The 72,089-nt window shown below is 41.4% G+C and overlaps 2 protein-coding genes across 3 annotated transcripts in view; one reads left to right on the top strand and one right to left on the bottom strand.

The window, feature by feature from the left end:
- Positions 1-41,000: 41,000 nt before the first annotated feature.
- TRIML1 (tripartite motif family like 1) lies at positions 41,001-46,510 on the bottom strand. Its single transcript, XM_002920675.3, has 6 exons — positions 46,085-46,510; positions 45,748-45,843; positions 44,659-44,889; positions 43,775-43,797; positions 43,500-43,597; positions 41,001-41,768 (listed from the first exon to the last, which is right to left on the bottom strand). The coding sequence occupies exons 1-6, from the start codon at positions 46,508-46,510 to the stop codon at positions 41,218-41,220; spliced, it is 1,425 nt and encodes a 474-aa protein (XP_002920721.2). The 3' UTR covers positions 41,001-41,217.
- A 23,500-nt stretch (positions 46,511-70,010) lies between these two features.
- TRIML2 (tripartite motif family like 2) overlaps positions 70,011-72,089 on the top strand; it is a 13,456-nt gene continuing 11,377 nt past the window's right edge. Inside the window, exons 1-3 of one of the 2 annotated variants that reach the window (XM_034647699.1) lie at positions 70,011-70,162; positions 70,365-70,460; positions 71,681-71,767. In XM_034647699.1, the coding sequence (XP_034503590.1) occupies positions 70,016-70,162; positions 70,365-70,460; positions 71,681-71,767 (330 nt within the window). In that variant the 5' untranslated portion in view covers positions 70,011-70,015. The remainder of the gene's footprint in view (positions 70,163-70,364; positions 70,461-71,680; positions 71,768-72,089) is intronic. The other variant, XM_034647700.1, reaches the window with a different exon arrangement.

Here is a 72,089-nt window from a genome sequence, read left to right as displayed (position 1 = left end):
TCCAAAAAGGAAACAAAAAAAACCCAGGTTCAGATTGTTATAAACAAACACACAAACAAAACCCCAGTAAACAAAAAACAAAAGCTGTATGCAAGATATGGCTGTGTAACCGGGAAAGACTGAGCAAGACTACGTCGCATGTGAAGGAAGAGACAATGAGAAGGAGCAGACTGTTAGTGAAAAACACGCAGGAACTCAGCTACTCCTATCAGACGACACTGGATTCAAAGCAAGTGAAAAGGGAAAGGCACATTATAAAGAATATAATTCACAGTAGGGAAGGCAACTCATGAATCTTTATGTTTTGGTCTCACACATTAAGCTAAAACGGCAGGAATAGTGGAAATGTCACCATAACGAGAGACCTTCCCTCACTGACCCAGCTCCATAGCTGATCAAGAAGACCAGAAATAATGGGTATAACTGACGAAACAGTATAGTGAAAAAGACTTCGTTTATGTCAGTATGTGTCGAAATCTGTAAGCTGAAAAGTATCCGTAGAACATTTATTTTAAAATGTATTTTTTAAATAATAAAAAAATATTTTATATCACACAAAATACATGGCTTGCTATCAACCCCACATTCTGTAACCTTAATACAAAAAATTGTTAGAAGTACTATTTCTATAAAGTAAAATAAAACATACAAAATAATATTTTTAAAACTCACTTTCTCGGTCAAAGTTAAAATAGGAGGATATTCTTAAAGTAGCAATAACACAAATATAAAAACAATGGGATAATAAAGCTTTACTCACAGACAAATGTGCACCTTAAACACTTTGATTTCTACTCAAGGAAAAATACGTATAAAATAGTTACACATTCAGGGGCACCTGGGTGGCTCAGTGGGTTATGCATCTGACTGGCTCAGGTCATGATCTCAGGGTCCTGGGATCGAGTCCCGCATCAGGCTCCCTGATCAGCGGGGCGTCTGCTCCCTCTGCTCCTACCCCGTCTCATGCTCTCTCTCTCTCAAACAAATAAAGTCTTTCAAAAAAAATAGTTATGTATTCAAAACAAAAGTTATAAAGGGAGAAACAAAATAAAACAGCCTACAAGAAGAAAATAATTAGTAAACCAAAAATGATAAATAATTAAAATCATAAAATTGATTCAGCAACAGCTTTTTTAAAATTTATTCATTCATACGTTTTTCATTTATTCCTTCACTTAATAAAACCAATAAAATAGTTAAATTGCCTAATATTAGCAATGACTTTCATCTTAAAATACTTGTTTCCCTTTTTTAAACAATTCTTTGGCTTTTGAAACATCTTGAATGATGCTCTTGCGTGTCATTCTATCTCATTTGGAATAAATAAATGTATCCTACATAAAAATGCAAACTCTATGAATGTTCTTTGCTTTAGTGTAGCTAGTTAGTGGATGGCAAGAAGAAAAAGAAAAAAGAAAACTGTCTCTGGCCATTTTAAATCATAACAGAATTTGTTGAAAGTGTATCTGTAACTCCCTGGCTCAAAGTAAAGGCTTAAGAACCAGATGTATTTATAAATGGATGGAAAGCCAAGGAAGTCTGGGGGATCTGAGCTGCACAAATTAAGAGTTTCATTGGGCTGCCTGATCTAAAATATTCTCCAACTTTTTTTTTTTTTAATTTTCCTGTCCTTGTGTTATTGTATTCAGGATGTAGTGACAGATTTTAATCTCATTCCTTGGAACAGGGCAGAGAAATTGATTTTCAGCATACCAAGAATGAAAACAATGGGGAGGGAGGTAATTCTCCAAGAGGAAGTTAGGACTCTGGTTATCAAAAGAACCAAGACCGTATGCTGGTGGGGCCAATCAACCTTCACCCCACTCCGTGCCCTGGTCCCTCCCTCCTGTTCTCTCCTTGCCGCTTCTCTCCTCCTCTCTTGTCGTACCTCTCATCCTACACACACTCTCTGAAAATCTCATCCCCTCCATGGTCTCAGTTATCACCCATATTCTGAAAATTCCCAAATCTGTATCTCAACCTCAGACCTCTTCCTCAAGCTTCAGGCCTTTATACTCATCTCTCTGCTATACATAGCTTCATAGATAAAACCAGTTCGTCTTAAACACTCCACATCCCAGATTAAACTCATTTCTCTTTCCACCGCTCCAACCCAGAATATTCTTCGAAATGGTCACAGTGATGGGTTGAATAGTGATTATGGGAAAGAATAGACTCTATTTCAAGTTAAATTACTTGGTACAGATTCTTGGGAGGTTTCTGGGAAAGTTTTGCCTGAAATGAGACACAGAGACTAAAGGACAAACAGGAGGTGACACAATTTAATAAAAAAAAAATGTCCGGGTGGTAAGAGAAGCAGCACTGGGCTGAATGAGGAAGTTTTCTGAACAAATGATACATAAACAAAACAACTGATGTCAAAATAGAACATGAAACAGTGGGCAGTTTAATGTGGAAGGAACATGGAAAGAGTGTGTGTGTGTGTTTGGATAGAAGCAAAGGCAATGAGGTATAGTATCTAAAGATAATGATTGATAGCACATGGAGGATTTGTGACCTTTCTGGGGATCCACTGAAAAGTATTAGGGAAGAAATTCATATACAAGACTTAATCTTTGAAAAATCTAGAAATGAACTGGTGAGAGATTGGAAGCAAGAAGCCCAGTTAGGACACCACTGGAATTATCCAGATGGTTAGATCAGAGAAGGGGCAGTCCTGAGAAACAGGGAGGGAATCTTTTTTAAAGATTTCATTTATGAACTCCGGGAAACAAACTGAGGGTTTCAGAGGGGAGAGGGGTAGGGGGATGGGTTAGCCTGATGATGGGTATTACAGAGAGCACCTGTTGCAATGAGCACCGAGTGTTACACGCCAGCAGTGAAGCATGGAACACCACATCAAAAACTAATGAAGTACTGTATGGTGACTAACATAACATAATTTTTTTAAAAAGATTTCATTTATTTATTTGAGAGAAAGAGAGCATGAGCAGGGGGAGGGACAAACAGACTCCCTACTGAGCAGGGAGCCCTACTCAAGGCTTGATCCCAGAACCCTGAGATCATGACCTAAGCCCAGGTTGGAGGCTTAACCAAGCCAACCAGACACCCCAGGGAGGGAATATTTTAAGGGAAACTTCAGAAACAGGCTTTCGCAAACATGGGAATGAATTTAATATGTGAGAGAGGAAGGATTGCTGGTTTTGGAAACCAGATTGGTGATGTCATTCATTAATGTTGAAATAGAAGAGGAAAAGGAATTTTAGAGAGGGTAATGGAAAAGACTAGAAGTTTATATTTCAATACATTTAGTTGGAAGTTCCTAGGGGGGAAGTCCAAGAGATTGTTGGATATAGCCGTTTGGATTTCAAGAGAGGGGGCTGAGTTGCAGATAATAGATTTGGAAATCGTTGACTTGGAGTGATAGAATTAAATCAATAAAGAGAAGAAATGAATGGCTAAAAGAGAAACCTGAAGAACAGCTTTTAAAGAACAGTCAGAGGAAGATGCCTAGAAAGAAGGTTAAGAAGTATTGCCTGGGCAACTAGAGAAAGGATAGCAAGTGTTATCTACGAATTCAAAAAATGTGAGCTTTTAAAGTGAAAGTAAAAGCAGAGCTTTTAGGGTTGCACTCTGCAACAAGTGTTTCTTTTTCTTAGTTTTAGTGGTATGACAGAGACAGTGTTTACATTGGGATAGATTAAATAGTATATGAAAAAAAGCACAAAGAGTCAGGGAAGAGGAATTTTGTGTTTGGTTCGGTTTAGTTTTTACCGAAGTTTGGAAAAAATATATGTGTTTAAATGCTGATGATAAGTAAAGATAAAGGTTGAAAATATAACAGGGAAGGGTAATGAGTCTATGGTTCCTGAGTTAGTGGAAGATCCAGAAACATGGATTAGAATAAAATAAGTTAGAAAGCATAGCCTTCTACATTATTCATTTTAAGGAGAGAAAAATGAAAGGATGGACATGGATTCAGACCCTTCTGTGGGTTTGTAGGAGTTAGAAAATTGTGGGCAATCTTTTTCTGTTTCTGCAGGGTTTTCTACAGGAAGTGAAATGTGCCAGGAGTTGGGGCTCAGGGTTTGAGGATAGTGGAAAATGTCCAAATGCCCAAAATATCTCATAATGAGAATAAGATAAATGTGGCTAATGAAAAGTCAGGGACTACTGATTTTTGAGGTTGGATATTTTGAATTTAGAGTGACTCTAATGTCTAAAGTTGTGGAATCATTCAAGTAGTTAGGATTCTATCAGTTAAGGGTCTGACTCTTGATTTCAGCTCAGGTCATGATCTCACAGTCATGAGATCAAGCCCACTGCCAGGCTCCACGCTGGGCATGGAGCCTGCTTAAGATTCTCTCTCTCCCTCTTGCTCTGTCTCCTCCAACCTCCCTCTCTAAAAAAAAAAAAGAAAAAAGAAAAGAAAAGAAAAGAAAAGAAAAGAAAAGAAAAGAAAAGAAAAGAAAAGAAAAGAAAAAGATTGTAATTCTTTGGAGTGATATACCATGAAGAGGATTTTTTTTTTTTTTAAGATTTATTTATTTGAGAGAGACAGACCACACAAGCAGGGGGTGGGGAAAAGATCCCAAGCAGATCCCCACTGAGCACAGAGCCTGAATCAGGGCTCAATCTCATGACCCTGAGATAATGACCTGAGCCAAAACGAAGAGGCAGTCGCTCAACTGACTGAGCCACCAGGAGCCCCATGAAGAGGATTATTTAAATTTAAGATTACCTTATGACAAAGTCCCATTGGAAACACTGACTAAAATGAAATGAAAACTGTGGTCTGTCTAGATTAGGAGACCAAGGGACTTAGAAATTAGGGTGCTGAATGTGTCAGCCATATGAATGCTGAAGTCATGTTGGATGATGCAGGATGGGGACAAAAGTGACTCTGGTTTTTAAATCTATGGTGAAAGACGGGGTATGGCAAGGAACACAATGATGACAGCAATGAGTTAAGCTGCAGGATGTGAAGCTGGAGGCCCTGAACCTCAAAACTAACAGTTTCACGCACAGATGGCGGAACAATTCTATGGGAGTGGCCATTCTGAAGTTTTCCATCTGTAGGAAATGAGTGGCCTCTATCTGGAGAAACTGAAACCCAAGTTTCAGTTAAAATAAAGAAGCAGAAAAAAAATACTCAGTCAAGATTTTATTTATTTATTTTATTTATTTATTTTATTTATTTTTTTAAAAGATTTTATTTATTTATTTGACAGAGATAGAGACAGCCAGCGAGAGAGGGAACACAAAGCAGGGGGAGTGGGAGAGGAAAAAGCAGGCTCATAGCAGAGGAGCCTGATGTGGGGCTCGATCCCATAACGCCGGGATAACGCCCTGAGCCAAAAGGCAGATGCCCAACTGCTGTGCCACCCAGGCGCCCCTCAGTCAAGATTTTAAAAACCTAAGGTAAATTGTGGATTAAGGAATGGATTGTCTGGGTCAACCATGAGGGATTTTGGAAAAGAAAAGCTGCATCAGAAGAGATGAGCAGACGGTATTAGGAAGTGAAGACAGAAAAGGATAAAGAACCAGAAAGACCAGTCTTGAGAGGTTCCCAAGAAGGGCCAGGGATTTCAGATAGGTTAAGTATAGGTGGTCCCAGCTTTTCAAACTGACTAGTCCTAGAATTTCCTAGTGCTAGTGCCAGGGTCAGGAGGTGGTCATCAGATCTCTTAACTAGGAACATGCGCTTCTCTGCAAAATAAATGCCCTCACCTCCCTGCTAGCAGTCCACTATGAGAGAAAAGCCCAGACACAAAAAGAGAGGCGTTCTGCAGGAGTACGCGTGAATCTGAAGTCTGAGACAGTCCGCTAATGTGAGCTGAACTCAAGAGTTCAGCCTTTGGCAGAGTGTCCCCTAGGAGGAGGTACACAGCCAAGGGTTCAAGAATAAGTGGTCCTGAACCCTCCACATTTACCCCCAGCAGTTTCCCAGACTCCGAGACTGACTTTGAGCCCCAGCGTGCTGAGACTCAAGGCAACTGAGCAGAGTAATGACGACGTGGGTGCACTTACTGCTTTCCTGACTTTGGGCGCTTAATTGCTTCTCTCGGCTTTAGATGCTTATCTGTAAAACAGATGCGCCTTCGTCGTGAGGATGAAAGTAAATAGATCTAAAACACCTAGCACAGGGGTGGAATAAAATACGCGTTCAATAACTGGTAGCGATTGTTATTTTTTTTTCAGAATAATGTTCTGGCAAGAAGCACGTAGAGCTTTTCAGAGACGGTGCTCATAGTCCCTAGCCTGAAAGGTGGTGGGGAGAGAAGCGTCCAATTTTAGAATAGGTGTCTCGCTCTCTTCCCTGAATTTTCCTGGTTCTGAGCCAGTCACTTTTCTCTGCCTGCTACCTGCCTTTAAAAACTGCGATCCAGTGGCTTTTTGGACCTCAGCATTGGAAATTCTAATTCTTAATTCCAGGGAGAGACCACAGGGCACTACATTTTTAAGACCTCATAGGAGAACCTGGTGCACAGCCAGGGTGTCAGACCGTGGAAACCGTAGACTGTCCTAGAAAGTCACGAGAGTCTTTGTCAACGTAGTCATGAGGTGAAAATGACATACACAGAGTACAAGTAATATCTCCGGGATTTTACCGCTAACTGAGGGGAACTTGAACAGCCTCCGTATTACTTGGCTTGGTTCTTAGCCTTTGCTTCAAGCTCGGCGTCCAGACCAGGCCTGTTTCATTCTTCCGTCACAGATCATTTCAGATAAGGAAGGCTGACTCCCTCTCACTCCACGTTCCCACCCTTCCCCAAACTACTTTGTATTCTTGCTCCAATGCCTCTGCTTGCTGCTGCTTCTTTGCGTTTTTCCCCAGAGATAAAAATAAAAGTGTTTCTTCTTTTTTTAGTAGACATTAAATCTACACAGTATAAAATTTAAAAAATCTGAATTGCATTGGTGAAAAGTTGGTTTCCTCCCCTTCTCTGTCTCCCAGCCACCTATTTCCTCTACTTTGAGACAAGCCCTGTGCTAGTCTCCGAGGTACCCATTCAGAAATAACCTTTGCATGGATAAACATTTCTCCATACACGTATGGTGTATTATACCTTTGCTTCATGTATTTTTCACATGACAATGGATATTAGAGAATTTTCTATATCAACATATACACATGTACATCATGCTTTATAATAGCTTCATATTCTCCAATGTTCAAATAGAACATAATTTTAGTTAGTTTCCTTATAAAAAAAAATAATAAGTTACCACGTCAAGCAGTAAGTTTCAGATATTGGAGAATTCAGTTTAACTCGCCTGTATGGTTACCCGTGTACCTTGACGGGATTCAGATAGCTAGTTGAACTCAGGGTTCTTCTTATGATAAAAGGGTCTTTATGTTCTCAGCTTATAAGTTTTAGTTTTATATGAAATGCAGTCTGTACATATTGATCCTAAAACACCTGAAGTTTTAAGAAGGCCCTAATTAATCTTATTAGATAATCATAAGAACCAGAATGACTTCCTCCATAACGAATGTAAGTAGAAAATGATGGGCAAAGACACTCTGAGAATCAGACAAAGGAGATCACTCAGAATGTTGAGGATCTCATTCCAGCTCTTTTTTTTTTTTTTTAAGTAATCTCTATGCCCAACACGGAGTTTAAACTCACAGCCCCAAGATCAAGAGTCACATGCCCTACTTCCTGAGCCAGCCGGGGACCCCACATCTCACCTCTCTTCAAAGAACCTACAAGAACTGTGAACACCATTTCCCTCTAGAAAACCGAAGGAGAAAGTTTTTGCTTAAACATTCTTGTAGGAAGCTATTCTGATGGCTTTCATGATATATAAATAGTATGATTAGGAGGAAAGATCTGCTACACGAAATCTGTGTCATGAAAAAAAATAATAAAACAATGTTTAAAAGTTTCCCTGAGTATATGGAATCAGCGATATAAAATCTTTTAAAAGGAGTGATTTCACATTTGTTTGTTAATTTTCCAACTAGATTATAAACATATGGGCATGTACTTCTGTCACTGGTAGGGATGGGGAGAGCGGAAGTAGGGAGGGTGTAGATGGGGGAAAGTGGCAGAATGAAGCATTGCTACGTTGCGTATGAAGTGATGGCAGTTTCCGGTAGATGAAGTGAGTAGAACGTCATGAATCAGGACCAGAACTTCTGGTGGAATCTGCGAACATTTAAGATCAGGGTGACAATAGATACTATGACAATGGAAACCTGCCTGAATATACACTCTTTCTGCTTTTTATCCCACCTACTGAATCGCCCTGGTATAAAACATAGTTACATCTCGTTCATCTTTAAAACAAAACAAAACACCCTCCCCCAGTCATGTCTTCCTTCCTTCTGTAGCCAGGCTCATTTCATGAGCAATAATTCTCATTTTTTGTATTCATTTCTCTTTCCATTCTCTACTCATCCCATTAAAAAGCTTGTTTCCTGAACCAGCTCATAAAAGTTACTCTGAAAAAGGCCGACAGTTTATTCCAATATTATTGTTGCTGCTATTATTATTTAGTATCTCAAAAATTTTTCATTGTTTTGACTACACTCCTAAAAACCCTCTTCCTTTTTAACTTCTATGACATCATGTTTCCAGCTTTTTTTTTTTTTCTGACTTCTCTGATTATTTTCAGTCTCTCTGCTGGGCTCCTCTTGTTTCACCTGGCTCCAGGGTACTGGTGATCTCCAGGAATGTGTTCTTGGCCTTCTCTCCCCACCTACTCAGTTGTAACTTCAAATAAAACACTTTACATTATGACTACCTCACCTAAGTTTCCATTTCTAGTATGACTCTTGATCTTTGGGAAAGCCAAAGGGAATTTCTAGGTGGAAGGAGAAACATTGGAAGGTGTGTGGGGGAGATGGAAAAGCAGCACGGGGAGATGGGCAGAAGACAGGGAGCGGGACGGCATATCACATTATTATTAGTCATAACAACAATCTATTACTTGTTAATATGTTCCTGTTTTAGAGCAGATTCAAAATGGACTTAAGGGTATTTTTTTTTAAAGATTTTATTTATTTATTTGACAGAGATAGAGACAGCCAGCGAGAGAGCAAACACAAGCAGGGGGAATGGGAGAGGAAGAAGCAGGCTCATAGCAGAGGAGCCTGACGTGGGGCTCGATCCCATAACGCCGGGATCACGCCCTGAGCCAAAGGCAGACGCTTAACCGCTGTGCCACCCAGGCGCCCCTAAGGGTATTTATTTAAAAAACTATTAATACAGTTTCAAAATGAAACAATATTACAAATTTTTAAAACATTACCATTTTCTATTGAAAAGGTTATTTTTTTTTTGATAGTTAAAGGTAAACTTCTTAAAGTTCCACTTGGGAAACATACAAATTGCACACAAACATATAAGTAAGGCCAAAGACCAATAACATATTGGAATAGATATGTTTGCCACTAGTAACACATAATATAAAAAATTCAGGAAAATTTCAATAGAAAAATGAGCAAAGAAAATGAAAGTAAGAAAAACAAACATTGTCTTTTAAACTAATGAAAACATTCCTTATAGAAAAATAAATGCAAATTTAAGCCTCACAGAAATACTATCTTTTAACTCTAAGTTGGGCAAATTTTTAAATGTTTACCAACATACTTAACAACAAAATATATCATTGGTAAATAAATTCTCATATAGTTACAGCATAACATTTCAGGAAGTCATAAAAAACTTCATTTTATAATAATAATCTAAATACCTAATACTTCTAAGGATGCCACTGATGGTGTACAAAATAATTTTTTAAAAGATAAAACCTGATAAGAACAAGTATGCAGGGGCGCCTGGGTGGCACAGCAGTTAAGCGTCTGCCTTCGGCTCAGGGCGTGATCCCGGCGTTATGGGATCGAGCCCCACATCAGGCTCCTCTGCTATGAGCCTGCTTCTTCCTCTCCCTCTCCCCCTGCTCGTGTTCCCTCTCTTGCTGGCTGTCTCTATCTCTGTCAAATAAATAAATAAAATCTTTAAAAAAAAAAAAAAAGAACAAGTATGCAGAATGCTGAGCTGATACCCAGGATTTTGTCCTCCAAGCAAATCATAAACCATGTCTCTGAGCAATCTGCCGTACCCAAGATAGGACATTTAGATACAGACATAGGTTATGCCCCCACAGATCAGTCCTATAGTGAGGACAGGAGCAAACCAAAAAGTTCTACATGATCTCACATCCAAGAAGACTACCTGATTGTTTTTAATGTAATTGGAAAAATTTAGATGATTAGTTAATGAGCTGAGCTTGGGAAAAATTAATAATTCACTGTATAGAAACTACGCAAACAAAATAAAATTCTAGAAAGTACCAAAAAAAAGTGTAAAAAAGAAAAAAATGATCACAATGCATATAACAGTAATCTATGCTTTTTAATAAGCCCATCATAAAACTTAATCGTTAAATGACTTATGATTTCTTACTTTTCCATAGATTAGTTGTGTCCCCCAAAGCCACGTTGTCAAGTGAGGAGCTGGGAGCTTGGCTGGGGATGGAGCTGGGAGCTTGGCTGGGGATGCACAAGGTCATTTTACTTACATACCTGGTGCTCCTGCTGGAGAGGAGCTAAATGGCTGGGACTGGCTGGGCTTCTCTATTCAGCAGAATGATCGCACTTTTACACGATGACTCAGGGCTCCAAGCGAGTGGACATGGGAGCTGCCTTACTTGCAAGGGGCAAAGCTAAGAACTGGCACAGCCTCAGCACTGCCACATTCTGTTGGACAAAAGACCCAAGTGTGGTCCAGATTCAAGGAAGGGGGAGATAGACTTCATCTGTTGATTGGAAGCAAAAGTGCACATAGAAGGATGGGAGAAATTGTTGGCAGCCCTCTTTTGAGACATTTATAGTATTTTCTGTGTCTCTAGTGTGAATAATGTTTATATAGTCATAATTAAAATGCTGAACACTTGTAAACGTCATGACATAAGTAAATTGGTAGAATGGTGTATGAAAATGTATATGTAAACTATGATGAAAGAGAAATGAATCTCATCTAGTGGGAAGCCCATGAACCTTGATCTCGGCTCCAGTCTTGATCTCAGGGTTGTGAGTTCAAGCCCTGTGTTGGGCTTCACGCTGGGCGTGGATCCTACTTAAAAAACAAAACAAGACAATACCAAAAAAAATTTTTTTAATGTTTCTTATAGGTGAGTTTTAATTTTTATTTACACATAGAAAATTCTAAGGTATCTTTAAAATTTTTCAAAAATTTATAAGTGAATTTAGCAAAATCACATATAAAAACAAAAAATATCAAGGCATACATTTAAGAAATGATTAGCAAAATCTCTACACTTAAAAATATAAAGCTTTATTGAGAGAAATATCATTGTTTTTAGATCTTCCTCAATTAATCCAAGGTGGATCATAAACTTAAATGTAAACACTAACACTACAAAGCTTCTAGAAGAAAACATAGGAAAATATCTTTGTTACCTTGTGGTTCGCATTGATTGCTGAGACAGGACTCATGGAGCACTAATCATAACTAAATAGAATAACCTAATTTGGTCTTTAAATTATTAGTTTTGGAAAATATTACATTTGCATAATTCAAAATTAAAATAGATTGCTCTGGAGTACCAAGTTCCCTTTTCCTTAAGCAGTCTATTAGAGATAGACTGAGATATTTTAAGCCTTTATATTTGCCTATGCCAGCCCTACCTCTAGCATATCTTTTTCTTTGCACCTATTTTTTTCACTTAGTATATCCATATCAATACATAAAATCTAGGGGCACATGGGTGGCTCAGTTGGTTAAGCAGCCAGCTGTTGATTTTGGCTCAGGTCATGATCTCAGGGTCCTGGAATCGAGCCCCACATCCAGGTCTGTGCTCAGTAGGGAGTCTACTTGAGGATTCTCTCTCTCTCTCTCCTTCTGGCCCTCCCCCTGCTCATGTGCACTCTATCTCTCTCTAAAATAAATAAGTAAATCTTTTTTTAAAAAACCACACAAAATCTAATTATTTTTTATTTGCAAATGTGCATATTCCAAACACTCAGAATAGTTTTCTACAGGTCTTAATATATAAAACCTCGTAGTAGGTATATCCCTTCTGGTTCTCAGTCTTCAGAGATAACTGTTAAAGTCGTGTTACTTTCCTTTGGTATCTAATTCCATCTTTCTAATAATAACTATACCACTTATTCTTGATTCTTTTTGTCTTAGATTTCATCACTCAGAGGTACAAAATAAAACAAAATAAAATGTTCTCATATACACATTATAGATCAATATCAAAGCATGCTCAAAGAAACTATAAACCAGGGCATATGTGACGTGGTTCCATTTACATGACATTCTAGAGCAGGTGAAACTAACCTATGCTGAAAGCAATCAGATCTGCTATGCCTGAGGTAGAGATTGGGGTAAGTGGATATGGACTGACTGGGAAGTGGCACAAGGGAACTTTTTGTTGTTGTTGTTGTTGTTGGGTTTCTTTGTTTGTCTTTTGTTTTTTTGTTTTGTTTTTTAAAGGCTTTGAGACCTTATTTTATTTATTTATTTATTTTGAAATTAAATAATCTCTATGCCCAAAGTGAGGCTCGAACTCACAACCCTGAGATCAAGAGTTACAAGCTGTACCAACTGAGCCAGCGAGGTGCCCCTGTTTTGTTCTGTTTTTTCTTTTTAAGGGAATTTTCTGAAATGACAGATGTGTTCTTTATAAAGATGAGGATAACATGGATGTGTAAATTGAATTATACCAAATAAAGAGGAAAAACTATCAATGTATGAAATGATTCATCATAACAGAAAAAAACACAAGTGTCCATCAGGGAAACTGGTTAAATTACACCATGCCCAAGTGACGGAAGTCTACACAGAAATTCAGATAAGGAGACAGGTCTATATATACTGTGAAGGAACAATATCTATATATTATGTTTAAAAAGCAAGACAAAGGGGGAAATTATGGGCAGCAGGACTAGGGAGGGTAGGAAATTATATTAATTTTTATTATGAACTATTTATATGTACAAAAAAGTATTTGTGACAGAGATTACAATGTAGATAGATTTTCATGAAACAAAATAAGGAAACAAATACCTATGATCCCATCACTCAACTTAAGAAATAAAACATCACCCTTAACTTGAAACTCTGTGTCTGCTTCTGTCAGCCTTGTCCCCCTGCCCCGTTTTTCTTTATACTTCCATTAACATATGTAGTGTATATGCTGTTGAACCACTTATTTTGCTGGGTTTTCAGTTTTATATTGGAAAACCCACTTTTTTTTTTCAAGATTTTATTTATTTATTTAAGATAGAGCACGAGTGGAGGGAGAGGAAGAGCAAGAAGGAGACGCAGGCTCTCCACTGAGCAGGGAGCCCATGCAGGGTCTTGATCCCAGGACCCTGGGATCATGACCTGAGCCAAAGGCAGACACTTCACCACTGATCCACCCAGGCGCCCCAAACACATGTTTTCGTATCTTTTTGGCTTCTTTCTTAATGTATTAGCCTTCTAGGATTCTACCATTTTACATACAAAGTTCAAATTCATTTATCTTCACTGCTATGTAACGTCTAATTCACGACTATACCACTTTTTCTTTATCCATTTTCCCACCAGTAGACATTTAGGTTGTTTGTAGGGTTTTTTAATAGTATTAGCAACACTACTACGTGATTCCTTGTACAAATGGGCAATCATTTGCAATCATTTCTCTGGTGCATATGCTAGGATTGAACACGCTCATGTTCAATTTACATGGTAATTCCAAGTGGTTGCCCAAATTTACGCTCTTAACAATTGATTTCCTGTCCCCAATACTCTGCATCTTGTTGAGACTTGCTAACGTCATAGTTTGAATATTGCTCAGTGCGTTAGGTATATCATAGTACTTCACTGGGTAATAATTTGCCTTTCACTGATTATGAAGTTGAGCATCTGTTTATATATTAGGTTATTTATATTTCCTCTTCTGTAAAATACTTGTTTGTATCTTTTGTCCTTTTTCTCTGAGTTATTTCCTCTACTGTGAAATTTTTTCACATCTTTACATCTTTTATTTTTATTGGTTTGTTGATTTATGAAAATAATTCAATTCACTTATTTTGGATAGTACTCCTTTTTCAATTTTACCTATGGGAAAAAAAAAATTCTCCCAGTATGTGGATTTTTTTTTCTTTATAGTACCCTTTGATTAAAAAAAAGTTCCTAATTTTAATGAGATAAATTTATCAAGCTTTTTTTTTCATGGTTTGCACTTTATAGATGTTATTTAAGAAATCCTTCTCTATCTGGAGGCAATAAAGAAATTATTCTGTATTTTCTTTCAAGTTTTCAAGTGCTCCTTTCACATTTAAATCATTGGTGCATACACAAATTTTATTTAGATGAATAGATGGGTAGATAGAGATAGAAGAGAGGCATTTATGGAACAGTGCACATTTCCCCACTGATGTGGAGTCCCACCTCGTTATTTATTATGTTTCCATACTTGCGCTGTGCTCCTTCTAGACTCTCAGATTCCTCACATTTATTGTTGTACCCTTGTGCAAACGCCACTGGTTTACTGTAGATTATAATGCATGTTGATACCTGATAGAGTTTATTTTCCCACCTCATTCTAGTTGAAAAGATTCTTTCATCTATTCTTAGCTCTCTGTACTTCCCTATAAATTTTTAAATTAATATTTTCATATTCCATTATAAATTCTGTTGGATTTTTACTGGAGTTGTTTTGATGCTATAGACCAGGTGGAGATTGATATATTTATGATATAAAGTCCCCCTAACCAGGATCATGATGTCCTCCTAAGTTCCTTTTAAAGTATTTTAAGAAAATTTTTAATTGTCTCTAATCCATAGAGATCTTACACAAATTTTGTTAGATTAATTCCTTGATACCATGTATGTGCTTATATATGTATCACTATATAAATATAGTGATACATATATAATTATAGTATATTATTAACTATCTTACATAATTATATTGTTACATAAAATATGTAATTATTCACACACATATACATTTGTTTTGCTCTCATAAATATCATTTTTCAAATTACATTTTCTAAATCTTTATTGCTAATGTATAGAAAGGCAATAGATTTTAAATCAACATTCAGTATCTATCCTGAACCATCCCACGATAATACTTTATAGATATTTTTGTGCATGTTTACTTTGTGTGTGTGTGTGTGTGTGTGTGTGTGTGTAGGGAGGGACTTTCAATGTTGGCAACTGCATCATTTGTAAATACTGACAAGTTTTATTTTTTCCATTAAGTCTTTATTCCTATGCTGGCTTAGATTTCTGTTATGGTGTGAACTGGAAACCATACTAGCAAGAAATCTTGTCTTGCAGTGATCTAAAAAGAATGGTTGTATAGAATTTGACTATGGAGAATGACATTTGCTTTAGGTTTTTAATAGGCAGATTTTTATCAGGTTAGAGAAGTTTCCTAATTTGCGAAGAGTTTTAACATAAATTATTATGAATTTTGCCAAGTGCTTGTTTCTGTTTCTATTTAGAGGATCATATGCTTTTTCTTCTTTAATTTCTTACAGTGATTGATTATATTAGTCAATTTTCTATTATTAAAACAGCATTGCATTATTGCAGTAAACCCAAAATGGTCATGATAAATGAACTTTTGTTATATTCAGCTGGGTTTTTTAATACTGTGTTTAGAATATTTACGTATTTGTTCACGAACAAGATTACCCTTCTTTCTTTGATTTTGGTATTTGGAATTTACTGGGGAACATTTTCTCTTCCTAGTCTCTGGATGATTTTACGTGAGACAGAAATTGGGATTCTGGTCCTCGTGCTTTCTTTGTAGAGAAAATTTTCATCACAGTTACACCATGAAATTTATTTGCTTTGTAATGAAATGCAGCAATTTCTGTTTGATATACAAATACAAAATCCAAAGGATAGAAGAGAAGCAAAGAGAACCAGCAAATACTGTCCCCAGGAATTCATCAAGGCTTCTTTCTTAGAACTTTCCATTAAAAACTAATGAACACTTAAGACAGAGAAGGGTGGCAGGCAGAACATAAATTATCACATACCATGTGAGAAAACAAGAACTGAAGGAGAATTATGAGTGACTGGAAGGAGAGGATCGATCGTGTTTGCTGAGTACTTCCTTGCCATTTCTGAGTGGGGACACGCACCAAGGGCAAGTCAGGAAGTCTAGGCAGATGTCTGCATTTGCAGGAAGTCTCATCCCATGCCTGGCAATCCCATGGAGGCTTGACTGTGGATTCTGATTTTCAAATCTCCTTTTCTTCTATGGGTTTAAAATCATAAATTTTCCTCTAAAAATCATTTTAGCTAAAGCCTTCAGATTTTAATGTTGTGCCACATTTTCTAATTTGCAATGTAATTGTAAATAGAGCGTTAATTACTTAGAAGTGTGCTTTAAAAAAAAACCCCACATGCATGGAAAATTTGTATAATGTTTTGTAACTAACTTCTAACTGAATTGCACTCTAGGAAGAAATGTGGTGTCTGTGATACTGACATTTTTTAACATATCGATACTTGCTTTGTGGCCAAATATATGTCAATATATACAAATTATGTGTATTTGGAAGAAAAAAGTCAGTATACTTCAATTATTATTATAGGGATCTATGCATACCCTTTACATAAATATTGGGATTTTTCCCCTCAAAGTTCCTATATTCTTACTGATACTTTTTTTTCTTGCTTAATCTCTCAGTTACTAAGGGTGCTACAGTCTCTCAGTGTTAAGATAGATTTGTCAATATCTCCCTGCAGTTGTATCAGTTTTTGTTTTATATATTTTCAAGCTATTCTATTAGTTACATAAACATTTAGAGTTACTATTTCTTCCTATTTAATTGAACCCATGAGTGACTCTCTTTTTCCTCCTACAATACCTTGTTCATAAAATACAATTTGTTGCTATTATTATAACTGTACACATTTCTCTTATTTAGTATCTGTGCAACGTATCTCTTCTGTTCCTTTGCTTTCGTCCTCTTATTGTCCTTATGTTTCAAGTGGGTCTTCTGCAGAATTGGAATTGTTTTATCGCCTAGTGGACAACTTGATTCTTTATTGAAAGAGTTCACTTGAGCAACATTAATTATTAGCACTGCTATATTTTTATCCTTTTATACCACCATGTTTTCATTTTCTATTTATCTTACTTTTCTATAAGTTTTCTTTCTCCCTTTTTTCTTCTTTTTGAAATAATTAAGATTTTTCTCATTCTATTGTTTTCCTTCTACTGCTTTAGATAATATGCACTTTACCCTTTTCATTGTTACTCCTGCAATTTTGAATATAAAAACGTTATGCCTCACTCCACCTCAGAGCCACCTGTCACACAACTCCAGGAACTGCAGTCAATAGCAGCCCAGCCCACACCCTAATCCTTAAGAATAAAACAATCTTAAAATGATTTAACCCTCTCAGCCCCCAACCCCCACCCCTATATTTTAGCTTCCTCTATGTTTTAGACATTTTTATTATTGTTTTATACAATCGATATTTATTACAATTTATCCACGTTTCTAATTACTTTTACATTTTATTTTTTCTTGAATCTCAGACCTTCATTTCAGGATTCTCTTTCTTTTATCCTTAAATGTGTCCTGGGGTGCCTGAGTAGATCAGTTTGTTAAACATCTGACTCTTGGTTTAGGCTGAAGTCATGATCTCGTGGATCGTGAGATCACAGCCCCACATCGGGCTCTGTGCTGGGCATGGAGCCTTCTTAAGAATCTCCTTCTCCTTCTCCCTTTGCCCCTCTACCGTGCTCTCACTCTCTAAAATAAATGCATAAATCTTAAAAAAAAAAATATGTCCCTCAGACAATACTTTAGTGAAGGGTTTTATTTTTTGTAGTAAACACATTTTTTGTATGCTCGAAAAATGCCTTTTTTGCATGCTTGTTCTTGGGACTTTCACAATATACACAATTTTAGATTTACAGTTGTATTCTCTAAACACTTCGAAAATAGAATTATACTGCTGACCATCTCCAATTGTCATTATTAATGCCAGCTAAGAGTCTGATTCTTGTTCCTTAGTAGACAATCTGTCTTTTTAACTGACTGCTTTCATGATTTATTTTTATTATTATTAGTGTTAGACTTTATTTTTTTTTAAGATTTATTTATTTGAGAGACAGAGGGCACACCCACGCACAACTGGGGGGAGGGGCAGAGGGAGAGAACCTCAAGCCGACTCCCTTCCCAGTCTCACAGCATCGAGATCATGACCTGAGTGGAAACCAAGCCTCAGGCACTTAACCGACTGAGCCACTCAAGAGCCCCTAGATTTTATTTTTTAGAGCTGTTTCGGGTTTGTAGAAAAACTGAAAGCATAGAGGATACCCACATACTCTTCACCAGCACCACCAACCACAGTTTCCTTGATTATTACTATCTTGCCTGAGTGTGGCACACCTTTGTTACAGTCAAGGCGCAAACGCTGAAACATTATTGCGAACTAAAGCCCCTCGTTTACGTTAGGGCTCACTGTTTTGTGTTGCGCGGTCTCTGGGGCTTGATGAATGCGTAACAGCCTGTATCTACCATTGCAGACTAGCTCCAACGTGGGCTCTAAACATTTCCACATTTCCCAAATCTGCTCTTGTACTCTGTCCATTGATTTGAGTTTTTTACTTCAGTTATTTTAGCTTTTATTTCTATTTTTCCCCCAAATCATCTGGTAATCTTTGGAAATTTCTTCATCCTTATTCCTATTTCTCATTTCTGCTTTTATTCATTTAAACATATTAAGCAAGCCCATCTTATATTCATATTCAGCAACTCCAATATCCAGTGTCTTCGCAGGTCTAGTTCCTTTGGCAACTGCTCATGACGACTCCTTCTGATATGCTTTATGACTTCTTTCTATTAGTTCAGAGTTGCTGCCACCCCCTCTGTGAGGCAGGGCTGAGGCCTGGGTTGAGACTTTATTCCTCCAAGGAGTTTTGACGTTTGCTTCTCTTAATTACCTGTGAGTACTATAGACTCTGTGCACTTTAAAATTACCTGCTTGCTGAAAATTAGAATTTTCAGATCATCTAAGCAGCAGAAATTCAGACTCTGCAGACTCAGGTAAGAGCTGGCAAGAGGACTTTCTTTCAGTTCCACCCAAACCAGTGCAGAAATAGAAAATGTTCATTTCTGTTTTCCTCTGGCTCCGTGAAAAGGATTTCCAGCTCAACTCCCTACCCTGTAAGGAGCAGACATTTTGTACTCCACGGCCGTTCCCTTCTGGAAGGCAAAGATCTGCCTCAGTGCACCTGGCGCTTCAGCCACTCCCTGGACTCAAACTGTCTTTGCTCCTGACCTCATTTGATTTCCCTGTTTTGTAGCCAGAAGATGTCAGGACCATTGGGTCATCATAGTGCCAAAAAGAAGGAGTCTGGAATATTTACCTGTCATATATCTTCCTGTACTTGAAGTTTAACAATTCATCTGCATTATATAGTACAAATAAACAATATTTAAATAAAATTTAAAATAAACACTCTTTTTAAAAGATTTACTTATTTTTTTAAAAAAGATTTTATTTATTTATTCGACAGAGATAGAGACAGCCAGCAAGAGAGGGAACACAAGCAGGGGGAGTGGGAGGAAGAAGCAGGCTCACAGCAGAGGAGCCTGATGTGGGGCTCGATCCCATAACGCCGGGATCACGCCCTGAGCCTAAGGCAGATGCTTAACCGCTGTGCCACCCAGGCGCCCCTAATTATTTATTTTAGAGAGAGAGCACATGCATGCAAGCTGGGGGAAGGGCAGAGAGAGAGAGAGAAGCAGACTCCCTGCTGAGCACAAAGTCCTGACATGGGGTTCAATCTCACAATCCTAAGATCAAGAGTTGGATGCTTAACCAACTGAGCCACCCAGGTGCCCTTAAAATAAATATTCCTAAGGTCATGAACAATTGGGTTATAATTTGACCAAAATTTTGGTTCTAGATTTAATAATAATAATTTTAAAATGTATTTAGGTATATTGTCTTTGTCTTCAGCTTGGTCTTACAGTTTAAATGCAAAAAAAAAAAAAAAAAAAAAAAAAAACTTTTANTTTTACATCTAATTGACCCAAACAGAATAACTCTTCAAGATTGCATTTTATAAAGAGGTAGGGGGTAAGGCCCCTAACCTCATTCTACCACAGTAGAAAGCAGAACCTAGAGGGTTTTTGATGTTGACAAAGGATTTCCAGACAATAACTGAAGTCATTATTACTCTCTAGTGAAAAGGATATACTGTTTACCTCGCAAACTTATTTACAAAAAGAATTATTTTTTACCTACATAGGAATATAGTAAATTTCAATATCTATTTTTCTGCAAATAGGTGGTGACAGGGAGAGTCTCCGTGCTGGCTGGCCTGCAGCTGGCTCGGTGCCACGCTGCTGTTCTACCCCCTTGCCTACCACCTCTTCCTTCAGAGCAGTTCCTACTCCCTGTGAATTGTAATGTTTGCTTATCCACTTGTTCAGACCCTCGTCTGTCCATCATTATCATCCAGTCGTTTCTGGGAAGCCGTGTTTCCTTCCCCTGTTCTGTGAGCCCCTGGCAAAGCTGCTCTTCCCTTGCTTTTCTCATCTGAACTCTCTAGTCCGCAAGGTCACTCGTTCCTCTTTTCTCTCTGTGTTATCAGCCCCCCTTGTAGATTTGTAGCAGCAACAGGGGTTGGAGAGGGGGCACCGAGGCCCTTGGCTGAAAATCATTTCCCGAGTGGAACTGCAGCTTTGGCTCCACAAAAGTGTCTCCTGTGCTGTCCACTGCAGCAGTATCTCCCCCGGATTGCTCTAAACCCCACTTTTGGACCAAAATAAGAGGCAAAAAATATTTACAGTTCAAGGAAGTTAATTAGATAATTCATCATTCACAAACATATTTTTATTCAAGAAACAATTTTTAGGGGCACCTGGGTGGCTCAGTCGGTTAAGCGTCTGCCTTCAGCTCAGGTCGTGATCCCAGGATCCTGGGATCGAGTCCCGTATTGGGCTCCCTTCTTAGAGGGAAGTCTGCTTCTCCCTATGCCTCTCCCTCTGCCACCCCCCAAGCTCACTATTTCTCTCACAAAACTAAGTAAATAAAATCTTTCAAAAATAATTTAAAAAGAAACAATTTTTAAATTTCAAAGCCCTCAATCGAAAACTTCATTATCTCATTCTAAGGAAATAATACGGGACATCAGGATACAGCCCATCCTGAAAATGCTGACTTTTCAGTCTTGACTGCCCTTACTTCATTTGTTTGTGTTGGAGTTTTGTTTTCCTTTCCAACCCATAGGGAGTATTTTCTCCTGCTCCTGGAATAATGCCCACCTGTACCCCCATTTCTGCAAGTCTGTGGCTACCTGTGGTAACTGCATAGCAATCAGTGGAAGCTTTGGGGCAGTAGGGATGAGGGACTGGTGTCTATATAGGGCTGACTCAAATATAATTCATGTAAGATTGAAAGGGAGCTTTCAGCCCCTTCTCCCAGTCCCTCCTGCTTTGCCAAGGCAAACATAAACCACACAGCAAGGGAGATGTACAAAGCCATTTGCTACTAGATTTGGTGAGTTTCAAAAGAGAATTTTATGTATAAATCCTGTGTAACCTACATTTTCTTGCATCACACAAGGGAAGGAATCTTACAGACTAGGAAGAGAAAGTGTCTCCATGGGCTCCCCCCTTCTCCCTGCTCTCTCTCTCTCCAGCTCCTCTCCCTCTCTGATCTCCCTGTTTCCATCCCTACATCCCCGCCCTCTCTCCCCCCATTAACAAACTACCTCCTTCTGTGTTGCCAACGTACGAATCTTGGGCCTGCTCCAGATGCCAACAGCTAATGGCTCCTGCTGTTGGCTCTGTCACTGCCCGTTCCTGTTGCACTGGAAGGGCATAGCGCACACCGCGGGAGTAGGCAGGCGAGAAAGGAAAAAGCTGCTCCTGACAGCTGTTAGCCCAGAGCTCACGGCGAGGCCTGGTGTTCCGTGGAACATAAACGATTTCACACAACATGAACGTCAGACAAGGTCACTCAGTGACTGTGATGAAGGGAGACAAGACCACTTCATAAACATGTCTGAGCACAGATAAAAAACAAGAACACTGGACAAACCACCAAATGTTTAAACATTTCTTATAACCAGCTAACAGGAATGACTCCAGTTCCAAAGGTCTGCTCCATTCCTCCTGCCTCCTCGATAAAAATTAAGATATTTTGTCATAGGATCTTCACCATTTTCTGACAGCACCAGAGGAAAACCATGTGTCATGGATTCTTCACCTCAAAACACCAAACATTAGCCCCAAATCCACAATAAGCCCCTCTAATACTCTCTCCCTGAGATGCCCGTGGGGTCCCCACAGTGTGTTCTCCTTGCCACCAGAACCAAAGACACCCCCCCTCGTTGAGGAAAGGTGTCCTGGGTGCCCTTTGGTTGGAACCACTGATGGCCATTCAGGCTGTCCACTGCTCTGAGGACTGTGGAATCCTCCTTACGTTTGACCTGACGAGCAAGTGCACCTCTAAGGTGAGCTTATATTTTCTTGGAGAAAACAGACTAGTCTCATATGAGAAAATAATATTCCCCCTGTTAGTAGAGCTTTGATCTTCCCCTTTGTGGATCAACAATCACGGTATCACCATATTAAGAGACATTTAACTCTTTTTTGGTGTGTCTGACATTACAGTGGCTGCCACATTGGCTGTAACAGACTCTCTCAGAAACCCAAGAGCAGTACTTTGTACTTCTGTTCATTTGGTTTTAAAAATCTCACCCATTTTCCACGTGTCCGTGGTGGTGAGAAGGGGTATCTTCAGGACATCTGACCACGTAGCACATGTATCGACTCAAGTCATTCTTACACAGGGTTATTTTCAAATGTTGAAGGCTAACCAACAGCTCAGTCTAATTGTCACTGATCTAGGGAGTTACCTTCATTCTAATATTGTTTTCATAGTTGTTATTCTAAGCCAGTCATCCCCAAGGCACTGTTAGTATTACTCGAGAAGCACAAATAAAGATTTCCCAGCTGAAACATTTCCTTCCCACTAGGCTGCCACCAGGGAAAGGAAGAAATTAACATTTATTGAGTTTCTTCTAAATGCGAAGCACTCTCATAAAAATTTATCTCATTTAATCCTCACAACATGCTACAAGATGGGTACTATTATCCAAATTTTGACACTTGAGGAAACTAAAGGCTAATGGTTTTCTCTGCGGGGCAGGGACTCTGTCTTTTGTCTGTAATGCCTCTAGGACAGCTCGGTGGTGAACCCAGTGTAGGTAATCCACAAAAGGTCAGTTGAGTAAATGAGCCTTGAAAAAGTTAAGAAAACTGTTTGAGGTCAAAAACTTTCAAAGAAGCACAGTGAAGACTCAAACCGCATTCTGATTCCAAATTCCTAACATATATTAAGCACCTAAATGATACCAGGTGCTAGGATTGTGCTGTCTGACGAGGAAATCTACACCACGGTATAAATATAAACGTGGTAAAGAAGTGCAATGTTGATAAGCACCTTGCACTTTGGTCAGTACTCAGAGCACAGTAGGCATGCAGTCCTAGCATTCCCGTTTCCTAAGTGAATAGATCTAACATGAGGTTCTTCTGGAACCAGTGCTCTCGTGGATCACTCAGGCCACAGATGTTCCTGAGATTTCACACTGTAGGGCTAACTGTCCTCCGCGTGTCTTCATGATTTGAACCTACAGCACGATTCTCTGAGACTGTATTCTGGACTTCTCACGTGTGCCCCCCCCCCCCCCGCCCCATGGCAGGTATTACCATAGAAGGACCAGACAAAAAGCAACATTTGCTTTACAGTCCGTATGTGCCAGCAGGCCCTGGGCCTGGTCACCCAGCTAGAAGGTGAAGGACCTAGAATCCAGCCCTGCTTCGCCTGACTTCCATACCGTGTCTTCTAAAGGGTTGAAAAGCAAAACAGGGGAGCCTGGGTGGCACAGCGGTTAAGCGTCTGCCTTCGGCTCAGGGAGTGATCCTGGCGTTGTGGGATCGAGCCCCACATCAGGCTCCTCTGCTGGGAGCCTGCTTCTTCCTCTCCCACTCCCCCTGCTTGTGTTCCCTCTCTCGCTGGCCGTCTCTATCTCTGTCAAATAAATAAATAAAATCTTTAAAAAAAAAAAAAGAAAGAAAAGCAAAACAAAGGTGAAGAGGTAGAGAGTAAAAGCAGAGCAGACAACTGAAGATGAGCCTTACTTCTGTCTGAATCGATGAGTCTAAGTGCCGAGTCGGGTGGGAAAGAGGGAGAGAAGAGCGAGCCGACGGGGGAGGAGAACACTTCTCTAACTTTTCACTTCCTGGCTCCTCCACAGCATGAAGAAGCATCAACCCGCTGAGCTCTTTCAGCCCGGGCTTCCACTCAGCTGGGGCCGTTCCAAAATCTTTCCACACACAAATCCTCCCAGCAGCGTTCCCTCTTCTTCAGACCGTGGGCTGCTGGGGATCCTCTCGCTCACCACAGAAGGATGCTACTCGCACCGGAGGTCATAACACAGATCCACATTCTAACGGGCCCTACAGAGCATATTGAAATCTTTCATGCCTTTGGGGTGCCCGGGTGGCTCAGTTGGTTGAGTGTCCAACTGATTTTGGCTCAGGTCATGATCTGAGGGGCCTGGGGTCAAGCCCTGAGTAGGGCTCCACGCTCAGCAGGGAGTCTGTTTCTCCCGTTCCCTCTGCCTCTGCCCCCACTCACTCACATTCTCTCTCGCTCAAATAAATAAATAAATCTTTTTAAAAAAATATTTTATGCTTTCAACTTTGCTTGTAAACAACATCATTTTACTCTTGGATAAAAGAGATTTTGCTTGTAGCAAACCAAATACGTCCAATAGAGTCGGTAGGGTGTGTCTGCCTGAGTTGTCCCCTGTGCCACTGGCTGTGGCATTACCAGACTGTCTTAGCACGTGGAAGTGTCTTCATCCTGGTCCCAAGCAAGGTCTGTCTCGGCCCCTGGAGCTAAGTTTGCACTTAGTGGACACGTGATTGTAATCCATAATTTCTAGTAGGAACCGAAGGTCTTTCCCTCTCCTCCCTCTTCCCCTCTGCCTCTACCTTCGATATGTATTTGTTTGATATTTTGGGCCAAATTATTGGCCAAAATTATTCCTCTCATATTACCTCAAACGAGGTTACTTAAAACAAAGCAAATTTCTTATCTTGTAGTTCTGGAGATCAAAATTCTAAAATTATTTTTCCCCTAGATTAGAATCAAAGTATAGGCAGGCCTGTGTTCCTTCTGGAAGATCGAGGGGGAAATCTGGTTTTTTGCCTTCTTCAGCCCTGAGTGGCCACCTACATTCCTTGGCTAATAGTCCCTTCCTGCATCCTCAGAGCCCAGAGACTAGTTAGTATCTTGTCTTCCTCTGACCTCTGCTTATATCCTTCCAGCTTGTCCACACTCTCCTGGGCCATCACTTCCATTTCTTCCCCTGCCCGGTGACACCTGAATGAATGGTTATTTCAAGCAGTTGTAGCAGACTGTGCAAAACTGAGTGTTGATCAGTATATTTCAGACCACGTCAGCCAGGTTGTAGGTTTTTTTCAGGCCTAGGGCCAATGCCACCCCACTATGTAATCACAAGCTCTGTGTGGTCACAAGAAGCCGTCTCAGTGGCTAAAAGTCTCTTTTACCAGGCATGGGGGGTGGGGAGAGTTAGTTCAATCCTTCTTCCATAGAGGGTGGATCTAGGGTCCCGAATGCACGGCCACTCTCTCCAGAGAGAGCTCCAAGTTCCAAAGAAAGGCCCAGCTGCTCCAACTTAACACCGGCCCACCTAAAGCCAGACTACGTGAAAAAGCGACTTCTCCCCAGTGCTTTTGCAAGTTTAATACAGGAAAAAATGAAGAGGTTGGGACATAGATGAACTTGATTCTCAGTGGAACCCTAAAGAAAAGGAGTTCCATTTTCACATCCTGTCCTGTTCAGTCAGTTCTTCTAGAATGCTATACATGTGTTCTCAAATCCGCGTTATGCAAAATGATGCAATAAAAACCACAGGGGTTACGGGTTTGTGGGCATAACACTTAAAAACTTTCCCAGTGACACATTACAATATATAGATAGATAGATAGACAGACAGATAGATAGATAGACAGATAGATGCCTAATAAATATCCCAGCACAGTCTCACACTAGTGAAATGGTTAAGAAATACATAAACGCTATAGTAAATATGACACTTCACCTGGAAAAGGACCTGCAGTCTGCTTGGGGACATAAGCATCAAAAGGACAGCAATTGTGAGTTACCGTGAAGGGGTGAAAGAAGAGAGGGTAATCGGAAGGGATAGGAAAGGAGGGAAGTCAGGTGGGAGGTGGTCATGCCAAATGTGAATGAGTGTGGCTCATAACACATGCCATGAATTGAGGTAGCTGGCAGATGTTTGAGGGGTGTGTGTGTGCGCGTGCTTCATGCATTCCTGGGTGACTAGATTCAGCTAAATGCCGTTTTCCGCGCTCACCTAGTGTTTCTCATGGATGAAATCATGTGTAAGCAAACATGAGATTCCCGTTATGCTCAAATTACCCTTTGGTACATCAATTGTGCTGGAACAAATTTACATTTTCAAAACAAGCATTATAGCAAAACGGACTGTATTTTTATGTGAGTGTTCTGATCAGATCCTCCTGGGGGAGATATGCCAAAGGATAGTAGCTTATCGAGCTATTAAACATAAGTTGTTTTCAGTTGTCTGGCATCTTGGGGTATTACCAGACAGATGGTGAGAACTAGGATTCATTCCCTGATATTAAAAGCAAAATCAAGAAGAGATTGTAAAGATGTCTCACAGAGACACAGGAGAAAATATAGGTAAAGGAAAGTTCCACTGAATTCTTGGTCCCAAAACACCCAGCTACTCGGTGTATAATTCCAACTGTCTAACATTCTGGCAGTGGCAAGACTGTGAACCCAGCAAAAAGATCATGGTTGCCAGTGTTTAGGGAGGGAGGGGTGACTAAGCAGAGCACCGAGGACTTTTAGGCAGTGAAACCACTCTGTATGATGCTGCATTAGTGGGTTCATGGCATTATTTCTTTGTTCAAACTCAAAGATTGTATAACACCAGGAGTGAACCCTAATGTAAACCATGAACTTCAGGTGATGATAACGTGTCAATGCAGTTCTGTCAACTGTAGGAAATGTACCGCTCTGGTAGGGGGTGTGGATAATGGGGGAAGTTGTGCATGTGTGGACAGCAAGGGATATATGAGGAATCTCTGTACCTTCCACTCAATTTTGCTGTGACCCTAAAGTCTGTTTTTAAGTCCCTTTTTTGATAAGAACTTCAGTGTAGACATTACAGATATATGTGCAGGACGAGCTCAACCCAACTACTGGTTTTCATTAAAAAATCCTTAAGACTTCCTCAAGTGATTCTGTTGCTTGCATAGAAGTTTTCCAACCCTCGCTGCTCAGTCATGGTGCCCTGAGAAAAGTTGACAGCAGAGGAGAAGGACCAACTTTGTATTTCTTACACTGATCGGGCACAAGCATCGGTTTCGGGAGACTGCTGTGCCTGAACCAGTTTCTTCCTGAGATTGAACAGTAAGTGGTGGTTTCTGTACCCCAGAGAAGCAAATGAGCGACCCGGTGTGAGTGCACGAAGGGACAGTTAGCAAGCCCAAGCGAAAGGACAACCAGGATGGGTTTCTTTGGGGTGGGGAAAGGAGAAGGAACGTGCAGGCAGCACTTGAAGGCAGGGGTCCGATCTGGTTCTAACCCAATAGGCAGAGATACCAGAGTGAAGCTGAGGGGAGAGCCCATCTGGGTGAGAGAGATGGTATTTTTAGGGCCATTCACAGACTACCTTCTCTGGAACACACGCTGCTTTCTCCGTGTTTTGCTCATCACCTTAACTACTGCAATGCCAGTATATTCCCTTACTTTTTTAAGAAAGCCACTTCAGAAATTTTTCCTAGAGAGCCCAGGGTCTCCCCCTCCTGGTCTCCCACCCTGTCTCCTTCCCTGTCGTCATAGCCAGCATACCCGGCCCTGTTGCTCTGGGCATGAGACCTGTTTCCTTTTTTGGGGGGGGGGGTTGTTTGTTTCTTGTTTTTTAAGATTTTATTTATCCATTTGTGGGAGAGACAGAGCACAAGCAGGGGGAGAGGCAGAGGAAAAAGCAGACTCCCCGCAGAGCTAGGAGCCCAACCTGGGGCTCGAGCTGAGGAACTTGAGATCATGACCGGAGCTGAAGGCTGACACTTAACCATTTGTGACACCCAGGTTCCCTGGAACCTGTTTTAGCTATTTTTTCCTAAACTTCCAAGCCATCCTGTCATTATTTTAGGTGTAGTTGTCACAAAAATAGATGTATATAAAGGAACCATAATTTTAAAGGATAGAACTTAAATAAGAATTCTTTGACCTCTTACCATTATTGTTGCTTTTAAAATTTTGCTTTCAAGTTACTTAAATCCTGCTTAAACGACACGATCTTACTTACTATTAATTCAGCTCCACAATTCCTTATCCACAATTTCAAAATTCAAAACTAAAAGTGTTTTCCTAAGTTTGGTGCAAACTTCCATGGAGGCCAGAACTGCCCCACTCTGCCAGGAAGTTACTTTTAGTCTTCATTTATCTCCCTTAGTATGAATAGTCGCATGTTACACTACAGAAATACTAATTGATTTGCTTAAGGAGTCCTGCCTCAAACTCCACTGGCGTGTTCCACAACACAGAGTAGGTGTAAGTTATTACTTTTCTATAAAGCCAAAATCTAGTTTTCCAAAGCATATTTAGCCCTAAGGTGATAAGGAATTGAAACTCTGAATGATTTTCAAAATATTCCTGTAGCCAGGAGGCAGCAAGTCAAGTCTCAGTGTAACGGCCGAGGAAGCCGCTGGTCGCCCCAGTCGCGGTCCCTCTGGGCGCTGGGCCACACAGAACTGCAGCCACCGCTCAGCACGCCCAGGGGCTTCTGAGATGGAGGGTACCCGAGGAAACTGCTGTGTGTCGTGATTCAAAGTACGTTCCTGCTCTGGACTTGAACTTTTCCATACCCCAGCTCTCACGCGCTAGAAGTGGTCAAGGCTGAAACGAAGTCGCAAGCGGGGGGCTGGGGGTGGCGGAGGCCACTCTGCTGGCCTCGGTCCGTGCGTGGCTGTCTAGGGCAGAGGCCGCTTGATTACCAAGGACCGCTGCCGGAGAGGAAGGTAAAGGTCCGCATGTGACCTGGCTTGAGGTGTCTGCGCTGCGGCGCTTGGCCTTTCTTGGAACTGCCTAGACTCAGGAGATCACCAGCTCGAAATCAGCATGTGTTGATTTAACAGGCTTTTCAGTACTTAAAAAAAAAAAAAAAATTTGTCCACAAACTTTTGTGTAGGTTTCTTAATTTAAATAAGATGGCCTTTCAGCTCATTGATTTTTTTCCCTCGCTCTCATTGAATCTTAATTAGCATGCAAAACAATTACCTGGCCAGCCTTGACCCAAATTGACAAAATTGTTTTCCTTTCCTTTGTTTCCAGTCATTTAATAGTAAGTTTCTTAACTACCAACTTTTCTCAAATAGTTTTTGTTATTTCAGGGTTTTGTTTGTTTTTTTCCTCTCAGGTAAAGTAGAGAGTTCGCAGTTCTCAATGCTGTCACTGTGTAGATCTCAGTAGAAGGAATAGGCAAAAATAATCTTGAATCTCTTTTTTAAAAGACCTTTTTAAAGAATGATAAAATAATAAACATGTACAAAATCCGTTCCTCTAAATTCTGGGGATCATTTTTTCTCTTGATTGACTTCTTGTGATTTCCCCATCAGTTCCTAAATCAACCACCTTTTATTAATATATAAAAATATATGTTATATTAATATATAAAGGCAAACATGCTACCCAAGATGTTGACACTCTGTCCAATTACACCAGTATGTCAGGGACACACCTATGCACACCTCCTTCTGCCAGTCAGCAAATCCTCAGTCCTACTGAGAAAACTATTGTTGTTTCAGGATCCAGAGTACTGATACTCGGTTTGAAATAGTGTTGGATTCCTCTGGTTACTTAATAACCAAGAACATAAGATTTTACTAGAATGATCCTCAGTTTATGACTAAATTTTGTTGTCATTTAAAGCTGTTATATTTTGTGCCCCAAAGATGTAAAAAAAAAATTTTTTTTTCACCTGTGCTGTTTAACCAAATGGAGAATGGAAAAAGAGAGGAAGGAAACTCAAACTGGGCAAGGAAAAAAAATTGAATCAATTATAACATGTTAATCCTTCCCACTTGTAATTTTTTTTCTCTTAGAAATTATTTACAAATGAATTATATACCTTAAAATAGTACCTTGATTCCAATGCTATTTCAACAGACCTTTATCTGACATTCTTCCACCTTCCTGGTCTGCTGCTTCTTTAAGCTAAAGGCAGAATTTCTTCTAAAGCTCATACTTGACCCCACGTTCTTGATCCTGTCTTTACTAGAATTAAGTGATGCTGTCTTACAATTTCAGGTGTCAATTACGTGTATGACAGTAGTTATTATGTACATGACAATCACTGTAACGATCCTTCCTCAAGCCTCAACCTCAAGCCACAGCAAAACTGATTTTTATCTCTAAAAATCAAAGGATTCACTGCTCTCATACTCATACACCACGTGCTCCATTGTTCAGTTAAACAAACTGGCTCCTTGGGGCGCCTGGGGGCTCAGTAGGTGAGGCATCTACCTTTGGCTCAAGTCTTGATCCTGGGGTCCTGGGATGGAGCTCTGAGCCCCACGTTTGGGGAGGGGGAGGTCCCTGCTCAGTGGGGAGTTTGCTTGTCCCTCTGCCCCTCACCCCCCCACAAACTCATGCCCTCTCTCTTACTCTCAAATAAATAAATGAAATCTTACCAAGAAAAAAAAAAAAGCTGGCTCCTTCACTCAGCTAATTTCTACTGAAGAATAATACAACCCAGTGGTTAAGAAATGGGCTCTGGCTTTAGTAGACCCGGTTAGAATCTAGTTCTTTCACTTGACAGATGAGTGGTGTTTGTAACTTCTTTAACCTCTTACAGGCAGTGGAGATATTATGCATGGTAGTTGGCCTGTAATAGGTGTTTAATAAATGTGAGAGATTATTTTCATCTGGGATATATTTGCCAAGAGAATATCTTATTAGAGATAAAACACATATGCACAGAAAATATCTCCGGCAGTTCTTTTTGTCTTGACCTCATAAATACGCCAAAAAAAGTTTCAAAGCAATGGCTCAGGGTATCTGAGTGGGCTTGTTTAAGCACCAAGCTGTAATGATTAACCATGGGGATAGAAAGGCAGGATACAGTCCCCAGAGGACCAAGCATCCAGGCAAAGGATAAGGATCTGAATGCAAACACAGAACCAAGATATTGCCCATAAAGTGAAAGGTAAAGATGGTAAAGATGAGAAGAAGTGTATAAAATGGAATCTGGTTTCCAGCAGCGCAACGCTAAAGCCCGACTAAGAAGATCTGGTGTCTTCCACAGCTTGCTCCTTTTAAAGACTTATTCTTAGCCTCTTACCCTATAGGAGATAATGAGAAAAAAAGAAATCAAATTATTTGTCCAACTCCTGAAGAGTTAATAAGTCTAGCTTTGTACATTAAGTACGTGAAGGACTTTTTTTCCTGCAACTAAGATAATGGTTAAAAATTGCAGACTTGGAGTTAGACCACCTGAGAAGAAGGAAGGCAAATGTCATGAATAGCCTTGTAATGGATTAGTAAAAAGATCCCAGATATTTTCAAGAGCAGCAAAGACAGGTAGCAGGAATTTGGAAATAGAGGGACAATTGAGAAAAGTTTGGCCTATGATGATAAATGAATTGAGGAAAGTCAAAAATATATTTAAGGAAAAGAATAGTTCCCATCCCAGTGAAGAATTTGTAGATGAGAAGCTTGGAAGCCAGGTCAGCTTTGGAAGGTTCTAGAGGCCACCAAGCCAGAGAAGGTGCACTACTGCCATCTTTGGAGTTACTTTGCTAAAAGCCAATATCCTAAGCTTTAGTTCCTGACAACAACTTAGCCTTGGCTGATGATAATTTTCCTACCGGAGAAAGCAATCTTCCTTGGATGGTCTTGGTGGGTCTCAAGATTTCTATCTGCTGTATCAACATGTCCAAAACTGATTTTTTTCTCCTCAACTCTTTTGTGTCAATACGCAAACTCCAAGAAACAGACACCAAAGGGAATTAAATGTGCAGGGATTTTATGAAGGCAAATGCTGATGAGGTCAATAGTGTGCAGATAATTGTCCAACAACTCAGTCTCTACTGAGTTCTCCTTCTACAGGGAGAAGACCTGATTTGTAATGTTTGCATATTGCTTGTTGTAATTACTCCCACTGTAACCCATTTCAGGCTATCAACATGGTGTCCCTGAGCCCAAGTTGAGAAGAGATGCACGCAATCCTCTTGAGCCGGTCCCTGCCCAGTAGGATCCAGCACCACCCTATTGTAAGTGCAACAGGGAGGGGGCATGCTAAGGCTGCACCCCAAAGTGAAGGAGAGAGGGAAAGAAGGTTGGATGGGAGTTTGGATGACTGCTTAGGCCAGCCAAAGTTGGCCATCAGAGAAATTCTGTCTGTCCCAGGAATGGGTCTGCACTAGTAGCCCTTCTGCTCTGGGTCATACTCAAGAGAAGCCTGCAGGAAGCATGGCTCATGCACAGATGCTGCGATAGATTTCAAAACTCAGCACCGGACCCTGGTCAATTTCACTCCCTGTAATTAGAGGTCTTCCCCGTGCATTCTTATGGCCACCATACCTTTCCAACTTCTTTCTCCCACTGAAACTTGTTTCCATTTGAATGCTCTTACCTCATAAAGGCTAACCATGGGAACAATGACTTTGATAAGTTGACCAAAAGCATGTAAGGAAGAACAAGTCAGCCCATCAATTTAAAAAACAACTGATGTCCAAAATAAGATGAAAATTCATAAATGGAAGTCAATCAAAGTAAAAAGTTGTAAGTAAGCCAAATGCTGAATAAAATAAGACAAACATAACATCCAGGGAAAGAGCATTTTGTGGAAGACTCACACTGAAATAAAGTGACATACACATGGGCACTTACATTTCAATTTAGAATAACAAGCCCTCATTTAAATTTCTATGGGCAAAAGAATCATAAGCTAGACATGATTTTAAAATAATGATTATAGTATGCAGACATGTCAAATACTACTTTCATTTGTTTAGTTAGAGGAATGCACCCACATGGATTTTTTTTTAATTAGATAATAGAGAGATTTAAAATGAAAGTCCAACAGAACCCTGTTCCTCCCCTCTCCTATTCAGATCCTGGTCTCCAGGGTTGTTGTGATGGACATTTTGACGCATCTCCCAGATCTCCCAGCAAAGAAGGCCTTGCTGTCCTTGTTGCGGGGAGTACCATGGGCAGATAGGCTGCAGCTGTGAACCCCTTCAAGAAATGCCTCAGTGGCAGAGAGCCACCTTGCTCAAGGGCACTCATATGCAGTGACACATCACATCCGTGGCACATCGATGAGGCCTGGGCCAACTTGATCCCGCTCTGGATGACTCTAGTCCAAAAGGCCATTTTAGCTCCAGAGCTCCTCCTGTGCTTGGTCAAGGCAGTCTGTCACAGGGCTTCCATCTCAGCTAGACTTCCCCCTCTGCATATTCCTGCTTCCTTCCCCTCCACTGAGAAGGCCTTGGTCAAACTCAGAGAAGCAGAGAGCAGAATGCTGGTTGCAAGGGACTAGGAGAGGGAGAAATGGGGAGTTGCTCATCAGCAAGGATAAAGCTTCAGCTATACAAGATGGACAAGTTCTAGAGATCTGCTGAGCAACACCATGCCTATGCTTCACAGCCCTGTATTGGGCACTGAAAAGTTTATAAGACAGTAGATCTCATGCGGTGTTCTTACTATAATAAAAATAAAAGGCAAAGAGAAAAGAAAGAAAAGAACAGGGAAATAGGGGTATTTTACAAAAAACATCATGTAAACATGTAATTTAACCACTTGGAAAATATGTATCAGGTTTTAATACAAGAAGGAAGGCAGGAAGGCAGGAAGGAAGGGAGGGAGGGAGGGAGGAAGGAAAGAAGAATCTTGATCTCCAAAGCATTCCCTAAACACATAAAGAACCTGCATGCTAAACTCCTACTCGGCATCCGCTCCCGTAGACTGGGACCCAACCTGCAATGAGAAGTAGCCACTTTTTCGAAAGTTTTTACTGAGGTACAATTTACATACAGAAATGAGACATCTAAATTTCCAGCTCAATATATTTTCACAAACTGAACACAAGATGTAATCAGATAAGCAGAGAACATCTACAGCAACTCAAAAGAGACAACACATTTCAGTGACTCTTTAAAATGTCTCATCAAATTTTAACTGAGTGTAACAGTTTTTTAATGGATGCAAAGAGAAGAAAGAAAGGAAAAATCTTACATTATTGCCTAAGATAGTGCTCAGAGCTCAAACAAAAGAAAAAGAGATTTAGACTTTAAATGCAAAGCTTAGAGTATTATATGTAGTGTAATACTGTCCTCAATATTTATATTGTTTAAAACTGACCTGTGAGTGATGCTCATTAACAGAGAAGGGCTCGTTATAAAATAAATAGGATGCATGAGCCTCGACAGGGTGTCTGACTTCCGCAGGGAAGCGGGTGCGTGGTGGGGCGATCCCACCAAGCAGCCACCAGGCCCTCCTCTGTGGGTTCTGCAGCTCGTCTTGCTCATCTTTTACCTCCCCAAGTGCAGCAACAGAGTCCAAGAAACTCCTGATGAGATTCTCTTCTCAAAGCAGGTGTGTGGAGCCCGTTCTTCATTTCCCAGAAACTGGAGAACTGGAAGACAAGGAGAATCAAGGGAAGGCAGAGTGACAGCTCGAAGGAGAGGGCGCAATTTGAAGCATCAAGGAGAGCAGAGACTCGAAGAGAAGCTAAGCTCCCTCCAGGACCCTCCCTTTACCGCACCCCCCTCACCACACATCTCACACAGCACATACCACAGACACACACATAGCACACTACACACATATCACACACACCGTACACACATACCACGTGCCACAGACACATATCACACAACACATACACCACACACACCAAATATTACAGACACACCATACACACCCAAACACACCACACATAACACACCCTGTTCACATTTCTCACCCAGCGGGCAATCTACCTCTCCTGAGCACCCTGGACATTTATTTCCCATCCCGATGGTGAGCCGGCGACCCCGGCGCTCTGCGAAGAGAGGCTCACCTTCACCAAAATGAAATCAAACAGTACTGGTAGAGGAAGAATTTCCATTTGAACCAAGTACTGTTAAAAACAACCCAGGAAAAAAAAAAAAAACACCTGCTCTGAATATTGCGACTTCTAATTCAGAAGAGTTTACCATTTGAATCATGAACTGGAAGAGTCAATGAGTTAAATAGAAGGCAATATTTGAAATGCTCAAGAATTTTTAGGAAAACTTCCTAAGGGATGAGGAGAGAGAACTAAAATAAGGAATGAAAAAGGTCCAGCGACATGCTTAAGGTAGAGCTTCCCTCAAGAATGGAAACCAGGACGTCCAGGTCAGGAACGCAAGTAGGAGAAGGCAATCTTGTGAACTCAGAGTAAGTTCATGGTCAGAACGGTAGGAAATAGAGCCACAGAAGGCAGTATTCAAAAATGCAGAGTCCAGCAAATGCAGATGCCAAAGCTCGGAAAGGACCTGCTAACGATTAGTACCTCTTTCATAGTTACCCTTTAAATCAGGCAGTGTTGTAACTGTGTTCTACCATTCGCCGCAACCGTCCGCTGAGGCAGATAGGCTGTGGACCTCGTGTTGCTGATGAGGGCGCAGAGAGGGCGCACCTCGCCCAAGGCCGCACGGTTAGGAAGCGGTGAACCTGTGCCCATTGTCTCTGCATCCAGCCAACCCAGAGGCTGATACACCATGAAAATGGTAAGCGGTAGCTTCAGGCCCCTCACTGTCTGCGACCCTTTAAGACCCTAGACTTCGTAACTTTTTATCATTTTATCTTAAAAATGACTCCCTCCGTTTGTACAAGCTCCAGGCTTTGCAAAGTTGGCCCCTTCCTGCCGCCTGTCAGTAAGAAAGCTGCTAACAGGACATCCCAGGTAGGCGAGCTGCTGATCATGTTGTTGTTATTTAGAGACCTGCGGTGGGGGAGGGGCGATGCTGTCCAGACTTTTGCATGTGGTGGCACACATCCAACATGTTTTAAAAGGAGGAACTCATCGCAGCTGATGGTGACCGTTGCAAGCCCCACCCGCAGGCTGACGGCTCAGGGTCTCAGACCACCTCTAATCCACCAGAGCACCACCGAGTGAGGTGAGGTGAGTGGGGAAGCCTGCGCCCCCGTTCCGCTGGGTGCAGTGCTGTGAGGGCTAGCAGGGCTAAGGACCAGCCAAGTTCTCACCAAGTCCTCAGAGCCCAGAGCAAAGGTGTCAGATTGCCAAGGAATGAAAATAAGATTACTACTGTAAAAGTAGTTTCTAGTTTTATTTTCTATTTATTAGATTGATTTACTGTTTAGTTTTTATTTGCGTCCACAGTGATTTAACATACAGTGTGAGATTAGTTTCAGGTACATAATATAGGGATTCAGCACTTCCATATATCACCCAGTGCTCATCCTGACATTGCCCCTCCTGAATCCTCATCTATTTAACCCGTCCCCCCAGCCACTTCCCCTCTGGTAACCATGCATTTGTTCTCTATAGTTAAGAGACTGTCTCGGGTTGTCTCTCTCCCTTTTCCTCTTTGCTCATTTGTTTCTTAAAGTCCACATATTTTCGAAATCATATGGCATTTGTCTTCCTCTGACTCACTTTGCTCAGCATTATACCCTCTAGCTCCATCCACGTCCTTGCAAATGGCAAGATTTCACTTTTTTATGGCTGAACAATACTCCATTGTGTATACATACCACTTCTTTATCCATTCATTGATCAGTGGGCATTTGGGCTGCTTCCATAATCTGACTGTTGTAGATAATGGTGCTCTAAACATAGGGGTGATGCGTCCCTTTGGATTAGTGCTCTTGAGTTCTTTGGGCAAATACCTAGTAATGCAATTGCTGGATCATAGGGTAGTTCTATTTTTATTATTTTAATATTGATTTACTTTAAAATTAGGTAATATATGCTCACAAGTGTGAAGGTGAAAAGGACTTTCATAAAAGATAAGAAAACAATGCATAGAGATTTTCTTTCCCTTCAGTGAATTTTAAGTTAACACTTTTCCCCCTAAAATAGGACACCTATTTGGAAATATTTTGACGATTTTGGTGCCAATGTTTTCCACATTCCACACAAGCTTTCTGTGGCTCTTCTGTCCCCTTTCTAATAAATTGCAAAATGGAGTCTCTAAGGGAAAGTGTCAGGAAGGGAGGGGCTAAAAAAAATTCCTCATGCCCCATGGATTAATTGCTTTTCTGTGTTTTCCCATAATCATCATAACACATACTATTTTCCACAGTTTGAGAAGAGAAAGCAAAGGCTCAGAGTGTTAAAAGAATTTGTCAAAGTGGAAACAGTTACCTTGCTGGGAAGTTAAGTGTTCCAGCTAAGGGCTGTTAATTTCAAAGCCCTAGCACTACTGCCCAATTCCTCCCAGGATGGGATTTTTTGAAATAAATGCAGTGCTTCTGGCAAGACCGTAGGGCAGGGGAAGCACGTTCTCTCACTTGTCCCAAAACCGTGTGTCTGCATCTTCAGTGTGGAAATGCCAGTGAGTTAAAGCTTCCAGACTACCTGCGGCGCACATAAAACTTTTGTAGGGGATTGCAGAACCTGCAGACATGCCTGCAGGATCCACGGGCAGCTCCCGTGCCTGCAGGAGACACGCTGGTGAATAATTAAATATACACCCAGAGGTTTATGTCCATGTCATTCATCACAGCGTCATGTACAATAGCAACCAATGGGGAACCATCTAAATGCCCCAAGGTAGGGGAATGATTAGGGCCACTCATATAATGAAATATCCCTGCCAATAAAAATCATATTTCCCAAGACAATTACATTTAATGCACGATCCTATATTATTCCTGGATGCTAGAAGACTGAAAAAAAAAAAAACCAGCTATAAAGAACATTACAAGGCTAAAAGGCTAATTGGGAAATTTTTAATATGATAATTTACCAAATAATATCATTTGTTGAAGGTTGAATGTAAAAATAAATGTAATTTAACAAAAGTGGGTTAATTTTTAGAAAATACATACTTATATATTTAGGGATAAAAAGTCATATTTTGAAGAAATATCTTATGATAAGAAAGATGCTCAAACATAAAATTAAGATAATTTTCATGTTGCTTAAAATACATATGCATAGAAAACAAAACAAAAAAGACTAGAAAGACACCATAATATAAGCATCGGTAATCTCTGGGTAGTGAGATCATATGCAATTTTTAAAATTTTCTCCTTTGTACATCTTATGTTTCTTGAATTTTCCTACTGGGGCCTACTATTGATCTGTTCCCACACCTTTAAGGTATAGGCACAGGGGGAAATTCAATAGTAGAGAAGGGTGATTGGGTACACCGCTGGGCTGTATCACTAAGACGGCCTTGTAAAGTATCCAAAGTGAGATGAGGTGCTGAAGTAAGTTATGTTGTTGGGGGAAGGGGCAGTTAGAGCAGGAGGGTAGATAAAGACCTCATGTTAAGAGTTAATGGGGTTTTATTGGTTAATTAGATTTCAGGGGAAAAGATGTGTAATATTTTATTTTATTTTTATTATTTTATTATTTTTATTTTTAACTAGGCTCCACGGCCAGTGTGGAGCCCGATGTGGGGCTTGAACTCATGACCTGAGCCACCCAGGTGCCCCATAATATTTTTAAGGTACTCTAGGACAAGCAAAGACAATTTTTTTAAAAATAAAAAAATCAAATTGCAATCCTGTGTGGGAGATCACTGTTGATGTCCTCTGCCCTCAGGAGTCGACATACCACCTCTCCTCTAGCCAGTAGGTGGAGAGGGAAATGGCTGGGATGCTGGATTCCATTTTGTGATGTGCACTATGAGACGCTACTTGTGACTTGCTATCTCCTGGGGAAATCTTCCACGAAGGAAGGGGTAGAAGAGAGATTTGGGAAGGAGAGAAGGCGTTAATAGGATGGAAAGGGGATAGTTTGAGTAGTGGTGGCAGGTCCCATGTGGGACACCATTCGTATTTGAGAAAATGTCTTTGTCAAATGTTCAAAGGCACAGGCAGAGAGACCAGGCCCTGGAACAATGCAAAGGGGTGAGTTTGCCATGCAAGGGAGTGCACCTCTCAACTGCTGATTCCAGCTACTCTCCCTCCCATCCCCACCAGAACATCTGCTGGCTTGGAGTTTAAGTCGGGAAGACTTGAGTGAAAATTTTCTTGCCATTTTTTCATGGTTGCTTATGCAAACTCAGCGGAATAAACAGTATGGATTCAATCTTCCGCACACACCTGATGGGTGGCAGGACCATACAGACAATGATCTTCATGGGATGACTTTGCCAGAGGAAAAAAATAGGCTGGTTTCCTTGATAATACCAGCGCCTTTGGGACAAGGGGGGAAAAAGGAGCTACCAACTCAGCTACACCACAATTTAATATAATGTAATATAATGCACACTAAGTTAGAATGTAGGACCTTTCCATTCATTTATTAAAATTTTTAAAAATCAATGTGGGTTTTTTGTAATTGAGAAAGATACAGTACTAATATATTTGGTGTTGCTGTTCGTGATTTGTTTCTTAGATTTTTGAGGTGATAAATTAAGAATAAAATTCAATAAAATTTTAAAAAGTGGTGAACAGCTACAAATTGTTCCAAGAGAGTGTGATTGGTTCCCTCCACAGTTCTCTGATTCTAAGTATATGTGATGTCAGGGTGAAAATCCAAACAGTGAATACAGAGAACAGAAGAGACCATGATTTAGGACTCAAAGACTAGTTCAGATCTGCTCCCCTGCCTGTGAGGACACAAGATGAATATACGTAAGGTTGAAAGAGAAAGCAGGTCTAGATTAATGAGAAGGGTGAATATCAACCCTAAAATAAACCTGGTTAGCTATCCTCCCTCACTTGCTTACCTCCCTCCCTCTGATTTTCTATGCTCATTAACAGATTCAATTATTAATCTTCCCCCAGCTTAGTCTCTCATTTAAAGACCAAAATCTGTGATAAACATTTTTCTTAATAATCTTGCAGTTGTGTGTGGGTTCAATCCTGTCCGTCTTCTTGTCTGAGCCTGAAAACACAGAGAGTGACTTCTGTGAGTGGGAGGAGGCGGTAAGGGGTACCCCCTCCGTGATGGGTGCCATTCTGCAATGTGAGCAAGGAGGAAGGGTTAAAACAAACAAACAAACTCACAAACGTACAGAGGAAAAGCAACAACGATCCTGCAGGGACAGAGCGCGAAGAATGGGGAGCATAAACACAGACCTCCAGCAGGTTATCTGAGACCAGCCAAAAGGTCTGCTCACAAAGCTTCTTCACAAACCCAGCATGCTGGGATGGAGAGTAGACTTGATTTCACCTTCCAGTGATTAAAAGCCTTGTGCCTGTAGCAAGTAGCAAAAGCACAGAAAATAACCGTATAAAAACTTCAGTGAAGTCATTTGGCGCCCACCCTTGATACAGTTATTGAAAAGAGACTTTGCTCTGTGATCTTTGAACACACTCACAGAAGGTTCCAGCCTCTTGTGGGTATAGTAACATGAATGATATGATGATATCCACGCCTATATTTGCAGCGCTCTGAACACATAAGCCTTCCTGAGTACAGACACTCCAGGTGCCATGGGATGGGAAGAAAATCAGCTTCTCAGTGGAGGTTGAGTCTTGAGTCCCTCTCACCAACCCTGAAAAGGAGACCCATGCATCTGCCCTCCCCCCAACCCAGCCCCAGCCCCAGAGGAGTTAGGATTGCCCCAGCATGCAAAGCTCTGCGCGTGAAACAAAGACACATTCGAATAGCAGAGTTCTTCTGTAGAGTCAAATAAATAAAGACACTCAAAAACATGACATATATTTATAAAACTGGCCTATGACAGTGGGTTCAGGGATAATAGGGGCAAGTACTATCTCTGCAGTTTTAGTGACCAGCATATATGTGGGGCAGTCTACATAAAGAATTTGGTTCAAGACAGGATATGATCAGCCTTCTATGATGTTGGTTGTCGGATTTGTGGCTCAAGTTAATGGAAACTCTTGGGGGGGGGATGGCTTTCCTTTCAGATCACCCGATATTAATAGTGTCAATGCAGTAATCATCTTAATTAATAATCATGTGTTGGTCTTAGACCTCATCCTTAGCGAAGGCTCCAGGCCATCTTCCTCAGACATAACTGTTCAGTGAGCAGATGGTAAGCGGGCCTGTGTTCGTCCCTTCATTTGGGAGGCAAGGGGAGAAGATAGGCCTCAGAGCCTCTTGGAAAGAGGCTGGAGGGAAGCTGTAGATGAGGGACTCGTCTGTCCCATTGTAGAATGCTATATGTCCAGACTCATAGTCTAAGAAGACACCAACCTTATGCACAGGCTCTCTGACATGTTGACCTTTTAAAGGTGATGAGACCCAAAGACTATAATCATCTCCAATTTTTAAGCCTATAAGTGAGAAGAGGTCCCCCGGTGGCTTTGGGAGATTGCCCTTTCTGCTCACTGAGTCCTTGCAAATGCCCACTTCCCACTCAGTCTTGTTGCCCACCTCCACCTCCCAGTAATGTCTCCCACAGGTGAAGAGCTGAGCACCCAGCACAGTTGCAGACTGGTCGAATCGTTCTGGGTTATCGGGTAAGTGCTGTCGGATTCCTCCGTGTCTCACGCTCTTCAGATCCTCAGACAAGACAAGATAGGCATTGGCTGTAGCTGGGTCCAGAGTTACATCTGCTGCAAGAGGAGAAAAGAATGAATCCTCCCCTGCATTCTTGAAAACCCTCTTATATACGTGGAATTTAAATTAAATTCTTAGTTTCCAATCTTATTTTTTAAAATATAACTTAGGTAAGTGTGGTGAGGATTTTTGTTTTGCTCAGAACAGAATCTCTGAGTCCTTCTCGCACTATTTCACAAACGCCAAGAGTAAATTTCTAAAAAGACACAGATGTGAGTCATGGGGATGGTGACATTTAGCCTGCCTGAGAGGGGAGAGAGGACTCTGATGGAATGGAATGGAAGTTGTTCTGTTTACAGCATAGGTTTAAAACTCAGAGCTATTTATCCACACAGGGCACGCCCTGGCCTTTGTATTCACTTGAGCCAAGGTTGGCTGTGGTTCTTTACCTGTGGCCGGGAGGGGAAAGGGAAGAAGAGAGACAGAGGCACTTATCCTTTTCTGAACTGCTAAGGTGCCAAGCATTTTCTGTACATTATCTCATTTAATCATGGCACTCCCCCCCCCATCTTTATAGAAGTGGAAACTGAGGCTCACAAAGGTTAGGAAACTTGACCAAGATTACAAGGTCACTGCGTGTTTGCACAGCAGTTCCCAATCAGCATGTTTCGTCATGTCAGGCTTAAATGCGGCCTCATAGGAGCTAGTGCGAGCACCCGAGACCAGTCGATAAGTACATTGTGAACCAGACTCCCCTCTCCTATCTTCTGAGAGGAGGTCACAGAAGAGGCCTCCATCACAGACCCCTGAGACAAGACTAAGTGCCCCTACCACACAATTTCATACTTTTATTTGTAAATCAAATCCTAATCATCACTCATTATTTGAGATGAATGTCTGTCCCGATTCCTCTGAAAGTTCTATAAAAGCAAAGTCAAGCCTGTGTTATTCACTGTAAGAAAGCTCAGAACTGAAAAGCATGGTGCAGGGCACATAGTAGGCACTTATCAAATATCCACTGAATCCAAACCCCGTTAGAACTTCCTCTGAAGGTCAGACTGTCAACAAGGTAAACGTTGAAAACTCAAGCTAACCTCTCTTGGTCTTAGCCAGCCTAAATATCTAGAGCATTCTAAAAGGATAGTTTGAGGGGCGCCTGGGTGACACAGTCAGTTAAGTGTCTGACTCTTGGTTTAGGCTGATCATGATCTCAGGGTCTTGAGATCAAGCCCCGAGTCTGACCTTGCACTGGCCGTAGAGCCAGCTTGAGACTCTCTCCCTCTGCCCCTCCCCCCGCTGCTCCCTCTCTGTCTCTGTCTCTCTCTCAAATAAATAAATCTTTAAAAAAAGTTTTTTAAAAATAAAAGGATAGCTTGAATGTTGCCGCATTAGGACTTAAAGTTTAAGTAGCTTTTATGCCGACAAGAACGGGTAGAAAAGCAGAACCCCCTGAGAGGGTGTTTGTGTATATGCAAGGGAAAGAAACAGACAAAACAGAACCAGGAAAACAAACAAAGGAGGTGCCAGGACTCCTTAGACAGAAAACAAAGGGAGATGAGACATCAACCAAGTCTGCTTCTGTCTGCTCCAGAGCAGAGAGGGTCTGCGGCCCAGCCCTCCCTGGTGTTTCGTGCTGACTCAGGGTGCCTTTGCTGAGAGCCTGTCCCCCAGATGGTGAACAGTCTATGTCAGAGGAAACTGCCTAAAAGCTTGCTTTTGCATTCCTCAGCATACCCAGGAGTTAACTCCACAAATCCCGGGAGGTTTGACAAATCAGGCTGACTTACTGCTGAATTTTTTTAGCATCTCCCGCATTCCGGTGATGCGGCACAGAGTCAGTTTCGTGGTCGTGGCCTCTGGACACTGAAGCAAGAGGGGCTCACTCCTGCAAGAGGGCAGAGACCGTCACTCTGCATCCCCTGCACAGACCGCGTGACCTGCTCCAACATGAGGTCCCACTCATTTCGCCCCCCTCATCCCCACCCTTGCAACCTTATCTCCGCAGTCCTCTAGCCCTGTAACTTACATCCCTGTACCAACTGAACACAGAGTGCAAACCTACCTCTCCAGTGTGCCTTTCACATCCTAAGGGGATAAAAGACACAGGGTTAGTATCCATGCACTTTGAAGTCCAGCAAAGCCAGACTCTGGTCCTTGGTAGTCTCACAGAATCCACTTTCCATGCCGCTAGAGCACCTTGAGTGGGCGAGCGTGTGGTGGGAACACATCCCCAGCTCCCTCCAGGTCTCCTGTGAACAGGAGACGGTTCTCACAATGACTAGACTCCTTTGTCCTTTTCTTTCCTCATACCATCACCTTGTCAAGAGAACCTGCTGGAAAATCACGAAGTCAAATAGCAGCCGTCTGTGGAGCCAGTCTAGGAGGAAGGACTGAAGTTGCAGCCGGCTCCCACAAATAGCACCTGCGGCCGGAGGCCCCCGGGGACACAGCAGTAGCCCAGGAAGGCTGCTGAGCAAAGGCAGTGAGGAACATGGGCTCTGGACACACTGCCTCATTCGGATCAGCAATCGTTCAAGGAGTGCCACTCTAAACCCACATCGTAGAGGACAAGCACCTGTAGTGCCCCTAACACTAATTAACTTCTCCAGGTTGTTGTGAAGATGAAATGTGATGGGCCAGCAGCACACAGGAAATGCTTGTTACGCTCAGAATAATCGACCAAGCTGACGTTGCAGACGGGCCCGCACAGCAGAAACTGGACTCATCATCAGGCTTGGTTTGGGCAGGTATTCCACTGGGTTTCTTTTTTTTCTCTCTCTTCAGACTTTATTTATGCTATAGAATATTAATTCTTAAGAAAAACTATGTTGGGGCCACAACTTAAGTTTCTCGGGTAAATAAAGAAAAACTTATTTTGCATGGCTTGAAAACTTATGGGTTATTACATGTTGTTGTTACCCCATTGGTTTTTCCCAGGATTCTTACCTTGAAAGATTCTATGATGGAGTTCTGACACGTGGACTCTATCTGTTCAATCATTTTGCTCAGGCTTCTTGTTTGCTGGGTCAGCTTGATCTCATTGTCCCTTAGTTTCTTCATGTTCTCTCTTTCCTCCTTTTCCAGTAACTGGAGCTGCAGCTGTTCCTCCTCCTTCAAAAACTGGTGCATTTTTGCATATTCTGACACAACAACCTGTTTACAGGCCTTTGTCTCTTCCTGCCACCAACACGCACACGCACACACCCACACACACGCGGGAATGATATTACAAAGTTAGCAGCAGAAATGCCTAAGTAGATTTTTAATCCTTACAAAGTCCTAGAGTTCTGCTGTGACAGGTTTTGAAGGCTGACACATAACATCTACTATATTAAGTAATTGGGTGGATCGTGTGATATTTCAGAAGGTATGTATGTATACAGTAGTCAACAAACCCCAAATTTCTATTCCCAGAAGCCTGTCATTTCTAGTAGGAAAACAAAAATAAGGAACTAGAGATGCACATCACAAATACTGTCATTTAAGAACTCAGTGTATTGGGGGAATCAGATTTACACACATATTTTAAACTCTAACTAAACATCTAGCTCTTTGTTAGACACCTCAGGTTCAAATCTGTGACTAATTCGAGCATTTGTTCAGGTGTACCAATCCAAACCCTTATTTGGCCTGTATTTCCCTTTGTCTTTATCTTTTTTATTTGCACTCTCTTTTGTCCCCCAAAGCATTTAAGATATTCCTTTTCTGTGGATTTTCATCCTATGTTGTCTATAACTTGTAATTTTAAATAATTATAATCAGAGCCTAATAGAGGTAGCCACCAACTTGTATGGGTGGACCAAGAAGGAAAAAATAAATAAGTAAGCAGGCCTGGGGATAGGGGAATTGTTTGAACTGAGTCTTAGGATTCCCAGGTGGACAAGCAGAGATACGCAGCCCAAAATAAGGACACTGCATATTGTAGGACTGTGATTAGAAAATTTTGCTTTCTTCCCCCCTGGTATTTCACTAAGTATCCCTTTAGTCCCCCTCATAGAATCATCTACAAGACCCAAAAGTAAGACAGATACTGACCTTGCATAATATTACTCTCTCCTTCTCATGGGTTAATATAACCTGAGTTTCCTTTCTCTTTTTATGCAAAAGATTTAGGATTTCCTGGAGTTTCTCCTGCAATAGAAACAAATTCTCTGTGGCAAAGGAGCAGAGCACCAGCCTGTGAAGAAGCCTCGAGGACCAACAAAAACAAGATGAGCGGGATCTAACACATGGGTGAAGCAGGATCCACGCCAAGTTCGTGGTCTGTGCCTGGAGACCAGCACCCACGATTGTCACCAACAGAGAATATTATGGGACTAAGTGACGGAACAGGATTTGTATTCTGAGATTTATATCAAGCAGCCAATCTTACTTTGTGATGCTCGTCAGCCTCACTCGAGGGATACGGTCTGTTTATTCCAAGACATTGAGTTGAGAGAGTGTTTACACCCTGCCCATCCTCAGAGAACACCTTAGTGCCTGCCAGCATTCGTCCATAGCTGTCTTGTTCGCCCTCAGTCTGCAGCACCTGGGACCGGAGCTGCCTGCCGATGCCAGCCAGCCTCCCCAAACGCTCATTGGGCTGGAAGTGTGGGCTCTCCAAGGTCCTCCAGCACTCAGGACAAGATAAAGGACTGTTGTGTTCCTCCCAGCTCCTCAGGAGACACACTAGACAAAAGCTGTGCCCACACTCGGTGGTCACGGGGCTGGTGAAATAGTCCAAGCAGATGAAGCAGGTCAGTTCTTCCCTCAGATTCTCCATCAGATCTGCTGTAGACATCTTCTCAAAGAAAGACATCAAGGCAAGGTCACGTCTCTATTTTGGGATTAGAAAAGTCCTCCCTGACGTTCTGTTGTTTTGAGTAACAAGTGAGTGATCAATTGCTATGCTGTTGATACAAGAAACTCTTACTCTCCTGTGTGCCTGATTTCACCAGTTGACACATACTCTCCCAACACAAAGCCAATTATGACTTAATGTGGAACCCTTGTACACTGGGGTCATCATCAACCCCAAACTTTTAAGGAATCTCTCACTGTGCAAGCCACATGCTGGATACTGAGGGTCCTTGCTCCTAACACAGTTCTCCTTTCAAGAGCGGGCCTGTGTGTGTGTGTGTGTGTGCGTGTGTGTAAATACATAGCACCAAGAAAACATTTAAGTATATTGATTTTGGGTTGGAAGGTTAGGTAATTTGGTGTAAGCCAGTACAGAGATTTAAGTTATGATGATCTCTAATAATATATGAATTAGAAATATGGTCCAAATCTTTTAGAAAACTCCACAAATGGAATCTAGTTGAGCAGCTGAAGGCAGAAAATTTTAATATATATTCCTCCTCTCATTAGGCCCTTTTATGTGCTTGACCAAAGCCTAAAATCTTTTTGCTCCTTAATGAGGTACTGTGTGCTTTTATTTAATTTTATTCATCCCAACAAAATGGGAATGAGTCCATTGAAATATTCTCTGACTTTAAATGCACAAAGGATTACCAGAGTTATATTTATTACTCTGCCCTCTAGACCATGATACTCACCTCTCCACCACCGTAGAAAGCCTGTAAAACATCATTCTGCTGGAAGTTGCCCCAAGAGTCCACACTATGGACTGGAGGGGAAAAAATTGTAATTTAGTATAAATATAATTTTGTTCACTTATTTTCATTCTTTGAAACTAGGCCTTCTTAAACCCCCTATCAGTTCTTACTGAACAGAAATCCAGTGTGCAGACATTTTTAGACCTATGAGAAAACGAATGTATAGTATAGAGACTGTGCGCAGTGACCACTGCGATTATGAGTGCCTTAACCTGTAAATTTACATGGCCATATGCTTATGAGGCAGTACTTGTCACGGCCGACCACCTGCTCACTGTCTGCCAGAAAGTGCAAACTTAAAAGCTCTTCCTTGGAGTCTAGCCCATTTCACCCTCCCATTAAGTTCCTCATACCTTATTTCTGTTCTTAGCCTATCACGCTCCGGCACTGACAACCATCCATGGGTCTCCATTACCCATGCCATTTCATTGATTCCTTTCTGACTTTCGTGGTTCCCACTGATTCTTCTTTCCACTTATCTCCAACAGGATGGTACGTGTTTCCTTACCTTGAACTTTTGTAAAAAAAAAAAAAAAAAAAAAAGTCTTCTGGACTGAAATGGTTTTTCTCCATTTTCTTTCCTCCTCCGGATGAGTCAAAACTCATCTTTCTGAACTTATTTTTTTTTAAGATTTTATTTATTTATTTGACAGAGATAGAGACAGCCAGCGAGAGAGGGAACACAAGCAGGGGGAGTGGGAGAGGAAGAAGCAGGCTCATAGCGGAAGAGCCTGATGTGGGGCTCGATCCCATAACGCCGGGATCACGCCCTGAGCCGAAGGCAAACGCTCAACCGCTGTGCCACCCAGGCGCCCCTGAAGTTATTAATCCAAATATTTTAATCATATGTCCTTGGTGTAGCATTTGTGAGTTACTGAGATGAGAATTTACGAAAACAAAAAACAACAGCAAAACACAGAGTTATACTAATGTAGATAGAAAGAGAGGTAGCAACATTTTGGGGTCAAGAAACCTCTACTCCTCGGATTACTTCTAGCCTAGTAATTGAGGTATAGCTTCACAATACTGTTTAGGAGTTAGTCGTAAGTAAGGATCTTGCAAAAAAAAAAAAAATCTGTAATAACACTAACTGCCTCCACGGGAAAAAGGATTCATGAACTACCACCTACAATCAGTGTGTTATTCCCACACAAACCTAGAAGGAGACTTTAACACTGACTGGGACCATTAGAATAAGGCTTACAATAGATATATGGTGCATCACAGATCCTGTATTCCACTTTGGAATGGGGAAACTGGCATGTTCTAAGTTCAAGTCACATTGATCTGTTCCATCCCATGTCCTTCCTTCAAGCAAACTCCTTTCATAATCTCCTTAACACAATAAACATATGTTATTCATCAGTGACTAGAATTCTTTGCACATAGCAAGGGCTCAGCTTCTTTGTAAATGAGTTGTAAATGAAAAAATAGAGGAACCATATTCTTATAGAACCACAGTCTTTTATCTAGCTGGAAACCAAGAAATTATATAGTCCAACTACCTTCTATAGATGGTGAAGAAAACTGAGGCTCAAATAAATTAAGTTGGTCCCCTGACTACTTGCTTACTACATGAGTCAGGTCAGGACTAGGAAACTGGGCCTCCTATCTCCCAGTCATTCTCCTTTGTCCATATACTACATTGCATCCCACCTGTTGACTTGTGAATGGTTGAAATTTTCCAGGTATCTCAATAAAACGAATATTTCTCAAATGTTTCAGAAGGAAATGGTGTGATGTTGTGACTGGTATCTCAAATCACTGACCACACTCATTATTGGGGATGCAGACCTCTTTACCATCTCTCACAACACATTGAGCTTAATTCATACATGATAAATTCACAGATAACTCCTAGATGAAGAGTGAGCCAGCCATCCCAAAACACATTATCCAGTCCTTAGGGCACTGCACTGCCAGACATGATTTCTGAGACTAACTCAAGGAGCTTCTTCTCTGACCTGTCTCCTGCTGAGAGAGGTGACAGTAGGAATACCCTAAGGTTTCCACAGTCACAACTGCCATCCACATGCTATTAGGGTTGGAGCACATGGAAAAGATGAATCTTAAAGATATAGTGAAAGCATCTTTATCAGTGAAGGCAGTGGACTAGATGGGGACTTATTTGAAAAACACATTGCTTGAAAGCCTCGTTTTAAAAATATGTCTGTCATTTCATATCAGTGTGGAAAAGATAGATTATCCAACAACTGGTTTGGGACAAGTGGGGGTAGCCATCTGGAAAAAAAAATAGACAGAGTTGGATCTCTACCTAACAACTTATACCAATGTGTATTCCAGATGTGTGTATGTGTGTGTACGTGTGTGTTTTCCCCACTCTAGTCATGAATTTATACTCCTATTATTTCCCTTTGTATTGTTTTTTTACCTTATTTATTTATTTATATGATTTTATTTTTGAATGTATTTTTGTTCTAGAATACCCCACATCTATTTCGTAAGACGGAGCATATTTGTTAAATATGTGGTCAGTTATTGTGTCCAAAAACTGAAGCACATCATAAGAGGAGATAATTGGTAACATAGAAATTCAAAATAGACTACTTAGAAAAGGCTTTTTAAAGCACGCTTCAGCGCTTAGACACCACTAAAGAAAAGAATAATAAATTTAAATAGAAATTAAACACTTTTATACAGCAAAGTAAATAAAATAACTTTTTTTTAAATTACAATCTGGGAAAGAGAATTTGGAACACATGTATAAAATACCTAATCATAAATTATAAAGAGGACTTACATGAATACATACTTAAAAATGATAGTTCTTTAAAAAAATAGCTCTTCTTATTACTATATAGCCATTTTAGAAATAACAGATCAATATATATACACTGACATGATATGATATCCATTATATGATATTAAGGGGAAAATACATTTTTGCTCCCACAAATAGTTAAAGTATAAATAATAAAAATTATGTTATATATGTATTTTTTCCTATAAAAAATGAGGTCATGTTATAGATATTGAAAATATATTTGTGTACATGAAGGCCTAGAAAGAGAATGGATTTTGGAGCACCTGGGTGGCTCAGTCAGTTAAGCATCCAACTTGATTTCAGCTCAGGTTTTGATCTTGGAGTGGTGAGATCAAGACCCACATTGGGCTCCACACTGGGCATTGAGCCTGCTTAAGATCCTCTCTGTCTCTCCCCACTGTTCACACGTGCACACACTCTCTTTTTCTAAAAAAGGAAAAAAAAAGTATGGATTTCATGGATATGACACCAAAAGCACAGGCAACAAGAGCAATAATAGACGAATGGGACTACATCAAACTAAAAAGCTTCTGCACTACATAGGAAATAACAGAGTGAAAAGGCAACCATTGGAATAGGAGAAAATATTTACAAACCATATATCAGTATGGGTTAATTTCCAAAATACATAAGGAAGTCCTATAAATCAATAGCAAAAAAAAAAAACCCAAAACCTAATTACTCAATAAAAATTATGGGCTGAAGTCTTGAATAGACATTTGCCTAAAAAAGATACACAAAAGACCAATAGGAATATGGAAAGATGCTTGATGTCACTAATCATCAGGGAAGCAGAGATCAAAATCACAATGACTTATCACCACCCACTTGTCAGGATGGCCATTATATATTTTTTAAAAAAGAAAAAAAAAAGGAAAAGCGTGGGTGAGGACGTGGAAAAATTGGTACCATTGTACACTGTTGGCGGGAACACAAAATGGTGAGGCTGCCATGGAAAATAAGGTAGAGATGTCTCAAAAATTAATAATAGAACTACTACCATAGGATCCAGCAACCCTGATTCTGGGTATTCATCCAAGAGAGTTAAAAATGAAGAGCCGTAAGCAATCAATGTTCACTGCAGCCTTATTCACAAAAGCTAAGATGTGGAAACCACCTAAACGTCCGTCGATACATAAAAGGATAAAGAAAACTGTGGTGTATGTACACAGGGAATATTATCCAACCTTTGAAAAGAAGAAAATCCTGGTTTAGTGACAACATTGGATGAACCATGGGGACATCGTACTCCATGAAATCAGCCAGTCGTGGAAGGACAAATCCTGGATGTTCCAGTTCATGAAGTATCTTATTTTAACACTCAAGGGCACCTGGCTGGCTCAGTCAGTGGCACATGCGACTCTTGCCCACAGAATTCTAAGTTTGAGCGCCACACTGGGTGTGGAGATTACTTAGAAAAAAAATTAAAATCTTAAAAAAAAATAAAAATTGAAAAAATAGACTCAGAATCAGAAAGGAAAATGGTGGTTGCCAAGGGACAGGAAAAGGCAGAAATGGGGAGATGTTACTCAAGGGGCATAAAGTCTCAGTTATGCAAAGTAAAGAAGTTCCAGAGATCTCTTGAACAACAGTGTGCCTACAGTTAACAGTATTATATGGTACACTTAAATTTTTGTCAAGAAGGTAGATCTCATGTTAAGAGTTCTTACCACAATAAAATAAAATTTAAAGGAAAGAAAACATATGGAAAGATACTGCTGCAGTGGAATTGAAGAATTGGAAGGGATCACTTTTACTTATTTTATAAATTTTTGTATAAAAGTATAGTTTCTCTCTCTCTCTCTTTTTTTTTTTTACTCCTTAATGTGTTTTCAACATCTTGGCAGTAAAGAAATTTTGAGGAATAGGGTAGGAGCAAAGAAATGTAAGGTATGACTTGCAGTAAACCAATTAATGAGGTGACTTTCTTCAGGTTGAGGGATAAAAATATCTGAGGATTGGTTGCAGCTGTAATATAATAAAATGTAGTGGCTTTATGATTTCAACATAATTTTCATGTAACTAATAGGTATTAAACCTCTATTTTATATAGACAAAGAGCTCAGTGCTCAGCAAGTGATACAAATATGACTAAAAATTATTTCTCTTCTTTGGGAACAGGAGATATGTGTGCAAAAAAGAAAACTTGCAAAGCATTAAAAGATGTGTGCTTGAAACACACATGGTAGTATTTAAATTTATTAAAATTTTGGCATTTTGCTGGAGGGAATATTTCATTTTTGCCGGAACAATCAGGGAAAACTTCTTGGGAGAAACGGCATTTGATTTAAGCTAAGGGCTTCAGTACCTTTCAAAAGAGGGGAGAGGCACTATGTAGAAGTAAGACAACTCTTGGTGAATTTGGAGAATAAAATACACTGACAGTGGGTCAAAACATGACAATAACAAAGTCTAGATTGTAACTTTTTGTCTCAGCAATATTTTTAAAAAACCAGTTCAGCTTGAAAAGAGCCACTTTTCTGATTCTTTACAGGTAGTGGTTGGTCCTACCAGCAACACCTGGAGGCAGGCTCTGCCAGGGAAGGCACCCAGGTGCGGTAACTTCACGGATCCTTTGAAAAGCGACAACCCAGCCATCAAACCTGGGACTCATGCAGGTGCAGAGTTCGCTTCCAGGGTTTTGACCACAAACAGACACGAATTTAAGGTGAGGTGTTTTTTGTTTGTTTGTTTTTCTCGAAAGCAGACCCTTTCTTGTTCATCCCTTTGCTTTATGAAAAGTTAACCGTTGGAAATGTACTTGCTCTGGGCTTCCTGCTGGGTGGTTTCTGTCCTGTGTCTCTTAAAGAGACCAAAAAAAGAAGCCAAAGAGAAATCGTTCGAATTGGGAGAGGAACAGAAAACTTTTTAAAAGCCGTTCAAATACATATTGACAAATAAGAATAAAAAGACATCGTCTAAAGTGAAGTTGGACTCCAAGAGAGTCTAACTTCTTTCTCCTTTTTAATAAGGATTATGGGACTAGAGATTATTACAGATAATTTGAGCTACCATTGTGAATAGGATTACTATCCATGAAGGATAAAACTAGATTTTTCTTTAATTAAAAAAAAAAGCCGGGGGGGGGGGCTGCGGGGAGTCATGGCACCTGGGTGGCTCAGTCGGTTAAGCATCTGCCTTCAGCTCAGGTCATGATCTCAGGGTCCTGGGATGGAGCCCCACCTCAGGCTCCCTGCTCAGTGGGGAGCCTGCTTCTCCCTCTGCCTCTCTGTCTCTCATGAATAAATAAAATCTTTAAAAATAAAATAAAAAACTTAAAAATGCAAGGGTCACTTGTTTTTGTCCTGCTCCTATCATAGGACACCCTTTATGAGAGGTCTGTCTCTGAATTCTGCAGGAATTACGAACATCTTCCCGTTCCTGGTAGATTATGCAAACATGAACATCCCTTATCAAGCTAATATTTTACAGGTAGGTCACTGACGCTCATGCCTATACCTGTGGATCCCCCCATCCTTTCAATGGGGAAGTCTACTTTCCTCTTAAGAAAATCTTAATGTTTGTTTATAAGACTCTTAATCTCTCATCATAAACCAGTATTTTTATGGGAGAAAAAAAAAGCTAATGAGACTGACAAATACAGAGGGCGCTGGCTCTGTGCCAGGCACCCTTCTCAATCCTTTCATGTGTTCACTTCTTTCCTCCTCCAGCAGCCCTGTGACGCGGTATTCTAGCACCATTTACAGATGAGAAAACACACTGGTTATGAACCTTGCCCTAGATCCACAGAGGGGGCCTGACTTCAGAGTCCATGCTCGTACCCACAGAGCAAGGCTGCCATTTCCACAGGATTGAATGAACTGCAAGTATTAAACTCCAAGTGTTTACAATCGTGACCAAAACACGGTTGCTGATCGCGCAAGGATCCGGTCAAGCCTGGCTTTAGAGGTGGCTAGCCTGAGCATCTCCTAACCTCCCCGCGTATCTAATGGCAGTTGGCTCCGGAGACTGCCAGGTGGCGCTCCTCCCGAGTTTATGTGGTGTTTGCAACGCCCGCTGTTGGGGTCAGAGAGGGCGCTTACTTGGAGGTGTGTGAGTTTATGGTGACATAGCTGCTCACTTATTTTATCTGTCACCACACAAAGTTATTACAGTATTGACTATATTCCCTATGATGGACGGAGACATAGCTTTTTTAAAGAGCTAGTGGGATCTCCTGAGAAGAAACAAAATTGGTGCGGCCTTCACCATCCTAGCCTTTTCTCGGCCTTTGAGGCCCCAACTAAAACCTATGGGGCTAGAGTGCCAATGTAGTTGGAGAGAACTTGAAAGAATATGGGTCCTAGCCATAGGAGTTCATGAACTGTAGGAACTCGTGCCATTTACCAGCCACTGTGTAAGTGTCAGTGGGGGAAATTACCGCATGTGTAAGAAGTAAGAGCTAAATGCCTCTAAGGGGCTGTGACATTTGGGGGTGGGTGGGGAGGCAGGCAACATTGCTGAGATCATGGCTGAGAAAACTAAGGAAAGCTAAAGAAGGACTTTGGGGAGTGTCCGGGTTGGTACACTCCCAAACGGACTGAAGTCTTTGCTGGCGGGGCAACTGGGGACACAAAGCCTATTTTGTGGTCCCAGGATGGGCTAGGATTTACGTTTCACGTGTGCTTCCTTCTAGGTGCCCCCATCATGTCTCCTTTAAATCCTGCCAGTCTTAGAGTTGTAGTTCTCAAACTTAGCTGCGTATGGGCATTACCGGATAAGTAAACACCTGAAGCCATGGCCTCTTCCCAGAGATTCTGATTGAATTGCTAGTGTCCTGATTAGAATACTTAGAATCAGCAGCACCTAGAACTTGTCAGAAATGTCAACTCTTGGGCCCCAACTCAGACCTACTGAATCAGAATCTTTGGGGGTGAGGTCCAGCAATCTGTGCCTTAACAAGATCTCCAGGTGAGTCTGATGTTTGGATTCTAAAGCTTGGAAGCCACAGACGAAGGTGTCACAGTGGCTACAGGTCTCCAGGTAATTCTATGCAACAAAGTTTGAGAACCACAACCTTAACAAAACTACGCTGCACAGATGAGGTTCCAGGACAGCTGCGGAGGAGTCCCCAGTATCCCCAGTATGAATGCAGGTGGTGAAGACCGTCTTAGAGAAGTCCAGAGCAGGGCATTTAAAGTCCCAGACAATTTCTCAACGGGGTAAGAATGGATTAAAAACAGCCGTGAGTGACTGAGAAGATGAAAGCACGTGACTGTGACCTGATGCTGGAGACAAATCCCTGCTCCTGCCAAAGAGTGGATTGGAATGAGTGATTTTTGTTTCCCCTTCTTAATCTTTCTCTGCCCTGTTGGAAAGGACAATGGCTGCCTCCAATCTACCAGGTCTCCTGAAAGAGCCGACTTGTTCTATCTGCTCACACTATTCAAACCACTTGCAATCAAATGTGGACCCAAGTCTTGCTATGCATGTCTCTTAAACTGGAAAGAAAGCCCCCTTTGCACCTGCCTCAAGGTGAACGGTATGTACAAGGTGAGAGATTGGAGGTGTACCCTGCAGCTAGGGATGATGCCCGAGATAAGGAAGTCCTCAGGAGATAGACTTGAAGACTCCTATGTGAACCTCATCTCGAGAAACTGAAGTGGGTGTGTGTGGTAGATGGGAGCTCCTTGGTGAGGTTTGTCCTCTCTGGGGAACCATGAGTCTCACGGCGTTTACCATTGAGAGGCAGCAGGAATCTCCAAGGTAAGATTGTCTATCTCTCAAAATTCCAGACGTTCAGTCTCAATCTTACTACTCTGGGTCTTTAATGTGACATGCATTTAAATTCTTGTCCTATCCCTGACCTGTCAGTCATGAAGGTTTGGGAGCCCCAAAGATGCTTTTGGACTAGTCATTTTCACCCTGTCACTAAGTTTGCTGTAACTTAGTTTTGTATAGTTCTAGCATAACAACCTCTAAGAGGAGTGAATGGTGAAATTTTCTTTTCAGAATGAGGTCCAAGAAATCCTGGCAAGAGAGCACGTCCCTTGGACGAGAAAAAGGAGCAGGTACGTGTACCTAGCCTCTGCTGAACCAGAATGGACACACAGTCATGGAGGAGTCTTCAGTGAGCCCAGGCTACAGCTCCAGCTTTAGGCTGAGGCTCCGCCTTCACTAGAACATCAAACACCAGTTTGCTCCAATGCGAGGACCTGAGTGGTCCTAAAGGCTGACTTCGATGGAATGATCATTGAAGACAGATGAAATTCAAAGTTAAACTAGTTATCAGACATCCCTGGAATTACAGTAGGTCTAGAAATTGACTGTCGGGCTAGAAATTACATGCTCTACAATGCAAAATAAGAGAGTTGGAACGAGAAAATCACAGTGGTTCAAACAGGACTCTGCCAGCATGCGGATGTTTTGCTCCAAGTAAAAACCGCTGAGGGCTCATTGCACAGACACAGGCAAAGGCAGCAAGCTGCCAGTGTGGTCACCTGTCCACTGACATGATGGCCATTCACCTTATACTCTCCGTGGCTCAGTTTAACCAGATGCTCTCTCAGAGATGCTTCCTGGCTTGTTCCCATGTGCATTCTGTCCTTGCCTCCCCACCTCCTCAGCCCTTCCCAAAGCCTGTCGAGTAATGTTAGCCCTTAAAAAAGCTGTTCAGATTTTGTTGTTGTTGCTCATTGTGTATTTTAATCTACCCCATTACTTTTTTTTAAAGATTGTTAATATTTTTATAAGCATCTGGTTCAAGTTGCACAGGGATTGAGCGTCCTGCTGCAACACTTACAAAAGCCCTATTAGTGTATGATTTGGCAGAGTGAGTGTATTTTTTTTTTAGGAAAATATGTCACATAACAAATGCCCGTATATAGAAAACATACATTTTCTTGATGGAGCATTGTATCAAGATCAAGCTAGATTTAAGTGAAAAGGACATTTGAAGGGTCAAGGGAAAAAGTGGTGTAAAATCTATCAGATGACAGGTGCATGTTAAGAGCAGGGAGGGGTGTCTTAGGCTTCAGGCATAGAAAGCTGGAGGGGCTATTGGGTGAGGAACGTAGTCAGCTTGAGAGCGCCGCCAGGGTCTCTAACAAGACCCCAGCAAGTATCCTGGTGTTCATATCTATTTTGCCACTTGAAGCAGGCTGCAGAGGAACTGTTAAAACCCATCCTAGGTGCATTTTTATTTATTTTTAACAGTTATGATGTGATCTCTGGTTCCTAGGTGGCCCTGATGGAGCCCTCTGGGTATCTGTAGCCTCCACACTCATACCCAACTGAAGTGCCCAGCCCAGCGTAACTTCATTTAATCAAGAAGCTAAGTATTCCCTATTGGGTTAGCAGCTTTTTAACCAAAGAAAAAACTATAACCAGACTCTTAAGATTTTTTATTGGACATGTGAAATCTCCGTGTTCTTCATAATATGCAGGAGAATGTGGCAGTAGCCACGTAATTCCAGTTACAGCCTACAGCTGAGTCACTAGGTTTGGATTCTAAGTAGAGATCTAAATATATGCAAAGAACTGTAATATTTACCAACTTCAGGTTCACTATTTTTATAAGCTTAACTTACCGCCTTGGGACGCTTTAGGTCAGACCTCTGCAGTAGTAAAAGATTCGGCCTAGATTCAGTTGATACCTATAGCCCGACTTACGTGAAATGGTTTCGCCCTACAAATGGGACCAAGCACAAGGCCTTTTGTGTGGTAAAGCTTGCTAGAATTATAGAACAAGACTAAACTAAAATGTAGACATTCTTGAATTTGGAAGTTTGGTTTGTTCAAAACCGAACAGTCTAAGCGCCTCGGAGACACACTCTACCCCCAGTTTGTATTCTACGGCAAAGCCCGTGTGGAAAACCCATAGGCAATGCCATGTGAGAGTCTAATAAAAGGGTTTGGAAGATGGAGACCAAGCACATCTAGATGATAGGAGGGAAAAAACAATGTGTTTGTTCTGCACTTGATAATAGCCTTCCCTTCAAACCACCAATCACTTTAAAGAATATATCAAACTTTTGCTTAACTGTTTGCCCAATAACAAGTACCTTAAAATGAGTCCAAGAGATGAATGGAGGCTACAGCAGCGGGGTACAGGGAATCCTGGCTTTCCTGCACCTCCCCTAGTTCCTACCTTCTTAGCTTCAGCTTCCTTGGGGCAGCGCTCCCAGACTTTCTTGGGTAACCAAATTCCTCCTCTCCCATAGAACCCTCCTGCTACCTTCCTTCATGACCTTCGTGTTGCAGGTTTTGTTTTTTTTTAAATTATCTATCTCTTGTATTAGACTATAATTTCCTTATGTCAATGTTTTTTCAAACTCTTGTCCACGACACACTGGAAGAAAGGCTTTTGATGTGAGTGCTTCATGAGCTGTGTGTCCCCACTTAACTTTGCCTGGAGAAGGTACTCAGAGTCATTATTTGTTAATTGTGGTAATGATTCAATAAACTGATAGCAATGTACAGACTAAACAAATTGACCTATGACAGTAAGAAAATGTTTGTTTTCTTACACCATTGCATTGTAACAGTTCCGTGTGTACGGAAGCAGATAATTAAATAGTTGGATTTTAAAAAATGGCTGGATGAGAAGTTCAGCTTTCATCTGTATGTTTCAATTCCTTTTAAGACTCCCTTTGAAGGATTTCACTTCTTAAACTAGAAAACCATTGCTAAGAATATGTGCTTGTTACTAGTCCTAAAATTGAAACATGCGCTAACTTCAACCAGCATGGAATTTCACAGTTCACTAACAGTCTGACAACAAACCTATTTATAAATGGGTGAGAAGTTAAAGCTGTTACAAAAAAGTTACAAGAATCTTAACGTCTGTAGGAGACTTCTCTATAAGAGACAGTTCTGCAGAATCTAGTCAGAGGAAAAGGCTGCTGAAACCAATAGCAATTCACTCATTTTACTGCACGTTTGGACATTCAAGCAACTAAGGTGAACAGATAAAGTAGGGCAAATCCTTAGAAAATAAGAAATTATGTCCTCTGACCTTTTGGTTCAGGGAGAGGGAGGTTGCTTCCCCCTCTAGGGGAAGTAGAAATTTTATTGGTCATGAAAAAAATCCCACCCGAGAATTCTTTTTCCAGGTTAAAGTCTGTGTCAAAGCTATTCCAGGTTTGTTTTTGAGGCTCTCATTATGATCTAACGGAACCTTGTTAAAACAGAATTCTTAACGTGTTGTCCATGTCCAACATGAGCTGAAGTTGCTTGAAAAATCCATTTCTTTCTTTTTTTTTTTAAATAATTTTTTATTATGTTACGTTAGTCACCACACACTACATCGTTAGTTCTTGATGTAGGGTTCCACGATTCATTGTTTGCGTATAACACCCAGTGCTCCATGCGGTATGTGCCCTCCTTGATACCCATCCATTTCTAACCCTATTTCTCCTCTCGGGCACCAAGTGGCAGTTCACCAGTGTCTGTATTAGTCTTGTACTGCTGTGTAACAAATTACCGCAAATGAAACAGTTTGAAAACCCCCATTTATAAGCTCATTATTCTGTAAGTCAGAAATCCGGCATGTCACGGCTGGGTTCTCTGCTCAGGATCTCACCAGGCTGAAATTACAGTGTTGGCAGGGATGTGCTCTCACCTGAAGTTCAAGATCTTGTTCCAAACGTATTTAGATGGTGGCCAGAATTGAGCTCTTTGCTTTGTAGGACTGAGGACCTATCTTCTCAGGTGAGGATGTCTCTCAGTTCCTAGAGGCCATTCCCAGATCAATGCCACAGGTGCTCCATCCATCTCCTAAGCCACCCATCCCTCACGTAGACTGTTTCTCTCCACCAAGAGCCCAGCTCTCTTTAGGGGCTCACTTGATTAATTCACACCCGTTTAGCGTAAGCTCCTTCTCAAGGTCTGCTGATTTGGGGCCTCAATGACATGTGCAAAAATCCCTTCATGTCAGCACCCAGCTTTGGTTTGAAAAATTGGAAGAAGATGTGGGAGGAGTAGGTGAGAATGTTAGGAGCCTAGTCAGAGTTCTGCCTACCACAGTGTCCATTTTGTATTTTGTTTCAGGCAGGATTTATTGAGGGAGGCCAGTGAGAGAAGGTAATTAGGAAACACAGTAACTCCATCTTTGTTCACAGACACCATTTTAAGATTATTAACTTTCCCAAGGTGGCTTTGAGTCTTGACCACAAAGACAGAATGGATGCAGATGTTCAGGTGAGGTGCAGCAATGGTGAAATTGAGCCATCTTAACAAGGACATAGGTAGCTCTATCATTTTACTGTCTCCAAGTTTGGAGCAATCAATAAAGACCAAGGCTTATCCACATAGGACTAAGATCCAAAGGAACTGTTCTGACACATAGAGCCTAGATATAAATACTCTTTTCCTTTCCTACCTTCTCTTTCTAGGAACTGCCAGTTTTGAGAGAATTGTTTGGGTTTGTCACTTACCAATATATTTTCATCTTTTTTGGTTCTTAAAGCCAAGTGGTTTAGAAAGCACAGATAGTCTGAGTTCTTTACCACTCTTCTTTGCCTAAGCTCCTTCCTAGCATCTCTCCCAGGCAAAGACAAATACTAAAGCCCTATATCATGCCTCTGGAGCTGACTGTTCATACCAGAGGAAAACAATTCTTCATCTGAGCCCCGAAATGCTGGGCATAAATGGCAGTTTTCACATATAATTTCTTGTAGTTCTTACATAAAGGTCTTTCCCCCCTAGCTTCTACCTTCCCTCCCTAGCTTCATCTTCTACCCCCCAGCACTTCCCCTAAAAGAAAACAAAAATAAAAATAACAAGAACGATCACTGTATGTCCCATATCAAGCCATTTGTGTTGGGTCTTCCAGACCTTAACTCTGGGACAATCAATTAGAGGAACCCTCAGGTATTGATGAAGGATAGTTGGAAGGCAGGCAGGGAGGGACAACGGTGCCCCCACCCCGCTCTAAGAGGAAAACCCCCTTAAAAGGATTTTACACTGCCCTGGAAGGAGCCCTCCACCCTTTCCAACATGATGGATAGACGACAAAAACCTGATTGGATGACAGGCTGGATGGTTAATCAGATTAAAACAGCCCACCAACAAGCCCATAAAAACCACTAGACTTAGAAACTCCGTGACAACCCTCTCCAGTGCCCTCTCTTTTCAGGAGGTTTGTACCATGGCTCGATAAACTTTTTATCACTCAATAAACTTTGTTTTGTTTCCCACCACTTTTTGTTTGGTCTACCTCTTCATTCTTTGAAGTGGCATGACCAAGAACCGTGGGCACTAAAGAAGAAATCCTGTATCACTGAGTACCAGTAAAAACTAATGGCAGGTTAAATAAGATAGAAGTTCTTTTACTCATCTACTATCTGGAAAGGTAGTATGGATTGAAGGACCTAGACTCCTCTATTTCTTATTTCTCTGACATGTATAGCTTTCCCCTATAGAATAGTTGACTCAAGATAGCTGCTGGAGCTCCCGTTATTATGGTCACATGGGAACCAGGCTCTGGTCAAGTCTATTTAAAAGGTTGCCTTTTGCTCAAAGCCAATCCGTTCTAGCATTTGATGTCAGTCTTTTAACAAGTACACTTCCAGGTCCTGAAAGATGTCCTAGTTCTCAGATGACTTTAGAATGTGGAACAGGCTTTTCGAGTCCTTGTTTTCCATGAGGGCTCAAGGCTGCATAATGTGTAGCGATAACTGCAGGCACATCTTCGTATCTTGATGATGGAGATATGATTGAAAAAATTATTTCCTTCCCGAGTAGGGACATGATAGAGACCAGTGGTCTTGAAATTCTAGGATAAGCATCTCATTAATAAAAAGAATATGTGCTTCAGTATAAATTAGTTACTACTCTAATGTGTATTAAGAGAAATTAAAGGGACATAAAAATGCTCTATTCCGCATTTCCCTGTAACTCCTCTGTGTCCCCTCTGTGTTCTCAGCGGCATGCTCCCTTTGTAGGAAAGCGATACTCTTGATTCAAGGAAGCAAACGATCCTGCAGAGAGAAATTTCTAGTTACCACCTTGCTCCTGGGTTTCACACAACTTCTCATAATGCTCCATAATGCTCCCATGTAAACAAAAGATGGTCACGATGATTCTCATTTTGCAGATGACGTTCGATATTCAGTGGCTTGCCGAAGGTCACGGCAGGTAAGTGGCAGAGCTGGAACCAAAATCTGCGTTAGCCTTACTTCATCAGTTAGACATGACACGCTTCTCGATGTGTGGCCTTTAGCTAAAAGTCTGACCTTCATTTGCTCGGGGTCCTAACTGACCTCAGCTACAGCCAGCCCATTTGTTCTGTTGAAGATACTCTGTGGTTACAACAGAGAGGGCTGGTCCCTGTGTTGGGTTAGATGAGGTAAAGGTGACCTCTTCATCCTGGTAGGAGGATTAGCTTCCTTTCCAAGAGTAAAAACTGATAGGTTGGATTTAGAGAAGCATTGATCTACAACAGAAAGGCAACTGTGCGGTCACAGCAGTCTGTATGAATGTTTATTCTTAAATAGTGCTTTGAGGAGGTAGCTGGCCGTAGACTTCTTGTGGACCTTTTGGGAGTTGGGGAGAGCAGGCCAATGGGTGCTAAGCCCTTGCTGCTGATAGAACCGCCTTGGAAAAGAAGCCAGAGAGCAGCAAGCTCTTCCCGAAGAGTAACAGCAAGGTCGCTGATCCTGAGCCAGGTCCCCACTCCTTTCTCAAATGGGATGAGGTGGGTCTACTGCAGCAGAATGAGCCCAGAAGTAACAACTAATACCTTGTTTGGCACCAGCCACATATGTCCTCCCCAGAAGCTGAGCAAATGATACCTCGGGGCCTGTGGTGAGAGGACCAGTGGCTGACAAATATGATAGGATTGCTCATGAAATAAGCTACCAGGACCATGACTCAATCATCTGGTTCTCTGACAATGGGGGAAAATTTTTTTTTTAATCAAGAGCATGCCTATGTAAAAAGTTAACACTTCACATGATCCGTGCGCTCTATGATGTTACTCTAGGCCTATAAAAGAATCTTGTGATAAACCGCAATACAAACTTGAGGCATGTTCTCTTTTAAACTGGCAAAGTACTGGATTAATGCTTAATAAAGGTAATAAAGTATCATGAAATTTGGCATCACACAGTCTGTGATTCAAACCCTAGATCTGTAATTTTCTGTTACTGAGTACTTTGGGTCCATTACTTAACCTCTAAATCATCAGCTTTATCAGCTGTAAAATGTATTCTGATACCACCTGTCTCACAGGACTGTGCGATATATAAACATATAAAAATTGCTTAGCACACTATATAATAAAATTACTAGAATTATTTTAAGTTAAAATATTTAATCCTCTAGAATTAATAATTTACCAATTGCTTAAAATCTAGGGTAGGCTTTAAGAGACTACTGTACTAGACATGAGAATTTTGCTTGATGTTTTACTTTTTGATACAAAGATTGTGAAGGGTTCCTGTCAAAATGAAATCTTATGAAGTATGAAGCTTGGGGATCAGGAGAATAAATGAGAGTAATTGATAAAATCTTCACAGAGGTTGGCTGCATCAAGGCTTAGAAAGGATTGGGGAGGGGAAAAAATGAGTAGAAAAGGAGGTTGTTCTGGATAAGGAGAGGGCATGCAAAAATGAGTGTGGTCTCTCTGAAGGAGCCTGGGAAATCGGATTTAGAAGAGGGAGTGAGTAGGAGTGTTAAGATAAAGGAAAAAGATGTACTTAAAATTCTATAGGGTGGAGCCAGGTTTTGGAAAATCAGCAAGTGTGGAATTTCTCATTGTCTTGTCAGCAGTTAAAAAAAAATAAATCACTGTAGGTTGATCAGCAGGGGATTGACTGAAGTAGTGAAAATCTTCCAGAGCCAGAATTGCCAAACTTGGGACGTTGTGCGGATATCCTCTCCGCTAAGGCCAGCGATAAACTATGAATTGGACTGTCCCCCGGACTCCCATCTGTGACACACTCCTCAAGCTGTTCTTTCCACTCTTGACTTTACTACCCACAACTAACGCCATGATCACTGCCTTTCAGCAAACGCTGAAAACTAACAGTGAACTCAGGTATTATTCTCCAATGAAAATACTTAATGATAATGATTTAAGATTAAGTGGTATGGCTAAGCTCTGGCTAAGCTCCGAGGGAGCCTTCCCTACCCCGTGGGCCTAAGGCGTCTCAGGGCTTCTCTGTCCTGCAGGTGAGCGACCGCAGTGCTGGGGGGAGAGGGTGGCGCCCAGTTCAGTCGGGCTGCTGTTCTGCCTCTGGGTTCTAGTGTTCTAGCCCCGGCTGTTTGTGTAACTGGGGTCGCAGGAAACCTCGGCTCAATGTGGATGCTTCATGTGGATTCATTTATGGAAGCTTCGATTTATGTGTGTTCTGAGTATTTAGATGAGAATGTTACTAGGAGGAAGTATTTATAATGCATAATCATTTTCTTGTAGTGAATTGTTTCAAGTCAACACTTGTTAAATTTTTTTTTACACTACAGAATTTATGCAATGGTTTATCAGTACAGGAATTAATTAAAACTTTGAATCTTCAAAAAAAATGGCTAAGGAGAAAACACAATGAGATTCTGGGGTACTGGCTTGCAGAGGATTTCTTCCTGTGAGTATATACATATATATTCTATATAGAACTATATATATAGTTTATTTAAAAAGAATAATAAGGGGCTACTATGTAGTAGGCACCCTTTAAGACCTCGGAGACAGAACAAAACAATGACCCACCCAAAGAGAGGAAACCTCCTGACCAAGGTCCTGGCTATTCAGCACTTTCTGGAAGCTCATTGAAATGTAAATTAAGACCCCACCCAGATCTATCAAATCGGACTGCAGGTGGGGCTCAGAAGTCTGACTCCACAACTCCAATGACGCTGGTCCTTGCTGAATGTGATAACCACTGTCCTAGATTCATTCTATGGATGGAATTTGAGATCCCACAGGTTTTCTACCTGATGATGGGAGTGGAGGACCCGCGAGCCGCTGAACAGACAAAAGGCCCTTCAGTCACCACTGTTCTGGCTTCTTCCCTGAAGGGAAATACTGAGGATTACAAAGAAAGGTGAGCTTTCTCTGAAGACCATTTCCTTAGTCATGGTTTTCTTTATAAATATCTAGATTGATCCAGTGTTTATGGAAGCTTTAATGTAGATGTGGAATGTAACCATATAAAAAAATAAATGGGAACGCCAGGTCAGAGAAAAAAATGAAATTACGAAAAATCCAACTTTCCTTTCTCTTGTTTTCTGTACAAATATCTAATCTGTCTTCTCACTGTCTTCTGATTTCTAATCTTTACTGATTTGATTTAAACATTTCTTAAAAACATTTACTGAACATCTAGCATGTCAAGTGCAGATACATTTAAGGAACTCTATAGTTTCTTGCGGAGAGTGACCAAAAAATGGGTTCGTTCATACTTAAAATTAGACACGAAGAAAATGAGAGGCTATGAATGGTGGGAGGGTATTTCCAATTAGGTATTTCTAAAAGGGCCTCTCTGAAGTGACATTTGAGCTGAGAACTGAAGGGAAGAAAAAAGGAGCTAGAATTGCAAAAATATGAGAGAAAAGCATTGCCAAGTTCAAGAGCGCAGATGAATTTATCATCATAACTGGAATGGACGACGGTTGGGGGAAGCTAGAGGTGAGATTATATGTAGGCAGGAAGACCATAGAGAACTTGGTTAGCCATTTCGATTATATCCTAAGTGCAATGGAAAGTTGTTAGAAATCTTGATTTAGGTTTAGAATAGTACTCTGGTTGAGCTGAGGAGATGGGAGGTGCGAGTGGGGGCAGGGCTGAATTTAAACTAGTTGAGATGTTCTAAATGAACGAATTTTAAACTGAGCTGGGGAATGGAAAGTATTTGTTGAAATCCTGGGTAGTGTTTTAGATATGCTAATATGGGGTGCTTATTAGCCATTTAGTTGCAAATGAGTTGGAAGTATTGTATTAAGGTAGGAGATTAAATTGGAGAGTGGTACTTAAGGTTTTGGATATGTGATTATCTGGGGAAGCATTGGAACTAGAATAAGGGATTAGAATTGACCCTTGAAGCACCCCAAAATTTAGAGGCTCAAGAGGATATGAGCTCATAAAAGGATGCTGAGAAGCAGACCAGTAAAATAAGAGGGATATCAGATCTATGATCTTGATAGCAAAAAGAAGAAAACATTCTAAGGCAAGGGTCTTGGTCATCTTGGTTAACTGCTACTGGCAAGTAAAATAAAGCCAGGAGTGGCTGCAGGATTATAAACGTGTTCTTTTGGCAATTTATCAGTCTTTTCAGTTGAGCAGTCTAGGCCATGTTGGGGAAGTGAAACAAGGGAAACAATAAGGAGGTTTGAAGAGCCCAAGCAGCAAAAGAGAAATTGGAGCGAATTCAAAATGGGTGGCAAGTTGAGAGAAAATATTTGTAATTTATGCATTAACAAGGGAGCAATCTTTTCAGCATATAAATACCCCTTGAAGTTAAGGAAAAAGACCACAAAAACCTAGTAAAAGAAAACAGGTAAAAGGCTAAAACATATGTTCACAGGAAAAGAAATGAAAGTGGCTCATTAGCATATGAAAATAAAATGTAGGGGCTCCTGGGTGGCATGGTCAGTTAAGCAACCCACACTGGATTTTGGCTCAGGTCATGCACGATCTCAGGGTCGTGAGATCGAGCCCCACATTGGAAAGTGTGGCATCTACTTGAGATTCTCTCTCTCTTTCCCTCTGCCGCTTCCCCCTGCTGCTCGAACTCACACACACACACTCTTAAATCTTCCAAAAAATGTAAACTGAAAATATATAAAGATAGCATTTCTCACCTACCAAGTGGGCAGAAAGTTTGACACCCTTTCTCATATGTTGCTTGGATTGCAAAATCATGCAACCTTTCTGTGGTTGGGAATCCAGCAAAATGTACCACAATTATAGGTACGTTTTTATCAGGAATCCCATTTCTAAGGAATGTGCCTTCTAACACCAGGGTTCGGAACTTGGTCTCAGGACTGCTTTGCACTCCCGTCATTGATGAAGACCCCAAAAAGCATTTTGTGTGTCCTATTTGTAGTCACTATATTAGAAATTAAAACTGAGTTTAAAAAAAATTAACTTATTAAAAGTAAACATAAGATTTTTTTTTTCTAATGTTTTTTTATTATATTATGTTAGTCACCATACAGTACATCCCTGGTTTCTGATGTAAAGTTCGATGATTCATTAGTTGCGTATAACACCCAGTGCTCCATGCAATTTGTGCCCTCCTTACTACCTCACCAGTCTATCCCATTCCCCCACCCCCCTCCCTCTGAAGCCCTCAGTTTGTTTCTCATAGTCCATAGTCTCTCATGTTTCATTCCCCCTCTGATTACCCCCCTTCTTTATCCCTTTCTTCCCCTACCGATCATCCTAGTTCTTGTGTTCCATAGATGAGAGAAATCATATGATAATTGTCTTTCTGCTTGACTTATTTCACTTAGCATTATCTCCTCCAGTGCCGTCCATGTTGCAGCAAATGTTGAGAATTCGTTCTTTCTGATAGCTGAGTAATATTCCATTGTATATATGGACCACAGCTTCTTAATCCAGTCATCTGTTGAAGGGCATCTCGGCTCCTTCCATGATTTGGCTATTGTGGACAATGCAGCTATGAACATTGGGGTGCATATGGCCCTTCTCTTTACTACGTCTGTATCTTTGGGGTAAACACCCAGTAGTGCAATGGCTGGGTCATAGGGTAGCTCAATTTTTAACTTTTTAAGGGACCTCCACACTGTTTTCCAGAGTGGCTGTACCAACTTGCATTCCCACCAACAATGTAGGAGGGATCCCCTTTCTCCACATCCTCTCCAGCAATTGTTGTTTCTTGCCTTGTCAATTTATGCCATTCTAACTGGCGTAAGGTGGTATCTTAGTGTGGTTTTAATTTGATTTTCCCTGAAGGCTAATGATTTTGAACATTTTTTCATGTGTCTGTTAGCCATTTGTATGTCGTCATTGGAAAAGTGTCTGTTCATATCTTCTGCCCATTTTATGATTTTTATTAGGAATCCTCTCTGAGCAGTTACTGAAAAGAATGGCATGGTTTTTCAATTTTGCAAATCTCTTTAATTCTGGTTCATCAGAAAACTATTACCTATTATATCTGCTCCAGCATTCCATCTATTGCAATGCTGTTTTACTTGAAATATATGAAGAACATCTGTCCTCACACCAGTACATTGTTGGGAAAGGAGAGCACATTCTAATAGCTTTTTTCAGATAATTGTGACTTTTCTTCTCAAAATCACCAATGATGTTTTCTGTTATATTACAATTCATTGGTCTATCTTACAGTTTGCATCCACATTTTACCTTTGCATAATCTTATAACATCATGCATTGGTCTTTCAGAAAATACTGGTTCACTGAGTGTTCAGATTTTCCAAATGTTGATGTATTTCAGTATACAATATCCAAGTCACATTTGTTAATATCACCACCAATTTTATCAGAAAAAAAACCTGTCAAAGTCTTGGGAAGCTGTCAGGCTTACAGTAGAGGATACAAGTTTTCCAAAGCCAGAATTTTATCATTGACAACTAAGACACTCAGTTGGTTTCCTTGAAATGACAGGGTCACTCTATTAGTGTTTGAGAAAATATCTTCCAAATTGATACATCTGAATAACCACATTTGACTCATTTGTTCTTTCAACAAAAAATGTGCTATGAAAAAACATGGCTAGTAGTGCTTGTAACTCGGTTATAGAAAGTGTTTTTTCTTGAGACAATCACTGTATTCCCATATGCAGCATAAGTGCTTTATGCATAATTTCCATTTTGTCACCCAGAATAGTAATTAAGTCCTGTACTCAAAAGCTGAGTTAATGTTTTGCTTCATCAAGAAATTAAGAATACTTTTAGTAAAAAAATAAAAAATAACTGGAAGTATGCAAGTACGTAGAAACTGAAAAATACAGTGCAGGGGCACCTGGGTGGCTCAACTGGTTAAGGGTCTGGTTTGGGCTCAGGTCATGGTCCTGGGTTCTGGGATCCATCCTGCATCAGGCTCCCTGCTCAGTGGGGAGACTGCATTTCCCTCTACCCCTCCCCCTGCTTGTGTTCTCTCTCTTTCTGATAAGTAAATCTTAAAAAAAAAAAAAAATCTTTGTGCGATGGTGAAACCACCATAACCATGGCTGGAGATGGGTTAGAAAAGAACTAAGGCAAGGCAATTCTTCATTGGGGAAAAGTTTCCCAAATTCAGTGGGTAACCGCTTTTGAGATAATAACTAGAACGTTTCTAGAGAAGAGGTAGAATTGTTGCTGCCAGGTAATCAGAATTGTCTGGAAATGGTGCAGGAGATGATAGATGCCTTGTTCTGTTAACTTAATTAAAAAGAAATGCAGTCTCCCTTGAGTATTTTTGGAAGTTTATATTTGGGGGCTTGCATTTCTATTTCGTTTAACCGTTACCTTCATCCGCAGCTTTCAGATGGCACGTGCGCTGGACCTTGCGCACAAAACTTGACGCGCCTGCGCGTGCGGACTTAAGAGAGCCTGAAGATGGGTGCGTCCTGAAGCCTACACCCACGTGCTGCTCCCCTTTAAGGAGGCACTGGAAGCGGCCGGCACGGTACGGTTCTTGCTGTTCCTGGGAGAGGGAGTGCTTCCTTAAATGCCTGGAGCCAGGCTTTGCCTCGCTCAAGTCCCGGATGTTCCTCCCATGCTTCTGAAGGCGCCATGCCGGTCAGTAAGTAGCTTCTCTGTTTGCTTTCTTTCTTTCCTTTTCTGCTGCCTTTTTTTATTTTTTAATACCTTCCAGGAGAATGGTGCACTGTGTTCCCCCGCAGGAGTAGTAATTCTCAGCCCGGTGCTCTAACTTTCCGGAGAACGTGAGCGCCCCTGCCGGCCCTGGGTGTGACTTCCGGTGTCCCCCGCAAGCGCGTGGCCGCGGGGCGCTGAGCTGCTCGGAGGCCTGGCCGCAGGGGGGCGGTCCGCGGCGGGAACGGCCCGGCCCCAGAAGATGCCCGCTGTGAGGCGCACAGGGAGCCGGAGCCGCTGCGGCTGTTCTGCGACGACGACCCAGACGCTGCTGTGTGGCCGGTGCCGCGCGCGGGAGCACGACGGGCACGCGGTGTACGGCGTCCAGGAGGCCGCTGGCGGCTACCGGGTGAGGCTCCCGCGGGCGCTGGGCGCTCGCTGTCGGCCCCTCCTGCCGACCGGCCTGAGGAGCGGCGCTGCCGCTGCGGTTGTCCGAGAGGCGGGACCTGGCCCCTGGGACACAGCCTTCGGGCAGGGCCGGGCCACACGGGCTGCAGCCGTGGTTGTCCACAGCCGTGTCTTGACCGAGCACCCGGGCTCTGTCTCCGCAGAGGCTCTTCCAGGAGCTGCTGAACGCGTCCAGGGAGAAGCTTGGAGTAGCCGAGAGCATGTTGGCGGACGAGCGGGACAGAATGGCGGCGGTTCAGGTCAGTGCTCGTGTCCCGGCCGAGCAGGGCTCTCCTGCGGTGTCCGGACAAGTAACAGAGCAGGGAAGTACTTGGAATCCACAGGTCCAAGTGTTCGTTTCTTTACGAGGTCGGTAAGCAAAGGGCTAGAAACTCGTTAGGAAAATGATGGAAGAGATTCCACAGAAAAGAAAATGCAACCATCGGTTGAACATTTAAAAAGATCCTGGACTTTGTTTCTTGTAAGAGAAATACACGCTAACGCTTAGATTTGTGAAACGTCATTTGCAAGCCTACTGACAGGTAAAGAAAAGGATGACACGATTCATACCAGTGCCGTGGGGCAGTGAGCGTCTGGTGTACCGTCGGTGGCCATAAAATCCTGAAACCGTCTGAAAGGCAGTTTGAGAAACTATCTGAAACGAGGGCTTGTCATCTGTTAGCCCACATTTCACTTCTGATTTCACACCCTCTCTTCCTACTTAACTCTTCTGTGCCAGATATCCCAGATTCTGGGTGGTCTTCCTTGCAGTTTTTAAGGAGAAGCAATGGCCACGTGAGGATGGTAGAGGAAGAGAATTGACTGGCTCTCCAAGAATTTTTCAACTGATCCCCATTTTTTCAGCCTTAAGTACCATGTATTCAGCACATATCGGGGTCCCACTGCTTTCCAGAGACCATACTAGGTGCTGGGGATTTAGCAGTGGGCGGGGGGAGGGGGGGGATGCTGCCCTTGTACAACTGAAGGTGAACAAAAGAAGTAAAATGAATGTTAATGGTAAATTTCTTAAAAAAAAAAAAAAGGAAAGCATAATGCGATGTACTCTGAAATAAAGTGGCCTTGTTCAGAAAGTGGCATTTGGAAAAACTTAAGCTGGTGAGGCATTGAGTTTTGGGAAGAATCTGGTATGTCCTCAGGTGGGGTTGAGAAGGCAGTGGAAGCTGGTAGGTGAGGTCAGAAGATAAAGGGGCCACGTCATATAGGGCAGCTGAGTTTAAATGAAGTAGGGAAACCAGTGGAAAATTTTGAACGGGATAACTTGATCGACTTTCCATTTTCACAGCACTTTGGCTGCTGAGGTTAAGACTAGACAGTAGAGGGGTGAGAACAGAGGTGGGGACACCTGCCAGGGGACTGTTGAGGTCGTGAACAGTGGTCAGATTCTTGGTAGATCTTAATTCCATGGAGTCTCGTGAGATGAAATATCATTAAGCTGGCTACTCCCTATGTACGTCTCTAGCCCAGACTTCCAGGTGCTGGACTTCCATGCCCATCTTGCGACTCAGCATCTCTCCTTGAATGTCCTAAGTGGCTACTCAGAATCAAGGTATCTAGGACTGAGCTGCTGATAACACCCCCACCTCTGGGATCTGTCCCTTTCCTGTTTCCCTTTTGTGTTGCAGTTACTTTCTCTAAAAACCTTGGAGTCACCCTTTCATTCCTTTTTGCTCACACTCCCTGTCCAAAGCATCAGCAAAAGCCATTTGCCCCACCTTCCAGTGTTCCTTATCTCCTTCTCTTTGTCTTGTCGATCTTAGATTTCTCAGTTTTCTAAGTCAATTAACATTTCTTCGTCTGCGTGTCACGTTCTAAGATTATGTGATGTGTTGATGTTGACTCAAACTTTCTTTGTCCTTTGTATTTATGCC

This window comes from Ailuropoda melanoleuca, chromosome 18 (genome assembly GCF_002007445.2).
Source record: "Ailuropoda melanoleuca isolate Jingjing chromosome 18, ASM200744v2, whole genome shotgun sequence".
Taxonomy (NCBI): Eukaryota; Metazoa; Chordata; class Mammalia; order Carnivora; family Ursidae; genus Ailuropoda; species Ailuropoda melanoleuca.
The sequence above is the reverse complement of the archived record's forward strand: the minus strand, read 5'-3'. Positions and strand labels throughout refer to the sequence as shown.

Excerpts from the sequence above, each read along its gene's own strand:
- TRIML1 (XM_002920675.3), bottom strand. The coding sequence starts at position 46,510 with ATGTCTTTCTTTGAGAAGATGTCTACAGCAGATCTGATGGAGAATCTG. Across the intron at positions 44,890-45,747 it reads AGAGAGTAATATTATGCAAG|GAAGAGACAAAGGCCTGTAA; the intron begins GTCAGTATCTGT and ends TGTTGGTGGCAG. Across the intron at positions 43,798-44,658 it reads CCATCATAGAATCTTTCAAG|GATGTGAAAGGCACACTGGA; the intron begins GTAAGAATCCTG and ends TTATCCCCTTAG.